Source organism: Lolium perenne, chromosome 4 (assembly GCF_019359855.2).
Source record: "Lolium perenne isolate Kyuss_39 chromosome 4, Kyuss_2.0, whole genome shotgun sequence".
Lineage (NCBI taxonomy): Eukaryota > Viridiplantae > Streptophyta > Magnoliopsida > Poales > Poaceae > Lolium > Lolium perenne.
This window is the reverse complement of record NC_067247.2, coordinates 375,059,152-375,130,894: the sequence shown is the minus strand read 5'-3', so window position 1 is coordinate 375,130,894 and position 71,743 is coordinate 375,059,152. Positions and strand designations below refer to the sequence as shown.

General features: G+C 46.6%; 4 protein-coding genes across 5 annotated transcripts; 3 read left to right on the top strand and 1 right to left on the bottom strand.

The window, feature by feature from the left end:
- Positions 1-36,618: 36,618 nt before the first annotated feature.
- Positions 36,619-39,346, top strand: LOC127325712 (probable protein phosphatase 2C 28). The gene is given in 5 exon segments (XM_051352524.2): positions 36,619-36,636; positions 36,638-36,965; positions 37,225-37,592; positions 38,238-38,474; positions 38,756-39,346. Coding segments are annotated over 5 exon segments (1,209 nt in total). The 5' UTR covers positions 36,619-36,633; the 3' UTR covers positions 39,029-39,346.
- A 639-nt stretch (positions 39,347-39,985) lies between these two features.
- LOC127325713 (protein CHAPERONE-LIKE PROTEIN OF POR1, chloroplastic) lies at positions 39,986-43,738 on the bottom strand. Its single transcript, XM_051352525.2, has 3 exons — positions 43,360-43,738; positions 42,043-42,397; positions 39,986-40,353 (listed from the first exon to the last, which is right to left on the bottom strand). Exons 1-3 carry the CDS (start codon positions 43,660-43,662, stop codon positions 40,178-40,180), a joined length of 834 nt encoding a protein of 277 aa, XP_051208485.1. The 5' UTR covers positions 43,663-43,738; the 3' UTR covers positions 39,986-40,177.
- Positions 43,739-45,854: 2,116 nt separating this feature from the next.
- LOC127325702 (CSC1-like protein At4g35870) lies at positions 45,855-48,441 on the top strand. Its single transcript, XM_051352514.2, has one exon. It carries the CDS (start codon positions 46,019-46,021, stop codon positions 48,398-48,400), a length of 2,382 nt encoding a protein of 793 aa, XP_051208474.1. The 5' UTR covers positions 45,855-46,018; the 3' UTR covers positions 48,401-48,441.
- Positions 48,442-51,574: 3,133 nt separating this feature from the next.
- LOC127325661 (flavin-containing monooxygenase FMO GS-OX-like 5) lies at positions 51,575-54,193 on the top strand. 2 transcript variants are annotated; one of them, XR_007867329.2, is made up of 7 exons: positions 51,575-52,264; positions 52,721-52,791; positions 52,893-53,036; positions 53,131-53,213; positions 53,322-53,460; positions 53,594-53,772; positions 53,857-53,986. XR_007867329.2 is itself a non-coding variant. In XM_051352478.2 (7 exons), exons 1-7 carry the CDS (start codon positions 51,730-51,732, stop codon positions 54,034-54,036), a joined length of 1,326 nt encoding a protein of 441 aa, XP_051208438.1. In that variant the 5' UTR covers positions 51,585-51,729; the 3' UTR covers positions 54,037-54,193. The 2 variants fall into 2 exon arrangements, 1 of the variants encoding a protein (XP_051208438.1); XM_051352478.2 differs by having other exon boundaries at positions 51,585-52,264; positions 53,599-53,772; positions 53,857-54,193.
- The last annotated feature ends 17,550 nt before the right edge of the window (positions 54,194-71,743 follow it).

The window sequence follows — 71,743 nt, the reverse complement described above, 5'->3', positions numbered from 1 at the left end:
TGGGGATGGGTATCCGACCGGAAAGTGTTGCCATGAGTATAATTTGATCTAAAATTAAGTGTAGTTATAGTTAAAATGATCCATGTGATAGATTAGAAAATAATTGTAAAAAAATTGAGAATATTTTGGAAAAATTGTAGCCAGAATTGCTAAACGGCCGTTAGTTGTAAAGCCATCGGCACAGGCTGATGTGCTGATGACCAGCCTATTGCCGACAACAAATGGGTCTATGCCGAGAAGGGATTAGCCCGACGACGAGGCGCCGACGGCCTTCCTGCATGTGCCGATGGCCACCTCAACTTGTTCCCTTAGTCACAGGTCACGAGACACTAGTGGGTTATACACCACTCTATATACCACCACACACCTAAGCCTCGCTAGGTGCGACACTATGAGCTGTTGCTTCCTTCGTTGGTGGGTCGGGCCATAAGTAGTATCATGCATGCTATGTTGGTAAAAATTTGATGTGATATAATAATTTAAGAGGAGAGAGCGTGGATGAGAGATGAGAGTGATATTATAGATATGTGACTTATCATATTACGTAAGCTAGGAGATTTAACGGCAAATACATCATATTATACGGATAATATTATAAACTAGTATCATATACATGATATTAGTGTATGATATTAATGTATGATATTTTCCACTATGCTAGTCTTATGAGTGGGAACTGGACACCTCTAGCAATGTAGAGAGTTGGGTAACCCGGACAGACAACTGTACAATCCCTACAATCTGACATGCCTCTACTCATCCTAGTGCACGTGCTCTCTCTCCCCTCACGCAGGCTTGGAAGCTGACGAATTCCATTATAGTTACCAACAACCATATAAATGATTTCGTCTCAGGAATGAACAACTATACAAAGCGCATGGCCAACTATTTTCTGCTTGAATATTAAGTTAGAAGCCATTGCGTCCATGTTGGCTGGTGCTAAGCATTTGGTTTTCTTTGATATTAGGAGAATGGATCTTTTTGCGTTTCTTGTAACCCCAAACTTTAAATTCCTTATTCAACGAATTAAGGCAAATCTTTTGCCATGCCTTCACATTTTTTTTCTTTCACCAGCTGTTTCACTGTATTGGCTGGTCGCGCGATCGTCTGGCAACGGCCCCATTGACAAGCTATCTTAGCAACGGCCAAAGAGGTGAAAACACACGTAGGGCACCTGCACGCAGGCCCCGAGAATATGGGTCAGATCGATGTTGCACGATAGGTACGAAGGAATCATTCCACACCAGCATGGAAAACATGTCCAAACAGACCGCCCATACAAAATTTAGATCCAGGCATGCAACTTGTCCATGGCGCTAATAGCCATTATTAGATCAGTGTTTTAGGCATGTGCATTTTTAATTTGCCAGTATCATGCATATCCATCCACACATATCATTCATGCATGCGCTTCGGAGTTCGGACTATTGGAAAATATAGAACCCTAATATTTCGTTGTTGTATTGCAATGACTCTCATGGGGTATATATAGAGGTACATGACTTGGAGGGTAAGATATCTAACGACTTGGGGTACAAGAAGATCCTAGTCTATCTCTAATTATACACGTACTCTAACACGGACTCGCCCGTACGTAGCGCAGAAATTGAAATTGACCATCGGGATTGAATCGTAGATCGACGACCCGACGGTCGACATCGATGTGTAACTTACTCGCTGGCTAGTACCAGCACTAGTTACTATAGTTAACAGCTTTCTATTGCCAGACGACCAATGGATCACCGGACCAGATTGAGATCACGAGAAGCTAGCGGATAGAGCATGTACAATACGTAGCTACGTGGGTGGTTTTTGCACCTAGCATCCGGATTGAATCGTAGCTCGACCTATGTATCGCCACTCTCTGCTTTTTGTGCAAAAAAACCACGTCAAAATTACGGGTTCTTACTGCTTTAGCCCTCCCTATCAGTTTTGGTGCCTCGGTTTCTTTCACTGCCCCCTTGTATAATTTTTCTGCCTCCGCCGTAGCACAATGGCAACACTCTAAACACATTGAGCACGCCGGCTGAGCCAGTTATCTAGCAAGCGCTTCTGCCATACCTAAAATCATACACCAAATAACACTGTTTTGAATATTGTATCGTGCATAGATTAATTTATCTTAGGTAGTACCCGTTCATTCCGCCACCAGCAGAAGAGAAACTTCCCCGCTATTGGAGAACGCTGCCGAAACTAGCAATTCTGGCTGCCGCCAAGAACCAACCATCCAACTAGCCCTTGTCTCCGCCACCAGCAGAAGAGAAAACGTCTGATATACGTGCTAGGGAAAATGCGGAATTAGGAAGCTCGTATACTAGGGGGGGGGGGGGGGGGGGGGTTGTGGCCCCCCTATGGTAGAATTTTTTCTACATGGCAACTGGTGTGCCTCGTCTCGTATAAGTCACAAGGCGGGGAAGAAGGTACAACAATGCGCATAGAGAGGGGACTAATCAAGTAAACAAACTAGCACAACTACTTAACACGTGCTCTTCCTCCTCCCGGCGCATGCTTTAGCCGGAAGCAGCATCCGCAGGCTTTGTCATATACATGCTTCAGCGGGTAGCATCGTCCGCTAGTGAAATGACATGAATGCTTCGGTGGGTACCATCATTCGTCGTGAAGTGACATGTGCATGCATCCACAGGATGGTTGAAATAAAACCATTTTTAGCCGTTTAAACCAGATATTAGTCAAGGATTTGATGAGATAACTCTCTAGACTCCACTATTTACTAATTATTGCATAGATGTGAAAATCCTATCTTTGAATTTCATCCTTGCAAAAATGGAAGCTTCTATGATGAAATCAAGGCTAATTAATGAAGATATGTGAGTTCCAAATATTCCCAAGTCAAAGAGGCCACGAATACAATGTGTGGACGCTTTAACGAGCGTCAGTATCATGTGGCACTGCCTTCACCTTGTCAAACCCCGCAACTTTCATGAAGAGGCCTATATCAATTTCACAATAGAGAGATCGACCGCAGAGCCACCACCATCTCCATCACCATAGCCACACCTCCATCTCCATCTCCATCTCTTCCCCATCATAGCCGTAGTCCAATACTCGTAATCTTGATCTCATCGTGATGGTGGACATTGTAAGACTATTTGGTATTTCTCTCAAAAATTTATATATAGTACAAGGAACCATGCATGTAGACCGACTTCTAGGCCATGGCTTGTCGATCTGTTGTCACGTACATACCCACCCGCCAATTAAAGGACGATTCGTCGTATCTTCCTGCACACGTACATGGCTTCGCCAAATTTTCCTGTAGTTGTAACTGGGAGGAGTGGGAGGGAGTCGGCGCCGACCTTCTCTCCCCACGGACTCGCTCAAGATAGCAAACGGTTTTGTAGAGGAGAACCGTGCGCGTTGTTTTGGACTCGGCGAGAGGGTAGAGAACAACAGACGTTTTTTCTATTTGGTCCGTCATGACTTGTCCAAATCATACACTGAAAAGGCTTTTGGTGTGCCATGGGGACTTAAAAGGCCGGATATGTAGTTGTGGCACCAAGTAACCAACATATTTTTTAGGTCGATCGGATATCCTTGCTAACCTCATTTTTTGGAGGGTACGCCTAGAGGCACCAAATTTTTATAGAAGGTAGAAAGTAGTTTACAAGATTATCATCAAGCTTTGCGAACCAAGTGACGGCAAGTTTTGAATTCATCAATAATTGGTTGCACTAGATCATACACCGAGAATTGTTGGCTAACACTGTTGAATACTCGCACATTGCGCTATTCCCAGAGCGACCAGCAGATCAATGTGACAGACGCATCAGAGTGCTTCCGGTCTTTTCCTTAATTATTTCACTAGCCTTGATACATCACGTCTCCGCCAACTTGATCAGCACAGATCGAGTGAGAGATAGAGAGAGAATATATAGCCAATGCATTTTACATTTGAATTAGCCGCATGCACATTCATTCGTTCATGCAACCAAGAAGATCGATAAGTTGACGTAGGAAGCTGGAGAAACCAGCACGCAATGCCTGCAGCTGGTCGTAAACTAGTACCGCTTGCTTGTCAACTTGGTGGCGGATGATCATATCGATGTCCAGGGCATGATCATATATATACGCAACACTTGTTATCTAATCCATGTAAATTAAGCATTGTCTCCGGTTGATTTGCGATGCATGTGTGAACCGATAAGCACACATGACCGTGCATCGCTTGTCTCTTGTCACGTACCCCGGCCGCCAACTCAAGACCGATTCGTCGTATCTTGCTGGGGCACCCGCCGAATTTTCGAGTAGCTGGAGCCTGCGTACGCGCGCATGCGGACGACGTCCCCCGGCCCTCCCTCTCTGGATCCATCAGCATTTTGGTGGTGGAGTGCGAGAACGTACAGTACCAGGGGGTGCATCCCTGCCTTATCGTCACTGTCCTGATTTGCAAGCAAGCTGGCATGGTCGGATCAAGGAGGAGCCAGTCAACAATCACACGTACGTATCACGCACGCGCCAGTGTTGCCTGCCTCCCTTGATCTCAGCGAGCCGGCAGCACGCGGATGTAGTACAGCCGGAGAGAAGATAGCTCTACATCTCTCAGGCGTCATGCATGTACAGCCAGCTGGAAGGCTGTATATCCCAGTCATCTAATAGCTGTTTAGAGAGTTCACGCTAAATTTCAGTAATTTGGTCACATTTTTTTTCGAAATGGGGAGTGAAACCCCGGCTTCTGCATCATGATGATGCACACGGCCTTTTATTAAACATTTGATCACATTTTGATAAAGCATTCTATATCGCTCTAAAATAAAATAGCGTTAGCAGCCTATAGGTCCTAATAAGGCCTGAGTTTTTTTTTCCTTAGGAAGAAGTAAAAGTTGCTTCATATTTGACGTGGTGACGAGCCGCAATTTGTTGGTTCATCTTCTGAATCGAAAGATGACATCGCTAATGTTAATGGTTCCGTATAAACAATTTATCCTATGTTGTGGCCCGTGGGATGTTGATGTTAGGCTTCTAGAAAATTAGGGAACTGTTTTACGTATAAGGTTATGTATATATTGTTCTTACATTTTTGGACTATATTCTTTTTTTTTGCTGAAATCGTTTCTTTTTAGGCTATATATATGGTATATTTTATTAAAATGTCATTTGAATTATAACACACTATTAGCACGATATATCGTGTATAACATTTAAAGGAGGGCTACCGCTATTTATTTAGCACACTAGCTATTTTGAGCATGTTCCAGTAGAGTATATCAATCGATGGGGACGGTGCCTCTACCCTCTACCATCATGAGAACCAGGCGAATCAATACTCGTGTTCCAAGTTTACTTAATGTCCGGCTTTGTAAAGTTTGGTAGAATAATTAGCATTGTATCAAAACTACAATATAAAATATATTGTATTAGAATAGTTATAAAATATATTTTAAATTATATGCTTTTCGTATTATGGACGTTGATATGTTTATATCTATTTCTTAGTTAGAGCTTACGAATATTGAATTTGACTAAACCTAGCTAGAACCCGAGATAATTGAGAATGGAGGGAGTATACGACACATTTCTATTCCGCGGCACTAGGCTTAAAACGGCCGGCTGAGGGTTCCCGTGCCGTCATGTGTATGCAATGTAACGTTTGAGCATCGGCTTTGTCAACCACGTAGTTTTACATGTGTGCGTGATATTCGTATCACGGTTGCCTTCGGCAATCGGGACGGTGGATTATTCTTCCTCTATTTCTATTTACCCGGCATTCTCGGTTTAATCAAAGTTAAACTTTGTAAAGTTTGATTAAGTAAGTAATAAAAAGTAGCAACACTATAATATGATGCTATGTTTTATGGTGGTTATAGTAATAGTGATTGTTTTATTTTTGATGTTGATACATTTTTCTGCATTTTTAGTTAAACTTGATAAGGTATAACTTTTACTTACTGAACACAGGGTTGTTAAGCAGATAGAGTTGTTAGTATCCTAACTACTTGTGTATACGGATAGGCAGCTAGCTGTAGTTGTTATCATACGCAGCTTATTTGTAACAACCTTTTGTATCTATCATGTACATGCTTGTACCCTACGGCAAGCTAGGCCTTGAGCCTATATAAAGAGATGATCGGTGAACCATTTGGTCACCGCAGCCTAAACCTCTTCTCTCTAAACCTAGATTAGTTTACATGGTATCAGAGCAAATCTGACTCATGTCGCTCATCCCTGTTGGTTCCTCTTCCTCCACTCCTTCCGCTCCCATGGCCGTCACCTCCTCCGTCACCGTCCGTCTTGGCCACAACAACTACATGCTTTGGAGGGCGCAGATGCTCACCCATCTTCGCAGCCACTCCCTGCTCGGCCACATCGACGGATCGCTGATCGTCCCCGCCGAAACCATCTCCACCACCGTCGGCGAGGGGCAGGACAGCCATACGGTTGAGACCGTCAACCCTGACTTCGCCACCTGGTACATCCGGGATCAGACTGTCCTCGGCGGCATCCTAGCCACCGTCACGGAGGACATCCTGGCGCATGTCATGTCTGCGCCCACTACGCGTGAGGCTTGGACGATCCTGGAGAGAATGTTTGCCTCCAGGACGCGCGCGCGTGCGATCCAGACTCGCGCGCAGCTGGCTGTCGCCAAGAAGAAAGGGACGCCGGCGGCGGACTACTTCCGCCACATGAAGACGCTGGCGGACTCGCTGGCTGCCATCGGCCAGCCACTCCGCGAGGACGAGGTCATCGCCTACATCCTCGCCGGCCTCGGCCCCGACTACGACAGCCTCGTCACCACGCTCACCGTCAAGAGCGACGACCTCACGCTGGACGAGGTCTACGCCCACCTTCTGGCCTACGAGCACCGTCATGATCTGCACGACTCGGACTATGGTCTGGGTGGTGGTGCCTCTGCCAACTTCTCTCGCCGCGGTGGTGGCCAAGGCAACTCCGCCGACGGCGGCCAGGGTGGTGGCAACCCATCTGGAGGGCGTGGCAATGGCAACTTCAACAACAATGGTGGCAATCGCGGCCGTGGCCGCCATGGAGGCGATGGTCGCGGCCAAGGACGTGGCCACGGAGGTGGCGCTGGAGGTCACAACTCCGGCAACCATGATGATCGCCCGGTCTGCCAGATATGTGGCAAGGCTGGGCATGCTGCTCTTCGCTGCCGTCGCCGCTTCGATCACGCCTTCACTGGTGAGGAGCACTCGGTGAACACGGCGACCACGTCCTACAACGTTGAACCTGCTTGGTACATGGATACCGGAGCAACTGACCACATCACCAACGACCTCGACCGTCTGCACATCCGCGAGCGCTACAACGGCAATGAACAAGTTCACGTCGGCAATGGCGCAGGTTTGCACATCTCCCATATTGGTCATGGTACAATTAATGCAAATGCCAAATCCCTTCATCTACGTAATGTTCTGCATGTACCCCAAATCACCAAAAACCTCCTTTCAGCTTCCAAACTCACACAAGATAATGATGTCTTTCTTGAAATTCATCCATCTCATTTTTTTGTCAAGGATCAGGTGTCGAGGGCAAAGCTCCTGCAAGGGAGATGTGAAGATGGTCTCTATCCCGTTGAGTCGTCGTCGTCGTCAATAAGGGTCCACAAGTGTGCCATGCTCTCCGCTAAGCCAAGCAAGGAGCAATGGCATCGACGCCTAGGTCATCCATCACCTCAAGTAGTCAATTCAATCTTGAGTTTAAATAAACTCCCCTTTTGTAATTCTGAGCATGCACATATGTGCAATGCATGTCGTCAAGCAAAGAGCCATCAGCTCCCGTTTCCTTTGTCTACTCATGTCTCCACTTCGCCTCTTGAACTTATTCATACAGATGTGTGGGGACCCGCCACTGTTTCCGTTGGTGGTTTTAAATATTATGTGAGTTTTATCGATGATTTTAGCAAATTTACCTGGATCTATCTTCTTCATGCTAAATCCGATGTTGAATCCATTTTCTACAAATTCCAAAAACGTGTTGAGTTGCTTCTTGATAGAAAAATTAAATGTGTTCAATTGGATTGGGGAGGCGAATATCGTCGCCTTCACAAGTTCTTTGAAAATAATAGCATTGCCCACCATATCTCCTGCCCTCACACTCACCAACAAAACGGTTCAGTTGAACAGAAACATCGACATATTGTGGAAACGGGCTTATCCCTTCTTGCTCAAGCTTGTATGCCTGTAACCTTTTGGGACGAAGCCTTTACTACTGCCACCTACTTAATAAATCGTCTACCCACACGAGTCATTGACAATGCCACTCCTTTGGGACGTCTTCTTGGTGCTAAAGCTAAACCAAATTATGACATGCTCAAAGCCTTTGGCTGTGCTTGCTTCCCACATCTTCGTCCTTATAATTCAAAAAAATTGACCCTTCGGTCTAAGGAGTGTGTTTTTATCGGATATAGTGGGGATCACAAAGGCTATAAGTGCCTAGATGTGAACACGGGGCGTGTTTACATCTCTCGAGACGTCATTTTTGATGAATCATCTTTTCCGTTTTCGCGCAAATTTGCTTCCTCACTTCAACCACCTGAATACACTGAACACCTCCTCCAAATTCCTACTGCTGGCATTGGCACTAATGGTACTAATGACCCTAAGGGTCCTGTGCAAACTCGGTCTGCTCGTGTTTCTGCAGGTTCTCAGCCGATCTCGTCAGGCGCTATGTCCTCTGGTGCACACGGAGATTACGTCGATCATGCCATGAGCCATGCAGGTGATGCCACGGGCCATGCAGGCGAGACTTCTGGGCCGCACGGCAGCTCTGCTGGGCAGGACGGTGGTTCTGCAACTGATCCTGAGCCCACGTCGCCCATGACGAGCGCCACCACTGCATCGTCGCCAGGGTCTGCGTCGCCAGAATCTGCGTCGTCGCCCGACTCCTCTCCAGCAGCGTCGTCGGCTGCACCAGCCGGCCAACCTTCCTCCACGAACGGGCACCCCATGGTCACTCGTCTTCGTGATCAGACCTGGAAGGCGCGCAAACGCACTGATGGTACAGTCAATTATCTGGCTGCTCGTGCTGATCCTACTGAACCTGTATCTGTAGCTGCTGCTCTTCAACAGCCCAGGTGGAAGGAGGCCATGGACGCGGAATTCTCCGCACTTCAGCAGAATCGGACGTGGCGCCTCGTTCCGTTTCAACGTGGCCTCAACATCATCGACAGTCGTTGGGTTTTTAAGATCAAACATCGTCCTGATGGCTCTATCGATCGCTACAAGGCTCGCCTCGTCGCCAAGGGCTTCAAACAGCGTCACGGCATCGACTATGCTGACACATACAGTCCGGTTGTGAAGCCCACAACTATCCGTGTCATTCTATCTCTTGCCGTCACGCAGGGGTGGCATATGAGGCAACTTGACGTCGATAATGCTTTCTGATACGTCTCCGACGTATCGATAATTTCTTATGATCCATGCCACATTATTGATGATATCTACATGTTTTATGCACACTTTATGTCATATTCGTGCATTTTCTGGAACTAACCTATTAACAAGATCTTTGAAGTGCCGATTCTTTGTTTTCATTGTTTTGGTTTCGTAAATCCTAGTAACGAAATATTCTCGGAATTGGACGAAATCAACGCCCAGGTTCCTATTTTGCCCGGAAGCATCCAGAACACACGAGAAGGACCAGAGGGGGGGCACTGGGCCCCCAGACCATAGGCCGGCGCGGCCCAGGCCCTGGCCGCGCTGCCCTATAGTGTGGCCACCCCTTCGACCTTCTGACGCCGCATCTTCGCCTATTTAAGGGCCCTCGACCTAAAACCTCGACACGGAAAAGCCACGGTACGAGAAACCTTCCAGAGCCGCCGCCATCGCGAAGCCAAGATCTGGGGGACAGAGTCTGTTCGACGCACGGCTGCCGAACGGGGAAGTGCCCCCGGAAGGCTTCTCCATCGACACCGCTGCCATCTCCACCGCCATCTTCATCACCGCTGCTGCTCCCATGAGGAGGGAGTAGTTCTCCATCGAGGCTCGGGGCTGTACCGGTAGCTATGTGGTTCATCTCTCTCCTATGTACTTCAATACAATAATCTCATGAGCTGCCTTACATGATTGAGATTCATATGATGATGCTTGTAATCTAGATGTCGTTATGCTAGTCAAGTGAATTTTACTTATGTGATCTCCGGAGACTCCTTGTCCCACGTGTGTAAAGGTGATAGTGTGTGCACCGTGTGGGTCTCTTAGGCTATATTTCACAGAATACTTATTCACTGTTATGAATGGCATAGTGAAGTGCTTATTTATATCTCTTTATGATTGCAATGTATTTTGTATCACAATTTATCTATGTGCTACTCTAGTGATGTTATTAAAGTAGTTTTATTCCTCCTGCACGGCGTAATGGTGACAGTGTGTGCATCCGTGTTAGTACTTGGTTTATGCTATGATCATGATCTCTTGTAGATTATGAAGTTAACTATTGCTATGATAGTATTGATGTGATCTATTCCTCCTACATAGTGTGAAGGTGACAGTGTGCATACTATGTTAGTACTTGGTTTAGTCGAATTGATCTTTCATGCACTCTAAGGTTATTTAAATATGAACATTGAATTGTGGAGCTTGTTAACTCCGGCATTGAGGATTCGTGTAATCCTACGCAATGTGTTCATCATCCAACAAGAGAGTGTAGAGTATGCATTTATCTATTCTGTTATGTGATCAATGTTGAGAGTGTCCACTAGTGAAAGTGTAATCCCTAGGCCTTGTTCCTAAATACTGCTATCGCTGCTTGTTTACTGTTTTACTGTGTTACTACTGCTTGTTTACTGTCCTGGGCAAATCACTTTTCTGGTGCCGTTGCCACTGCTCATATATATTCATACCACCTGTATTTTACTATCTCTTCGCCGAACTAGTGCACCTATTAGGTGTGTTGGGGACACAAGAGACTTCTTGCTTTGTGGTTGCAGGGTTGCATGAGAGGGATATCTTTGACCTCTTCCTCCCTAAGTTCGATAAACCTTGGGTGATCCACTTAAGGGAAAACTTGCTGCTGTTCTACAAACCTCTGCTCTTGGAGGCCCAACACTGTCTACAGGAAAAGGAGGGGGCGTAGACATCAAGCTATTTTCTGGCGCCGTTGCCGGGGAGGAAAGGTAAAAGGTACTCACACTCCGGATCTCGGCTACTAAGCTATTTTCGTCGTTGTAAGTACTCGAAGCTATTTCCTTTAGATCCTGCAATTGCAACTTTTTGTTTCTTGTTTACACTAGTTTGGCATAATGGACAAGAATGAGCTTCTTATGCTATTTCCTGATTTAAAATATGGATTGTTTGATGCGAAAATTAAAAAACCTATGGAATCTTATTTGCATGTTGGTAGTAATATTAGTATGAACGCTTTGAACACCATTGTTGATAATGATATAGAAAGTTCTAAGCTTGGGGAAGCTGGTTTTCATGATCTTTTTAGTCCCCCAAGAATTGAGGAGAAAATTTACTTTGATGATACTTTGCCTCCTATTTATGATGATTATAATGATAGTAGTCTTTTGTTGCCACCTGTTATGGAGGATAAATTTGATTATGATTACAATATGCCTCCTATATTTGATGATAGCTACTTTGTTGAATTTGCTCCCACTATTACTAATAAAATTGATTATGCTTATGTGGAGAGTAATTATTTTATGCATGAGACTCATGATAAGAATGCTTTATGTGATAGTTATATTGTTGAGTTCGCTCATGATGCTACTGGATATTATTATGAGAGAGGAAAATATGGTTGTAGAAATTTTCATGTAACTAAAACACCTCTCTATGTGCTGAAATTTTTGAAGCTACACTTGTTTTATCTTCCTATGCTTGTTACTTTGCTCTTCATGAACTTGTTTATTTACAAGATTCCTATGCATAGGAAGCATGTTAGACTTAAATGTGTTTTGAATTTGCCTCTTGATGCTCTCTTTTGCTTCAACTACTATTTCTTGCGAGTGCATCATTAAAACTGCTGAGCCCATCTTAATGGCTATAAAGAAAGAACTTCTTGGGAGATAACCCATGTGTTTATTTTGCTACAGTACTTTGTTTTATATTTGTGTCTTGGAAGTTGTTTACTACTGTAGCAACCTCTCCTTATCTTAGTTTTGTGTTTTGTTGTGCCAAGTGAAGCCTCTAATCGAAGGTTGATACTAGATTTGGATTTCTGCGCAGAAACAGATTTCTATCTGTCACGAATCTGGGCTCTTTTCTCTGTAGGTAACTCAGAAAAATATGCCAATTTACGTGCGTGTTCCTCAGATATGTACGCAACTTTCATTAGTTTTGAGTTTTCTGATCTGAGCAACGGAAGTATTTATTAGAAATTCGTCTTTACGGACTGTTCTGTTTTGACAGATTCTGCCTTTTATTTCGCATTGCTTCTTTCGCTGTGTTGGGTGGATTTCTTTGTTCCATTACCTTCCAGTAGCTTTGAGCAATGTCCAGAAGTGTTAAGAATGATTGTGTCACCTCTGAACATGTGAGTTTTTGATTATGTACTAACCCCTCTAATGAAGTTTATGAGAAGTTTGGTGTGAAGGAAGTTTTCAAGGGTCAAGAGAGGAGGATGATATACTATGATCAAAAAGAGTGAAAGCTCTAAGCTTGGGGATGCCCCGGTGGTTCACCCCTGCATATATCAAGAAGACTCAAGCGTCTAAGCTTGGGGATGCCCAAGGCATCCCCTTCTTCATCGATAAATTATCAGGTTCCTTCTCTTGAAACTATATTTTTATTCGGTCACATCTTATGTGCTTTGCTTGGAGCGTCTGTATGTTTCTTATTTTTGTTTGTGTTTGAATAAATTGGATTACATCATGCTTGTGTGGGAGAGAGACACGCTCCGTTGTTGCATATGAACACATGTGTTCTTAGCTTTTAATATTCATGGCGAAGTTTCTTCTTCGTTAAATTGTTATATGTTTGGAATTGGAAAATGATACATGTAGTAATTGCTATAAATGTCTTGGATAATGTGATACTTGGCAATTGTTGTGCTCATATTTAAGCTCTTGCATCATATGCTTTGCACCCATTAATGAAGAAATACATAGAGCATGCTAAAATTTGGTTTGCATATTTGGTCTCTCTAAGGTCTAGATAATTTCTAGTATTGAGTTTGAACAACAAGGAAGACGGTGTAGAGTCTTATAATGTTTACAATATGTCTTTTATGTGAGTTTTGCTGCACCGGTTCATCCTTGTGTTTGTTTCAAATAACCTTGCTAGCCTAAACCTTGTATCAAGAGGGATTACTTCTCATGCATCCAAAATCCTTGAGCCAACCACTATGCCATTTGTGTCCACCATACCTACCTACTACATGGTATTTCTCCGCCATTCCAAAGTAAATTGCTTGAGTGCTACCTTTAAAATTCCATCATTCACCTTTGCAATATATAGCTCATGGGACAAATAGCTTAAAAACTATTGTGGTATTGAATATGTACTTATGCACTTTATCTCTTATTAAGTTGCTTGTTGCGCGATAACCATGTTCACTGGGGACGCCATCAACTACTCTTTGTTGAATTTCATGTGAGTTGATATGCATGTTCGTCTTGTCTGAAGTAAGAGAGATCTACCACCTTATGGTTAAGCATGCATATTGTTAGAGAAGAACATTGGGCCGCTAACTAAAGCCATGACCCATGGTGGAAGTTTCAGTTTTGGACATATATCCTCAATCTCATATTAGAAAATTAATAATTGTTGCCACATGCTTATGCATTAAAGAGGAGTCCATTATCTGTTGTCTATGTTGTCCCGGTATGGATGTCTAAGTTGAGAATAATCAATAGCGAGAAATCCAATGCGAGCTTTCTCCTTAGACCTTTGTACAGGCGGCATAGAGGTACCCCTTTGTGACACTTGGTTAAAACATGTGCATTGTGATGATCCGGTAGTCCAAGCTAATTAGGACAAGGTGCGGGCACTATTAGTATACTATGCATGAGGCTTGCAACTTATAAGATATAATTTACATAACTCATCTGCTTTATTACTACCGTTGACAAAATTGTTTCATGTTTTCAAAATAAAAGCTCTAGCACAAATATAGCAATCGATGCTTTTCCTCTATGGAGGACAATTCTTTTACTTTCAATGTTGAGTCAGTTCACTTATTTCTCTCCACCTCAAGAAGCAAACACTTGTGTGAACTGTGCATTGATTCCTACATACTTGCTTATTGCACTTATTATATTACTCTATGTTGACAATATCCATGAGATATACATGTTACAAGTTGAAAGCAACCGCTGAAACTTAATCTTCCTTTGTGTTGCTTCAATGCCTTTACTTTGAATTATTGCTTTATGAGTTAACTCTTATGCAAGACTTATTGATGCTTGTCTTGAAGTGCTATTCATGAAAAGTATTTGCTTTATGATTCACTTGTTTACTCATGTCATATACATTGTTTTGATCGCTGCATTCACTACATATGCTTTACAAATAGTATGATCAAGGTTATGATGGCATGTCACTCCAGAAATTATCTGTGTTATCGTTTTACCTGCTCGAGACGAGCAGAACTAAGCTTGGGGATGCTGATACGTCTCCGACGTATCGATAATTTCTTATGATCCATGCCACATTATTGATGATATCTACATGTTTTATGCACACTTTATGTCATATTCGTGCATTTTCTGGAACTAACCTATTAACAAGATGCCGAAGTGCCAGTTGTTGTTTTCTGCTGTTTTTGGTTTCAGAAATCCTAGTAACGAAATATTCTCGGAATTGGACGAAATCAACGCCCAGGTTCCTATTTTGCCCGGAAGCATCCAGAACACACGATAAGTCCCAGAGGGGGGCACTGGGCCCCCAGACCATAGGCCGGCGCGGCCCAGGCCCTGGCCGCGCCGCCCTATAGTGTGGCCACCCCTTCGACCTTCTGACGCCGCCTCTTCGCCTATTTAAGGGCCCTCGACCTAAAACCTCGACACGGAAAAGCCACGGTACGAGAAACCTTCCAGAGCCGCCGCCATCGCGAAGCCAAGATCTGGGGGACAGGAGTCTCTGTTCCGGCACGCCGCCGGAACGGGGAAGTGCCCCCGGAAGGCTTCTCCATCGACACCGCTGCCATCTCCACCGCCATCTTCATCACCGCTGCTGCTCCCATGAGGAGGAGTAGTTCTCCATCGAGGCTCGGGGCTGTACCGGTAGCTATGTGGTTCATCTCTCTCCTATGTACTTCAATACAATAATCTCATGAGCTGCCTTACATGATTGAGATTCATATGATGATGCTTGTAATCTAGATGTCGTTATGCTAGTCAAGTGAATTTTACTTATGTGATCTCCGGAGACTCATTGTCCCACGTGTGTAAAGGTGACAGTGTGTGCACCGTGTGGGTCTCTTAGGCTATATTTCACAGAATACTTATTCACTGTTATGAATGGCATAGTGAAGTGCTTATTTATATCTCTTTATGATTGCAATGTATTTTGTATCACAATTTATCTATGTGCTACTCTAGTGATGTTATTAAAGTAGTTTTATTCCTCCTGCACGGTGTAATGGTGACAGTGTGTGCATCCGTGTTAGTACTTGGTTTATGCTATGATCATGATCTCTTGTAGATTATGAAGTTAACTATTGCTATGATAGTATTGATGTGATCTATTCCTCCTACATAGTGTGAAGGTGACAGTGTGCATACTATGTTAGTACTTGGTTTAGTCGAATTGATCTTTCATGCACTCTAAGGTTATTTAAATATGAACATTGAATTGTGGAGCTTGTTAACTCCGGCATTGAGGGTTCGTGTAATCCTACGCAATGTGTTCATCATCCAACAAGAGAGTGTAGAGTATGCATTTATCTATTCTGTTATGTGATCAATGTTGAGAGTGTCCACTAGTGAAAGTGTAATCCCTAGGCCTTGTTCCTAAATATCGCTATCGCTGCTTGTTTCTTTGTTTCTTGTGTTACTACCGCTTGTTTACTGTCCTGGGCAAAGCACTTTTCTGGTGCCGTTGCCACTGCTCATATATATTCATACCACCTGTATTTCACTATCTCTTCGCCGAACTAGTGCACCTATTAGGTGTGTTGGGGACACAAGAGACTTCTTGCTTTGTGGTTGCAGGGTTGCATGAGAGGGATATCTTTGACCTCTTCCTCCCTGAGTTCGATAAACCTTGGGTGATCCACTTAAGGGAAAACTTGCTGCTGTTCTACAAACCTCTGCTCTTGGAGGCCCAACACTGTCTACAGGAAAAGGAGGGGGCGTAGACATCACTTTCCTCCATGGATTCCTAGATGAGGATGTCTACATGTTGCAGCCACCGGGTTATGTCGACTCCCGCTATCCGCATCATGTCTGCAAGTTGGAGAAGTCCGTGTATGGCTTAAAACAAGCACCCAGAGCCTGGTTCGCTCGACTCAGTAGCAAGCTTCAGTCTCTTGGCTTCGTTGCATCTAAAGCTGACGTCTCTCTGTTCATCCTCAAGGACAAGGCTGTCACAATTTATATGCTAGTCTACGTTGACGACATAATTATTGTCAGTTCAACCATTCAGGCTGCTGATCGGCTGCTACAGCAATTGAGGTGTGATTTTCCAGTAAAAGATCTTGGTCAGCTAGGCTATTTTCTTGGTATAGAAGTCAAGCAGATGAAAGATGGAATTCTCCTCTGTCAGCAGAAGTATGTTCAAGACTTACTGAAGCGAATAAATATGCATCAAGCGAAGGCTGTCTGTACTCCTATGGCAACCACTGAAAAACTGTCTCGGCATGATGGAGATCCTTTGAATGCTGCGGAAATTACTCAGTACCGTAGTGTAGTTGGAGCACTACAGTACCTCACCCTAACAAGGCCGGACATTGCTTATAGTGTCAATAAAGTTTGCCAATTTCTTCAGGCACCAACAGAGACACATTGGACAGCGGTAAAACGAGTTTTGAGATATCTGAAACACACTTCTTCGCTTGGGCTGGTTATTCAGAAGTCTCCCTCTCTTCTTCTCAGTGGCTTTGCTGATGCAGATTGGGCCGGGTGCCCTGACGATCGGCGCTCAACTGGTGGACATGCAGTCTTTCTGGGTGGCAATCTTGTTGCGTGGAACTCCAGGAAGCAACCCACCGTCTCATGATCGAGTACCGAAGCGGAGTACAAGTCGGTAGCCAATGCCACTGCTGAGATCATGTGGATACAAGGGCTGCTGCAAGAATTAGGCATATTCCTCAGTCGAGCGCCATGTCTTTGGTGTGACAACCTGGGTGCGACATACCTCTCGGTAAATCCAGTGTTTCATGCTCGAACAAAGCACATAGAGATTGATTACCACTTTGTTCGTGAGCGCGTCGCACAGAAGGCTCTTGATATACGATTCATCTCTACAAATGATCAGCTTGCCGATATACTTACCAAACCTCTCTCAACACAGTTGTTCGTCAGATTCAGACACAACTTGAACATGGCACTACCACGTCCAGGTTGAGGGGGGCTGTTAAGCAGATAGAGTTGTTAGTATCCTAACTACTTGTGTATACGGATAGGCAGCTAGCTGTAGTTGTTATCATACGCAGCTTATTTGTAACAACCTTTTGTATCTATCATGTACATGCTTGTACCCTACGGCAAGCTAGGCCTTGAGCCTATATAAAGAGATGATCGGTGAACCATTTGGTCACCGCAGCCTAAACCTCTTCTCTCTAAACCTAGATTAGTTTACAAGGGTAAACAAAAAATAAACGAAGGGAGTATATATAGCAGTAAATTGTTCCATAAAACTTCCGTGCCATGCCCGGTCTGCTCGTTGTCGCCGAACGCCGCAGATGGACGTGCGCGCGCGCGTGCATGATGGTGGATAGTGGGACATAGGCGGCGTGGGATATCACCACAACAGTTACGCATCGCTAGCTGCGAAAATATGAGCTGATGCTGCTGTCTCCGGCGGGTCGGGAGGAGTGCTCGCAGGCCGGCCACCGCTGGCAATGGCGAGTGTAGGGTAACCTAGGTTTGTTTTGCTGGACGACACATGAATAATTCGTACCAACTGACCCGGCTCTACTCAGTCTGATGCTCTCTCTCTCCTCTCAGTTGCATGCGTGATTGCGTGGAAGCCGACAAATTCCATTATAATCACCGGAGACTATACATGTTTTCGTCTCACAAATGAACAACGTTTCCACTTTCACCGGTTCCGTTTCACTGTGTTGGCGTGTTGCGATCATCTGACGATGAGCTGTCTTAGCAACGGCCAAGAGGTGAAAACACATGACAGGATACGGGCCAGATATTGCCCGGTAGCTAGGGACAATGCAATGACTCCACAGCAGGCTAAGCTGGCGCCACATGGAAAACATGCTCAAAACCACAGCGGGCTGCCCTAGTATAGCTTGCACTAGAGAATCTCCACTGGCGGTATCTAAATAGATATGCCAGTAGATGCGTCCGCGCGAGTGTACAAGTGATGTCGGCACGTTCTACCGAACTGTAGGGATGGATGTTCCACACCGACGTCCTTCAATTTTTTTCTTTTACACCATCTATACAATATTTTCGAACAACAGTTCAAACAGTTTTTAAACACATAGAATTATTAATATAATAATTTAACATAGTTTAACGCAAATACAAATAGAATTATTCATACAGTAATTTAAATTTTAAATCATGTGTTAGCGGCTCCTCTCCTCGCCCACAAATTCGCAGCCAGATTCCCCTAAAGTTGAGCATGAACACGTACATCTCGGATTTCTTGATGCATGTGAAGGAAAGCTGTGAACTTTTGGGATAAAGGCTCAACTTCAGCAAGATGCTCTTGATAATCAAATGGTTGATCATCATTCAAAGTGTGTCATGCTCGCTCTTAATGATCATGTTGTGCATGATCACACAAGCGTTCATCACCTCCCACAAGGTGGAACAAATGCTTGTGGATCAGAATGATTTACAATGCTTGTGGATCAGGATGATTTACATCACCGTCCCTTGGTATTTATTGGGCTTGTGTGATAATGCAGTAACTTTGGCAAAATAAATACCAAGTTGCAAATTTCTAACACCGTCATAGTGCCAAAAGATAACTATTTTATCTTTTTTTTACAATTCATAACTTGCCATTTTCATTCTAGAAAAGAAGATGGCCAATTAATTAGTGGGTAACCGGCAAAAGGCCAATACGAGTGCATCAATATCTAGATAGGAACGTGACCATATCGGGCAAAATCACCAACCAACCTAGCCAAATACCAATAGTCGATCACACACGCCAACGGGCAACGGGACACTACTCAGATTTGGGTGACGAGCTTCGCAGGAAAACTGTGTTAAGCTAACGTCAACCGAATCCTCTACCAAAGATCACCGATTGCTGGTCACCGCTGCCGGACACACTCCACCGCAGCTCCAATCATAAAGCTAATGTCAACTACTGTACAGTATGTCCTAGCAAACAAAATATAGAAAAAACAAAGTAAAAGAAAGTCAACCAAGCCGCCTGACACTGTTCACGTACGTAAAGGTGAGCGCTAGCTTTGGTTGCTTGTTCCAAAGGATCAATCCACTAGGGGACTACGACCTCAAGAAAAAAAAAACGGTCGTATGAGAGTGACCAAGACAAAAACACCGTGCAAATGCAAAGCACGCAATAAACAGCCCAAGGAGAAGAAGGATCGACCGGCACAAATCGGCTTGTCACATCGTTGGCATTTCCCGAATCGATCCATCGATCTTCAACACGGCAACGGAGTAGGTACGTAACGATCAACAATTACTTGTTACACTGCACTTTAGGGTTTTAGCACATGGGACTTCCGGTTAGAAACGCTAAAACAAGCTCATGCCGTAAAAATCGTCAAATTTTTTTTGAGCGCAAAAATCATCAATTTAGCAGGCGTGGAACGGTTCACGTGCACCAGCAGACGCGCTAAAATACATCGTGCGGAGAAAATTTTACCGTGCAAATTTACAGTGCCGGCTTTAGTGAGCGTGATAAAAAGCGGCAGCGCAAAACTTAGTGCGTCCGTAAACTTCAACACTGTTGCACACGCTAAAGCTGGAAAACACGTGCTACGAAACGCTTTTACAGCGCCAATTTTTAGCGTCTCTATTGGAGATGCTTTAACTTATTTTCAGTTGACTGGGAACTAAATCAAATGATGAAATGATGTCATCAAGTTTTAGTTGCAGCCTATGTTACAACTAATAAATAGTACGAATCATGAAGCAAATCTAGAAAAAAAAATAAGTGCATCCCCATTTGCAAGGTGAAAAGAAATTTTAGTTGCAACCTCACTTGTGACCGAAAAAACTCAGCTGCAATTCAATTTACAACATATATATGTAAATCACGATGCAGCCAAACGGTGTAGGATTTGATTGAGCACAAACTTAACTACAAACTAAGTAAAATCGATAAAATAACCAAACATGTACGTATGTCTTGGTCCTATCCGAGTCGATCATGTGGATAGTTTGCTCGCTAATGCCCCAGGTGCTTGGTGTTATAGTGTGATCCGAATCAAACAATAGTCTTAAGTTTCATGACTACTTTGTTACTCCTACATGATAACCACACTGTTGATGTATGAATACTGTCGCATGTGTATACTATTGAATCATGCAACTAAGGCCATGTACTACGTCGCGCTGGTTCAAAGAGATATCTATCAGAAGTTGGAACCGCTATATGCATGTTGCTATGTATAGAATCGGCTGTGGGACCCCCTCTGCTCACATATCTGCATGCATGCAGTCTTCTCTCACACAGTTTTGCTACCGGGTTCTACTTTTGCAGGAAAGAAGCGAACCAAATTATTGATCCGCTTTTTTGTGTCAGACTTATGATTTGATTTCCTGCTATGTATTGAATCGGTTCAAATGAAGGAGAGAGATGATTAGGAACCGCTTTTGGCACACGTAGTGCATGGTCTACCACTACTTAAACCTCTAAACCTTTACTGGTCTCGTTAATTTGGGTACCTATACCATTAAGATCGAGATAAAAAAAATTAAGACATGAAATGGATCTCTACTTAGACATTGCACAATATCCCATAAAAGTTAGATGCATATATTGTTACGAGGATTAGGCCTCATCCTATAGCCCAAGTGAACTTATAATTGAATAAATAATATTAAACATTGTATAATAAATGGCAAAGAGATAAATGATGAGGCATACAATGCCGTCAATCAAAAATTGTATATAGATTACAATTAGATGGAGAGGGGATGAAGATGGTGAAGATGTTGATGAGGTGTTGAAGTCGATGGCGGCAGCTTTGAGGCTTCGGTGGAGATGAGATGTGATCTGGTGGTCGGTGGGTTTTTTCTCGGTGTGTTCGTCAAATGCCTCGGGTCCCTTCACGTTTGGGTTTGATGAAGCGGAGCCACCGATAGATGGCATGGTCATCCGGTACGGGCAGGGATGATTGTACCATGGGTCGTTAAGTATTTTTTTATCGTCTCGCGACCCTGGTTGACTTGGCCATGATTCTAGGCCCCGATTCTTCATTGATTTCCCTTGATTTACACTTATTTGTTTCGGTTTTTGCAAAAAAAAAAACAATTAAAGCAGAGGATTTGCACACCTAACTGTGAATTACGCTGCATAATTTTACGAAATATATCGGTTTGGATGGAGATAACGTGGTCATTTTCACGAACCATCAATAACTAAGCAAAGATCATAACCAATAGCACCGGTGAACCACAAAATGTACTACACAATATGAAGAACCACAATTGTAGTGCACAAAATGTGAATCTACCTAATATCAAATAAGACATGGCAAATGGCAAGTCAAGAAATCATGATGATTCGCTACATTTGGGGGACAGTACAAACCCTAGAGCACCGATGAACAAGCACAGATCATGTCAAACCCTACACTGATCAATAGGCAGATCTGCCAAACCCTATCAAGATCTAACCCTAACCGACCAAGGTGGAGATGTGGTTGCTTACAGTCATCATCGGAGGTGAAGGAGATCTCGGCGAAGAAGAAGATGCCGCCGATTTGCAGTCGATCGGAGATATGTGCGCCGGCTTAACTACTCGGGGACCGGAGGTGGGGCTCGAAGTGGGAGGGGAAGTGGGGAGGATTCGAATCGAGCAGTGAGAGCGGTGGGTTGAAATAGAGGAGGGTGCTCGGGCGGAGTTGAAGGAATCCTTCCCACTCCATTTTCGGTTTTCGTCATTGCGCGTTCGAGTTCGTGTCATCTCCCTCTTTATCCTCGCTCATGAAGAAGAATATTTCTTTTCTGCATTAACAGTGCGTGAGATAAGGATGGCTCGCTAAAAATGACCAAATCAGTTATCTCTGTTTCTATTCGAGTACAATACGGGAACTTTTCGAGCAACCAAATGGATACGTCCTACCATGCAAACCGTTAATAAATCAATGGACCGGCTGGTTTAGACCGGGCAACGAGGTGGCAGGTGTACAAGCCCGGAGGCGAGAATATTTGCGTAGCTCGGTGGAGCTGGCAGCTGTACCATCCATGCGTGTCCATCGTGTGTCGGGACGATTGGTACGTCCCCTGTTCTGCGAGAGTTGAGTTGAGGGTTTTCATTGACCGCGGGTCGGGTTACAGTGCATGCATGCATGCATCAGCCCAGTCGATTTCTGAGAATGTACGTACGAGCTGCGATACAGAACCTGCATTAATTAACTTGTCGTCGATGCATTGTAGTAGGAGAGAAACTTAAGCAAGGCCACATACATGATACATGAACCACACTCGAGGCCGATTCTTCGTAGCTGGCGACTGCGTAAGTACATACGTACGTGGCACCGCCGATTTTTGGCGTAGACGACGTACGTCCACGTCCCTCTCTCTGTGGCTCTGTGGATCCATCAGCAGCAGCCTGCCGTATCGTCACTGTCCTGATTTGCGAGCAAGCTGGCATGGTCGGAGGAGGAGCAAAGCCACACCACCACAAGTCCACAAGTACCGACGTACGTATCAATATCATGCACGCGAGAGTGTTGCATGCCTCGGTACTAGCGAGCCGGCAACCACGCGGACAGCCGGGGAGAAGATGCCCTCTCCATCTCGATTTCTCGGCGTCATCGATCTCCAGCCTGGAAGTCTGTATGTGCTATGTACATCGATGGCGACGGTGCGTGTACATGCACTGGCCGTCAGGAGATGACCTGCAGAACCAGGCCAAGGGAGAGGAAAAGATTCTTCCTTGCTTGCCGGCTTTGTCAAGCACGCAGACACATGTGGGACTGCGTACGTGTATGATGGATAGAGTTGCTGGACCAAAAACCAGTGTCAGATATTGATGTGGGTAGAGTTTATTTTCATACCTATAGGTACTGTATGGGTATAATTTTTTACTTATTGGCTACGCGAATATGGGTATTTTTGAAAGAAAAAAATGGAGGAAGGACTCCTGGCATTTGCATCGAAAAATGTGTATACTGCCTCCTTTATTGATTTACTGAACAAAAGTCGGATAAAGATCATGCAACAAAAGACCCGAAAGCACCACACAGTACATACACACCCGTTAACAAGTGAAGATCGTATCAACATGGACTTATTTCCTGGAAAACAATGAAAAACTCCCAAAAACAAGGGACTGGGACACATCGCATGTTCCAAGACACCCACAAAGCGAATGGGAGAGCTCATCCGGTCTAGTAGACTATTTGCGAGCTCCTCATCCACATGCTACAGAAGCCGTCACCACCATCAACCCCCGGTTCATCTTCATGGAAGAGATCCGCATGGTCCTTGCCAGACCTGCCACCATGACGACAAACAACGCCACCACCATGCGCACGTCCATCATCACTCGTCAACTGCCGAGGCCCCGCTGCACCTCAGGTCCCTTTTAGCTAGCACCTACTCCAAAAACGATGCACCTAGGAGGTTGAACGGCCCACACGTTGCCAGCGTCCAATTCAAGAGACCTAGATCTGGGGTTTCCCCTAGAGCAGCTCGGGACAAAAGACGGGAGCTGCAACAACAATGCCTTCGAAAAGGTAACGACGAAAATACGCCGCTATCGGCCGCCATGACCAAAGTCGGCACGACTTTCACAGGTAGTTGTGCGTCCCAGAACCCGCTGCCGGCTAGATCGCCATCAACCGCAAGGTCTGTGCCGCCACCATCTCTGACTCGCAACCAGGGAGGGCTACGATTCTCCTGCATCTAGGCCGTCGACACCGGAGAAATCTCTGGTAGAGTCACTGTTGACTGCCAAAACCCACCGGCGGGCAGCGGCTTGTCAACACTGTAGAGCCGGGAAGAGCCTAGAGCTGCGGCTGGCTGAGACCCCTCCGAGCGACGGCCCGCAATGCTCTTCTGGTCACACGCGGCGATGCGAAGTGCAAGGGCGTGCCACCTGACCTATACCTGGTCAGGAAGGTGATGGGGATGCCTCGCTTAGTTTCCTGCATGGCATACACGTAAACATTAAATACGAGCCTCGATCGGCTCTCAGGTTATCCTGTGAATCGGCTCAAAGAGCCGATCCACCCATGATTCGTACGGGGTGCACGAATATATGGTGATCCTGCTTGATCAAGATAAAGCTAATGAGATCTACGACGATTTAGGGTTTTCACCGCATAATCGGATCATCCTACTCCAGGTTGGGCCTCGCGGCCACGCACGGTGATCGTAAGCCGATCCTAAACAAGGCCTAAAAACCAACATGAAGTTGATCCTCGGAACATCCTGTTTAGGACTTGCAAACGCCACCCTACGTGCCGCTGGATCCTCCCCCCCTTTGTAAGGCCTAACTATTGCAGATATTAAACTAATCCTTGCAGAACAAGGAGCAATCGTAACGGATCAGATCTACTAAATAATGATCAAGCGGGGTGCCGCCCCCACACCTGAGACAGATGTGAGGGCGGCTAGACATGCAAGGGTTGCACTACGTAAACATGTTATACGAAGAGCTATGCTAACCCTAACACATCTATGATAACTACGTTGCTCGCCATCAAAGACGCTTCGATGCGAGCAACGCATGAACAACGTGGAGCTTGTGCTGCCTAGATCGCAAGATGCGATCTAGGCAGCATGTCGCTTACCTGGTAGAAACCCTCGAGACGAAGGAGTTGGCGATGCGCCGAGATTGGTTTGTTTTGGGTTGAACGTGAGTTGTTGTTTATTCCAGAAACCCTAGATACATATTTATAGTCCAGGGAACTTTCTAACGTGGGAATATCCCCACCGTGTACGAGACAAACTCTAACTTTCAATCTACGATACAATCTACTATAATTAAAGATACACGGGCAAACTAGCCCAAATTCTCCGTGCAAGGCCGCTTCAGAGATCTTCCACGTGTAATCTTCCAAGCCCATCTCTCTAACGGCCCACCTTCGGATTTGACCAAAATCTGGTGATAACACATGCCCCCCTGGTTTTGGAAATATCATTTCCAAAATCATTATGCTTTCCTTTGTCGGGTCATGTCGTGGCGAGCAAAGGCTGTTGCGATATCCGTTATCATTATGCCCTGTCTTCTCGGCTTCTCTGCCAAAATTCGATAGCTCAGCGTCATCTCCTTGGAAAGCGTAATGACATTAAATTTCCACCAGGCTCCTCATTATTTAACTGTGCCGATCGATTAGCTTCCTTCACCCCTTCCTCTGTTCCAGCCATCGGCACCAAAAAACCCTCTTCTCCCTCAGCCATGTCTTCCTCTTCCTCCTCCTTCTCAAACCTCTTCCCCCAATTCTCGCCGAAGAAGAAGAACGAGGATAGCCTTCACTCCAAGGTGAAACCCCTCTCCCCCGACAATGGGAAGAAAGAAGGAGAAGTAGCGAAGGCCAAGGCCTTCCCCTCCGCCAAGCTCCCGCCGAAGAAGCGCTCCCGCATGTGGGCGGATAGCGAGGATGAAGACGACGATGAAGAAGGAGAAGAAGAGGAGGAAGATGAATCTTCCTCTTCCGCCGGGTACCCGCCAACCAAGCGCTTCCGCTCCTGGGCGGACAGCGAGGACGAGGATGATGACGAGGAGGAAGAAGCTCCGGCCACGGGCTGGGGTAGCAGCGACGAGGAGCTCCCCGGGAGCAGCGCCGACGACATCGACGGCGGTGACGACGAGGACAGCGATGACTAGTAGAATAGGACTAGTAGTAGCGATTGCACTAGGCACTAGATCCCTCTTTTGAGAGCCATCGGCTCTTTCTTGTAAAGCCGCTCCTCTGAATTAATGAAAGCTGTTCTTTTGATTCATCCTTCAATTACTCCAATTTCATTCCTCCCGCCTGTCATGCCAAGACCGATAGCAACGTATCGGATTTCTTTTCTTTTGGACGCCTATGAAGCCGGATTCTCATGTCGACTAGCTCGTAGGCCAAGAACTTCTCCATTTCAGGCTGCGATTTGGTATCTGACCACAATTTTTCGCAATCCCTTAGCCGATAACTACTCATCGGCTATTTTGAGAATCTAGTCCCTTTCCTCCTCTCGCAGCGACAGGACGGTCCAAACTTGTAACAAACAAAAACTGACGGCCTCCTATCCCGATTCAGAGGAGATCACAATGCGAGGCCGCCGATGCGACTCCGATCGGCTTTCCAAAACAAAGCGACCACCAGCCAGCTGCCCCCGAGTCTCGATCGAGGCGAGAACGGTAATGGATCAGCCGAATGTGCCGCCTATGCGAGTTAGCCGATTTCACCAAATCGGCTCCCCAAAGCAGAGAACCTTCAGTGGTGAGCTGCCCCCGAGCTTCTCCGGTCTACTTCGCGCCTTGGTCGATCGGCTCCTCCCCCCGCACCGACCGTCGATGTCGATGTGAACTTTGAGCATATAACCACCGGTCCGGCTTCGCTTCTTAGTTACGAAGTCGATGCCCTTGCATCGGCTGAAATTTTTTTATTTGGCCGATTTTTCTTAATCGGCCCCCAATGTTTCACCGCAACGCATGTTTGCACATGTTTATCTCGCACATGTTCATCCGACTACATGCCCCCGAGCCGAATACTGCCAAATGACTGCAGATATCGGCTTTTATGGTTAGTCGGGCACCGCACTTGCACGTCGGCTTCGCAAAGATTCATGCTGACTCTCATCTACCGTCGTGGCCGCTGCCCAGTGGATCATTGCTGAATACAAGCAGAATATGTGCAGAGGATAATTTTGGCCGATTGCTGGAATCGGCCTCCGCATTGCTCGTTCGATGAAGGTTTTGTAATGCCCCTCAATAAGATTTTGGGGCCGATCACAAGGATCATCCTCGCCCGGTTGCTCATTGGGTTAATCTTGCTACTCGGTCGGGCTGGATAAAACCAACCCAACCTCGACTTGATGCGCTCGCTGTCGTCCACCTTGAGTGCATCGTATAATCGTGGAGCACTAAGCTCCGTCGGCAAGACGAGCACCATGTTTGTGCCAGCCGATGTTTCATCATCGGCTTTCTTTTGTTTGGGACGCCACTCCATTCTCCGTGGACGACCCTCTTCATCCAGGGCTCGCTGAACCTTTGCGGCGGATCAGGCCGTGCCTTCCTTAGCGTATGCGGTATAACCTTTCAGCTTCCTGCAGGCCGCGCAACCGCTGAACCCTGCGTTTTTGTGAACGGCTGAGTCCGTCAGGGCACCACCTTGGACGGTGGTACCTGTTTTCTTCTTCTGGTCCCTCGTCTTCGGAATCCTCAAGATATGCCCACCGAGGGGACTCAGCACGTTTGCTTTGTGGCGGGAGAGGCCCTAAGCGCTCGAACACAGACACATTGGCTGCCTCCTTCTTCTTCTTGTTGCATTCTGGGCAATTGCCGATTGTGGGCAATCGGCTCATTCCTGAATCCCAGCGATGTACGAAGAAAGGGCGGTCCCGAGTGTCAGCGTTGTCATCTTGCTCCCTTGACGTGTCCGTGGCACGGCGCTCGTGCTCCTCCTCATCGCGATCCTGCCGACGATGTCTTCGGCTTCTCTAGCCGCACGATCTCCTTCATCATCATAGTTGGACCGTCGGCGTTGGTCGTCGACTCACATATTTGTTGAGGAGGTGATCGGGAGAGAGGTCGTTGATATCTTATATTCTTCACCTCTCCCTCTGTGACGTAGCGCTTGCCATCATGATGGAGCCGATCGCGTGGAGCGGCTTCCTCTGTGTCCTTGCTATGAGAGCAGCTGCCCTCATCTCCATCTTTGCCAGAGTGGTTCCCAGGTCCTACCATGTTGATGCTGAACGAGGGACCTGGGCGGCAACCCTCGAGTAGGTGACTTCCACCATGTTAACGGCGGGGAAGGGTTGGGTGTCGACCTTCATGGCGTCTTGGTTGAAAATTAGGCGCCCCTTCTCTATCGCCGCTTGGATGTGCCGACGCCACACCTGCGGTCGTTGGTGGCATGGGAGAGCGAGTTGTGGAATTTGCAGTATGGCTTTCCGTTCAGATCTTGCGCCGTGGGGAACTTGAGACCTTCAGGAATCGTCAACTGTTTCTCCTTGAGCAGGAGGTCGAAGATTTGTTCAGTCTTGGTCACGTCAAAATCAAATCCCCTCGGCGGCCCGGTGGCTTTACCCATTTGCGGGATACGGGGTTCCTCCCGAGTCCACTCAGCCATCGCTACTTCTTGGTCTCCCACAGAACTTCGTCTTCCTCTCGCATCGACCAGACTACTGCACGCTTGAACTTGTCTTGGTACAGGTCCGGGTGGCGCTGTTCATATGCTGATATTTTACGAACCATGTGCGCCCGACGAGGATAATCTGCTTGGGAGGCCATGTCCTTGAGCTGTGTTGCAAGGCCAGCTACGCCAACTCGGCGCTTCCTTTTCGGTTATACGAACCGAATAACATCGGTTCCTAAGATTCTGAAGCGCTGGATGTACTCTATCACCGTTTCTCCGCGCTTCGACGTAGTTGTGCTAGATCGGCAATGCTAGACTCGGAAGCTTCGAATGGTATTGCATATGGAACTGTTCTTCCAATTGCTTCCAAGACCGGATGGAGTTTGTCGGCAAAGAGGTGTACCATCCAAAAGCCGATCCCGTGAGGGACTGTGAAAAGAACCTCACGCATAGCTGATCCGACATCAAGCCGGTCCTAGTTGCGCCAAATATCGGCCGACGTGCTCGATGGAGCTGGAGCCATCGATCCACCGAATTTGGAGAAGTCGGGGAGCCGATATTTAGGTGGCAGCGGGATCATCTCGTACTCGTCGGGGTACGGCCTGGAATAGCCGATTGCCCTTCTCTTCGGCACCATGCCGAATCGGTCTCTCGATGGTATCGATCTGATCCATTGTCTTTGTTGCGGGAGTTGCACTCGAAGATTCGCCGGGGTGGCGTACTTAGCCAGCCATGTTTGCTTTTCCAGCTCTGAGCCAACCGCAGGAGCTGGGCTCGGGAGTTTCGTCGGGGTGGCGTATTTAGTTAGCCACGTCGCTTCTCAAGCTCGTTGCCGACGTTCCTCCCGTTTGCGCCGGAGTCCCCGACGTTGTGGCCTGGTTTGAGAGTGGCCGATTGCCACAATCGGCACATACGTACACGCGTATCCTTGAGGGATCTCCTTAGGCGCATCGGCCAAGAACTGGTAGTCACTAGGGTCACCACCGATCTTGTAGACGACGAATGCCGGTGTAGCCGGCACTTCACCGGTGCTGCCAACGCATATGGCAGCGGTGGACGGGCTGAGTGGCAACTCTCCCCGATGCGTCCCGAGAGCTGGTCCCGACGGCGAGTACCGGTGGCTCATGATCTCCTGGATCACGCGCAGAGTGAGACGCTCCAACACGTTGACCAAGTTTTCGTAGTGGCGGTGTAGCGAGTGAGCCACCAAGTAGTTGATCTCCCGCCGCAGGGGCCACAGTGCGTTCCTCCGATGGGGCAGAGATCTATCCCATCGAGTGCACCTTGCGGTGAGAATCCCTTCCATCCGATGCCATGGGAACGGGTTCTACGAAAGAGCCGATGAGGTCGGCTTCGAGGGTGACCTTGATCTCGTCATATCTCTTCTTGAGCTCGTCGAGCAGCTCCTCGTAGGTGATCGGCGTGCCGTCCGCCATCTCGGATGTAGATGGCGATGTGGTTGATGTAGATGATGGTCCCACCGGGCGTGCGAGAATGTGTTGACGCCAAAACCCACCGGCGGGCAGCGGCTTGTCAACACCGTAGAGCCGGAAGAGCCTAGAGCTGCGGCTGGCCGAGACCCCTCCGAGCGACGGCCCGCAATGCTCTTACGGTCACATGCGGCGATGCGAAGTGCAAGGGCGTGCCACCTGACCTATACCTGGTCGGGAAGGTGATGGGGATGCCTCGCTTAGTTTCTGCATGGCATACACGTAAACATTAAATACGAGCCTCGATCGGCTCTCGGGTTATCCTGTGAATCGGCTCAAAGAGCCGATCCACCCATGATTAAATGCAGGGTGCACGAATATATGGTGATCCTGCTTGATCAAGATAAAGCTAATGAGATCTCTGACGATTTAGGGTTTTCACCGCATAATCGGATCATCCTACTCCAGGTTGGGCCTCGCGGCCACGCACGGTGATCGTAAGCCGATCCTAAACAAGGCCTAAAAACCAACATGAAGTTGATCCTCGGAACATCCTGTTTAGGACTTGCAAACGCCACCCTACGTGCCGCTGGATCCTCCCCCCCTTTGTAAGGCCTAACTATTGCAGATATTAAACTAATCCTTGCAGAACAAGGAGCAATCGTAACGGATCAGATCTACTAAATAATGATCAAGCGGGGTGCCGCCCCCACACCTGAGACAGATGTGAGGGCGGCTAGATATGCAAGGGTTGCACTACGTAAACATGTTATACGAAGAGCTATGCTAACCCTAACACATCTATGATAACTACGTTGCTCGCCATCAAAGACGCTTCAGTACGAGCAACGTATGAACAACGTGGAGCTTGTGCTGCCTAGATCGCAAGATGCGATCTAGGCAGCATGTCGCTTACCTGGTAGAAACCCTCGAGACGAAGGAGTTGGCGATGCGCCGAGATTGGTTTGTTTTGGGTTGAACGTGAGTTGTTGTTTATTCCAGAAACCCTAGATACATATTTATAGTCCAGGGGACTTTCTAACGTGGGAATATCCCCACCGTGTACGAGACAAACTCTAACTTTCAATCTACGATACAATCTACTATAATTAAAGATACACGGGCAAACTAGCCCAAATTCTCCGTGCAAGGCCGCTTCAGAGATCTTCCACGTGTAATCTTCCAAGCCCATCTCTCTAACGGCCCACCTTCGGATTTGACCAAAATCTGGTGATAACAGTCACGCCTCCTACGTTGAACCTAGGCTTCAAATCTAGTGATCAAATGGACCTAGCGCCACCACATGGAGCCGCCTCCTACGTTGAACCTAGGCTTCAAATCTAGTGATCGAATGGCCCTAGCGCCACCACATGGAGCCGCCTCCTACGTTGAACCCGAGCTTGGAATCTTGTGATCCACCGCCCCTAGTGCCACCACATGGAGCCACCTCCTGGCCAAACATCCCCGGTTGACGAGATGTTGCCACTGCTGAGACCGGAGTCACTGCTCTGAGGTCCATGTGACGCAAATCAGTCTGCGCCCATTGACCATTATTGAGACAACTGTCCCCTACAAAGCCACCGTAGCGACGGCATGCCGCCGAGACAAGCATCGACATGAGACATGATGAGGTCGTGCCACCAATCCAATCCACTGCCAAGCGCAGCCCCTCCGAGCCGCGCCCCTTGACTGGCGATGCATGCGGTGTACCCCTGTGGCCGTCTCTCAGTGAGGGGAGAGGGGAGAGAGGAGCGGGTGATGGCTGTCAGGGCTAGGGTTTCTCCCCGAGTTGCCCTAGGAGAAGACAACACGAGGTGTGGATATGGTATTGCTCTAATTTGCCCATATCCTACCCATTATCATCCCTTGTTGGCGTATTGTATCATAGTAGACAAAGCATAGAAAAAAAAAACAAAGTGAAAGAAAGTCAACTGAGCCGCATGACACTGTTCGCGTACGCAAAAGTGAACTCTAGCTTTGGTTGATTCTTCCACATAATCAACCCAATAGGGTGACTATGACCTCAAGAGGAAAAAAAAAAAACTGTACAGTGACTAGGGAAGACCAACTGCTGAGAGTGACCAAGAGACAAAAACCCCTCGCGATACAGGCACCATGCAAATTGCAAAGCACTCAATAAACAGGTCAAGGAAAAGAAGGGTCGATCGAGCGGCACAAATCGGCTTGTCACATCAAGCCCATATCCGCTCGAATCTATCGATCTTGAACACGGCAACGGAGTAGCTAGTTACGTTACGATCGACTTAACTACTGTACTTGTTACCATGCACTTTACTTACGGCGATTAACTTACTTGATGCCTACGTGCGCGCAGAGCGTACGACGGCAACCGCACGCAGCATGCGCGGCGCTTTTTCAAGGGCACACGAGGGAAATTGAAATCACCAATATCGATCCGGATTGAATCGGAGATCGACGACGACGGTTGACAGACGACAGGGATGTGTCGCTCACTCGCTAGGTACTAGTAGTACAGTAGTTGCTATAGTTAACTAAACCTGTCCAACATGGCTAGTTTATAACTCGGTCTAGTGGCAACTTGAAGGTGAATAATTATCGTCACATCATGCTTACATGGGACCAAATTTTGAAGGTCTTCTCAAGAAAAATTCGAAGGCGAAAACACATCATAAGTTGAATTCATTTTTTTATGAGTTAAGATATTTGGATTTTGAATTTGCGAAGAACCTCGATGATGTTTGTTGGGGGGGGGGGGGGGGGGTATGGGAAATAGGTATACCCGCAATGGTCTTTAATACCTGCAAGTTCGGGTGGCCCATAATTGGTGGTGAGGCATATGGCCAAACCAGGCTGTCTAGTTGATAATAGACTTGAATAGAGGTCCGGCCCAAACGAAGCAAGGCATGACTCTCTTGTAACGCTAGGTCTCTGTCTCCCGTTCGTCTTGGACTCTCTTGTAATGCTAGGCCTGAGGGCCTTTATAATCCGGCCTAGGGAATCCCTGAGGAGACAACACGATATCATTGTAACCGCACACTTGTTGCCCATATAGTGATTTATAGCAGGAGCGGGATCTCGCCGCCTTTGTGAGATCTGAACCTCGGTAACTTGCATTACCCTATCATGGAAGCTCCACACCTTACGCCTCTCTCTCTCCCTGTCCTAAGGTACTTCTCATGGCGTACTCGTCGACAATACCCAACGAAAATCTCATTGTTTTTGTTTTTGTTGTCTTTGTGCATGCATGCACCTAAATCATCAATCCCTAGCTAGCAATAAATCCCGTCCTTCAGCCATTATGGTTGTCCCAAATTTATACTACTCTAACACCCCTAAAAATGATAAAGAGGACTTCTATTCCACAAAGTTTCTCGATAGGTTACGGGAAATCTAGCACTTATGCTATGGAAGCATTTAATGTCGTACAACTTTCCATGAAAACCGCATTTCTTTTTGTCCCACTAGATTGATTCATGATCATGAGAGTTTTTGCCGGTTTTCATTGGTCCATTTATACATTTTTTGAATACCCTTTAGTCTATTTAACATGTAGCAACAATTTTTATAATGATATTTTTTTCATCTCAACTATGGCATGATGGGGATACAAGGAAAATAATTTATATCCGGCATCTGTATTATAAATTTGAGGTCCTAACGAATACTGCTAAGCTTAAAGGAGAAAATGCCTAAGGTCCATGAGGGCTAATCAACAAACTACACCACCTTTTGTGTTGATTAAAAAACTACATGTCGTCATGTGATGAACATAGTACTCGTACAGTACTCTCTCCTTGCCACTATATAGTGCACATTGGTTTAAAGTTAAATTGCACTAACTCTGACCTAATTTATTGAGAAAATTATGTATATCTACAATACATAATCTATACCATACTAAAATATAATTCATGATAAAGCCAGTGGTATTGACTTGATGTTCTCGATGTTGATAATTTTTTGTATAAATTTGGTCAAAATTTACTTTGTTTGACTTTGAAAAAACTTAATACCCACTATATTTCGGTATAGAGAGAGTATTTAGTTTGCTCCCTTGTTAGTAACACTAAACAAATCCACACGTGGCTTCTGATTTGATGTAAAAACTAGCTCGATCTGGATGAAACACACGAGTGCAACAGCACTACTAGCACTCACACAGTCACACTACACAAAATTGGTAAAACTGCCAAGATGGCCAGTGAATCGCTAGCTGCTGCTACCATATCAGTCTGCACTTTTGAGTAAGCCACAGCTTTCAGGGCCTAAAACGTCATGACGCGGCCTGGCGGGCACGTTGATTGCTGCCCGGCCCATGCGATGAGCTTGTTGTTTTCGGAGATGACAACTCCCTCGCCCGACTTCTAGAATCCTCCGATGGAACACCATCATTTCCCATCTTAAAAACGACATGTAGGCGCCAGTTGGAAACAGATTAACGGGAACCAGGTCGCACATCACATTTCAGATCTCACCGGCCCGTCGGCAGGAATGCCACTCATCGGTGCTGCTACAATTTTGATGCTCCTTGTCACACATTTCTGATCAAGCCATAAACCAATCGTACATACTACATCAGTCACTTTCTTTGAGGGTCCTGAATTGCTCCTCTATTTAAGGGTTAAATTCATAATATATGTCCAATGACATTATTCCTGATTTGCTGCTCAAGATGTTTCTCCCCTACGGCACCCAAAGTCCCAAACGCACTCTTCATTTATGAGTGAAACTATTCTGATTCCAAATTGCAGAGAATTACAACCTCGCCTCGTAAAATTCTTTAAATTTGCCACCGATTCACCGTCTGGACTACCACGGTGAGCACAAACCAGAGTTTAAGAAACCAAATACCTGTTTTCCAAAGTTCGATAGTACTAAAGTGAGAGCATGGATCGGTCAAGTTTCAAGACTATGGGTGTACTATTTCACCCAAAAATCGCATCATGCTACAATATTATCTACTTCCTAAAGAACATAGTGTGCCACAAGACAAGATGTCCAATTATCTTGATGGCGGTGGTAACCGGCCGTTTTTCGGTGGTCGAATGAAAACTGGTCAAGAAGTCCGTGACGGTATCTCGAATTTCAATGAATCGAGGTTGACGTGACCCTATAGTGCTGCGGAAATTTTGGGCTGCTTATACATAATAATAAATCTGCAAATGGATTTGTACTTGTTTCATGTAATCTTTTTCTATATATAACCAGAATACCTATGGCCCCCCAAAAAAAAGTGCAAGATGAGGCAGGGACCGCACAACCTGGTGCGGGGCGAGCCATCCCCAGCACATTCTGGCTCAGACCCCATGGCCAATGATGAATGCCCTCCGTAAATTTCAACTCTGATAAAATTCTGGGGTGTCACTGTTAACCATGACTCGGCCTTAATCTTAATTCTCCATCAGTTGGTTCATTCAACCGTGACAATAGTTTCAGACTAGACCAAAACTTGTATGAATGAATAAAATAATAATAAGAAGGAAAAAAAAAAAGCTCCTTTGACCTTTTTAGTGGAAGCATGTGAGGGGGGCTTTTTCCAGGCTAGATTTGATGAGTTAGCACATTTGCACTGCTTTGACCTTCTCACCATGGAAACATGCTTCACCTTTTAAAACCAATTTGAAAGATTCTCTCTCGTATCAGGAAAAATGGGCCTGAAAAATGTGACGATTGGGGTAACCTCAGGCTGATCAATTCAACAAAGACTAACTACTTACTAACAAACATCAATAAAAATTGGCACTTCTAAACAGTGTTGCTATTTCAGTGCAAACCGATAAACGTATAAAGATTATCATCCTATTCTGCCGACTAATTATTATAAAAATTGTTTGGCTTTTTTTTAATGTTTCTTGCAAGGTGAGTGAAGAAGGGAAGCTGACTCCAAGGGAACATACATATGGCCCTGCAGTCTACGCCACAGATACTGTACACACACAACAATCAGGATTGGTAGAGCCCATCTCTGACCCCTGCCTTGCTGGCCCTGGCCTCTCTTGTTGCTTCTTTTAATGGGTTTTTTGTCTCCTTGGTTTTGTGCTTGTGCTACTCACCTGGAGTTCTCTGCGTGAGAGAGAGAGAGAGCCAGAGAGGAGAGAGGCCTCTGAGTCTGAGCTGTTCCTTCAAGTAGCCGTTCCAAGATTGGGCACGGCGAAGAGCCACTGACCACCGAGAGAGAGAGAGAGAGTAGAGGAGACCTACCTACAGTGAGAGGAGGAGGATTTTTCTTTCTGTCAAGCTGCTCGCTTGCTTGATTCTCTTTTGATTCCGGAGAGCAGCCACCAGTCCAACTAATCCGTGCTGTTCGTGCGCGTGGGAGTTCGTAGATAGCTATCTGTCCAGATCTGACTCACTTGCCCGGTAGATTCCAAGAATCCGAGCACGAACTCGGCGGGGAGTTCTTGGAGACACAGAAAAAGGTGAGAGCTTTCTTCTCTCGTCTCCTTCCTCAGTCCCCATTTCAGTAAACGCGAGTGCTTCTTCTTGGCCTTGGTCCGATCAATCGGTAGCTTCGGTTGTTCTTGATCTGATTCCGTACTCTGCGCCGGCTGGATGGTTCCTGATGCGTATGAGATAATGGCCCTGATCCTTACCTGCGATCCAGGAAGAAAATCGATTTAAACTCGTATTGATTCTGTTTTGTTTCAATCGCAGGCAGGACGAATAGGACGGTGGGGATACAGAGACCCCGGGTGATGCCGCCGAGGAGCTGCGCGGAGGTGATGGTGAGATGAGGGAGGATGGCGGCGGCGATGGACTACTTCAGGTCTTGCTGGGGCGCGCGGTCTCGGGCCGGACGGCGGGGCAAGAAGGGATCGGATTCCGCCGGCCGGCAGGACGGGCTGCTGTGGTACAAGGACGCCGGCCAGGTGGCCACCGGGGAGTTCTCCATGGCGGTGGTGCAGGCCAATAACCTGCTGGAGGACCAGAGCCAGGTGGAGTCCGGCTCGCTCTCCATGGCCGACCCCGGACCGCAGGGCACCTTCGTCGGCGTCTATGATGGCCATGGCGGCCCGGAGACGTCCCGGTTCATCAACGACAACATGTTCCATCATCTCAAGAGTAAGGCCTATGTGAAAGCTATTGCTGATTATTTCCTTTTTTTAAGTCTATAGGAGGCGCTGATGATGATGCAATTATCAAGTGTCAACTTTGGGTATTGTGCTCACTTCTGCAAATAATAAAAGAAGAAATTGTTAGTTCAGTACAGATATCATGAGTTCTAAACTTCTATCAGAAAAAAAAGTTTTTTTCTTTGTTCTGACATTGTTGTGTTTCTTACTTATCTGTCTCAGTGTCTGATAAGCTATCTTCTTTCCAGGATTTGCAACTGAACACAAGTGCATGTCAGCAGACGTGATCCGGAAAGCTTTCCAAGCAACTGAGGATGGCTTCCTTTCTGTAGTCACCAAGGAATGGGCTAGGAAGCCTCAGATTGCAGCAGTAGGCTCCTGCTGCCTAGTCGGCGTAATTTGCTCCGGGAATCTCTACATCGCGAATGCCGGCGACTCGCGCGCGGTCCTCGGAAGGATCGTCAAGACAACTGGTGAGGTCGTGGCCATGCAATTGTCGGCTGAGCATAATGCGTGCTACGAGGAAGTTAGGCGGGAGCTGCAGTCATCACATCCTGATGATCCACAAATCGTGGTTCTCAAACACAACGTTTGGCGTGTGAAGGGTCTCATCCAGGTACCCAAACTTCTCTACTGTTAGAAGCACAAGATTAAGTAACTAGCCTGTCACTGGAGATTTAGACTTGTCATAACTAATTTGTTATTAGAAGTCATCACGCATGTGACATCATTTGTCGATCTCATTACAGCTCCACTTTTCCCATTGTGGAGCGTGGATAACTGCTATTGCATCTGTGTTACTTTTTAAAGTTAGGTATTGGGTAAGTCCTTGTTTTCAGAGCTAAAGTTACCTGCACTTATTATAGTTGCATCACCATGATGTAACTTTACCTATATTTAAGAAGTAAATGTGTGGTAAGATTTGGTCATATATCTTGTCCTCCAATATGACTGGGTTAGCTTAGAGTTGATGCTTTCTGTGAAAAGCAACCATACCAACAATTTACATGAGAAATTTATGAATTCTACAGCCACACGTTACTTCATTGACTTCTGTTTTTATGCCTAACTGATAAACACCATCATTTAGTGCAAAGTTTTTTTCATGCCATATTACTTCGCATGCATAATATGGTTTATGATGTTCTTGTAAATATTATCCTCTTTTGGAGTATTATATTGGTATAAATATGCAGTAGGTTACTCCTTTGCTTTTTCTTTAGAAAAATTGTACCTTATGAGTTAAGCTCTTATTCTGCAGATCTCGAGATCTATAGGAGATGTATATCTGAAAAAACCAGAGTTTAACAGAACACCTCTTCATAGCAAGTTTCGGCTCCGGGAAACATTCAAGAAGCCAATTCTTAGTTCTGAACCTGCAATTACTGTACACCAAATACAACCGAATGATCAGTTTGTTATATTTGCTTCTGACGGGCTATGGGAGCACCTCAGTAATCAGGAAGCAGTTGAGCTTGTCCAAAGTAATCCTCGTAATGTATGTTTTCTTCTCCTACACTCCAGTTCGCATCTATTGAAATTTCTTTCAAGGCTGAGTACCCTTTCATTTCGTTAGATTTATGGTCGACGTGTAGGAAATACGGAGTATATGCATATCGTTTCACGTAAGAGCATGCATGGAATATTAACTTTCATCGCATTTGAAACTATCATTACTAAGGAAAAAAACTTAAGCTGTATATATCATCCCTAGGGCTTCTGGTATGAGATGATTTACATCCATTCTTGAAAATAAAACTGCAATTCTTTTTTCTCCAGGGGATCGCTCGGAAACTGGTTAAAGCCGCGATGCAAGAAGCAGCCAAGAAGAGGGAGATGAGATACTCGGACCTCAAGAAAATCGAGCGTGGGGTGCGGCGCCATTTCCACGACGACATAACCGTTGTCGTAGTTTTCCTCGACGCGAACGCCATCAGCAGACCAGGGTGGAGCAAGAGCCCGTCGGTCTCAGTCCGTGGTGGCGGTGTGAGCGTCCCCTCGAACTCCCTCGCGCCGTTCTCGGCACCCACCATGCTAAGCAGCACCTACTGAAGAAGCAGAAGCCGTTCCGAAAAGAAAAGAAAAATGGGCATCTCCAGAGTGTGCAATGCAGATGTGGAGATGAGAACAGTTGCTAGGAGGATCTAGCCTGTTGCTCCTGTAAGACTGCTTATTAGGCTGCTCCACCCGGTAATTAGTGTACTGATAGGCAAGGTATAAGATTAGATTATTCCTTAGCAATGCAATCCTCTCTTTTTTATTCTTAACCCTTTTTCTCTTCCACCCATAAGAGAACAGGTGGCTGTAAATTTGTCCAGAACATCTTTTCGCAATAGTCCATCACATCTCTTTTCCTTTTCTTATCTGAAATGGAAGCATCATAATAACTTGCAGACCAAAACGTTGGGTGCATGAATTGACCTTGTTAGGTTGAGAACTGCTCCCAATAATTCGCAGGCATAAAGACCTGGGGGCCATGAAACAAACTCGGCCTCTCGATGATGCTGATGAGGTTCATGGTGTTTATGATAGAGATACAGTGACCAAGGTCATGGAACCGACACGATCACATGACCCGGACATCACGCGGATTCTGACCCTGGAGCTGGAGGGGAGGTTGGCACAGCGGGGCAGCACGTCTGCACGTGCAGAGCTGTGAACTTGACCTGGAATTTGCCCAGCTGGGACAGTGATCCAACAGGATTAGCTTAGCTCAGACCACACACAGGTCCCAGCACAAGGACACGGCATTCAGCTTATCACTATCATACAGATAATCATCCTACCCGCAAAAAAATACAGATAATCATGCACCTTCAGACGAATTATGAACATTTCTACGACATTTTATATCCTCATTAAGTAAATTTTACTGATTCGAAGAACTTCGGCTGCATACGAGGTTCAGTGTAGGGTATCGGTAGGAAGACATATTTTTCACCCAGGAATAATGATATGTACTTTGTCAGCGAGTGCACCTCGCTATCCTCACTCCCAGATCGAAACAAGTGCAACAGAAACCGAAAAATGAAATTAAGATGGGACTAGATACAGGTGATCATTGCAGTATGAGGGACAGGGATGTCGCTGTACCGTTCGCTATACACAGCTGCTTCGCATCTTCCGTGCAAAAGATGCCCATTCCATCCGTTTCAGTTAATTACAGGGCCAACTGACAGCTTGTTTTCTTCAAGAATTTTCCTATCTAACGAACAGCGATACAAGCAACTGCGAGAAGAGGATGAACTCAGTGACGACGACGGAGGGGGAGTGGATGCCTAGGAAGGGCACGATGTCGACCTGCAGCCAGTTCTCCACGCCCGATCCCACCGTCGCGCCCACCGCGAGACCCCCGGCGGTGATCAATGCGGCCTTGCCTGCATCAAGGAGGACCACAGAGGCATTCATGTCATTCTAAATCGAAGCAGGAAGGTTGGCACAACACAAGAGCTGCAGTAATCGAGGTGCTGGACAAGGTTTCGTCCCGCACGTAGGCAGTGTTATGACAAGCACAAAAGCAGGTTGGAGGTTTGTGGAGTTATGTCAGTCAGATCCATAGATGTTTACTCGCTAGCAACTTTTCGACAGGATATCCGGCACCGAAAGTAGTAAAGAGATGCAAGTCAACTATATACACAACTTAAGGATGGTGGATATCTAAGCAGGCTCATCTAGTGATCACATGAAAGATCTTAACCCTAAAATCGTTTTCTGATCTTCAGATCTACTCTGAAGAAACAAATCACTATCTTGTCATGTTATGTCTTCACTCGATAAGTGTTTACAGAACACAGTTCGTTTGTTGCTACAATATCTGTCAAACTAAATTTGCTTGACAGGGCATCTCTGAAGTTCACAAAAACTTTCAGCATGGTATTTATCTTTCTCGAATAACACTTATTTTCACCTTAAATACTGTAAAATAGTTCATATGCAATACAATCCAAAAGCACGCACACTACAGGACAACAATGCAATCTTGGGAAACTGCTGACCTAACCTAAAAAGTTGATGTTGCATGAGAGCACAGGTGTCTAACTATGATAACAATACCAACCACCTTTCTAGCCAGCATGACCTAGTGATATTAATTTCTCAATCATCATTACAGCCAAAATGGATTATAAGTGGCACTGGTTCAAGGGCCTTTCTTAGCATATACTCCGTAAGTAACTATTATTTGCATTACCCTATTCTTAAAAAAGAACCTTTTAATTAAATGTTTCATCCCATGCTTCTTATGTTGTTTTTACTGAAAGCAATTAAGCAAATATATAAGACAGGAACTTAGTTATTCAGAAATCTACCATGACAATACTGCTTCTACCCCCGCAAAAAAAAAGACAATACTGCTTCTAAAAGCCAGAACAAAGGCTGCAGATATAACAACACTAGAAAGACCGGAACTTTATGCACCCAGGTGAGCAGAGCTAGCTTTACTAATAAGATTAATAATGTAACTGGTAAATACTACTGGTGATATATGAATGTCCAAAACTAGCAGGAGTATGTACAGTGTTTCTATGTTTACCATGACAATACTACTCCTATAAGCCAGAGAACAACAAATGCTACAGATATAACAACACTAAAAACTTTATGCTGAATAACCTACGCACCCAGGTGAGCAGAGCTAGCTTTACTAATAAGATAAATAATGTAACTGGAAAATACTACCGGTGATATATGAATGTCCAAAACTAGCAGGAGTTTGTACAGTGTTTCTATGTTTACCATGACAACACTACTTCTATAAGCCAGAGAACAGAAAATGGTACAGATGTGACAACTCTAGATGATTTATGCTGATGTGAATAACTAATGCACCCAGGTTATCGGAACTAGATTTTCTAATAATATTAATATAACTGATAATACAACTGATGATATAGGAAGTAGTAATACTGCAAGTCCAAAACTAGTAGGAATATCTACAGTATTTCTTTGTTTTTATTCAGAAGATTTAAGTCAGTACTCTACAGAAACTAAGAGCATTTCGAACTGCGTGAAACGTAAAGCATCTGACATTATAGAACTGGCGAATATCAAAGTAGTTGACACTTTACCTAAGTTCATATTTTTCTTCGTCAGAAAGTACAATGAAGCGCCGAATCCTGTTGCTAGGATAAATCCAGGCACATCAGGGCCAGTGTACGCTGACGGTAAAGATGTAGAGGTTCCACTAGCATATGTTAAAACCGCCAATGCACCGTAAATGGACGATTGGATGCCCAGGTTGCTCGAAGATGGAGGCTCAATTGTCACAGGCACATTCTTCAACGTTGACTGCATCCATTGCGGGGCTGATCCTGCAGTTTTGATAGGTTTCACATCAGCGTAACGGATGCTGTTATCAACAACCTTGCCAGCCCTCCTCCGTGATAAGCTCTGCATTAGCAGCATGTCATAGGCAGCCTCAACCTGAAACGAAACAGGAAACAGAGTCAAACATGGCAGAAAATGTGTTAGAAGATGTAAAGACAGATGCTGCCAACAAATTAGTGTCCTCTGTTTCTCTTAGGAGTCCCACTTCTGTCTATGAAACCGTCTTGAAATGGACAGTTGAAAAGTTGGGCATGGACATGAGTAAGAGCCGCAAGCAAGAGCACTTATCAAGAGGACAACTTGCACAAGCAGACAAGAAGGATCAGAACTAGTTTACTGGGACAAGAAAGGTTACAAAGGTCCAAAATTCAGAACGAGGTTGCGTACAAAATTTGAGCAGGGGGTAGCTTGTAGAAATGAAGATGCAGAAATTTAAACTTCTTCCTTCCGTATGAACCAAGTCAGTAGTCCACAAGTTGACAGTACAAGCTATGCTATGATCGCCTCCCCCCATGGTCCATGGATATACAAAATAGTGTTACCTCTATAAGCTAACGCACTGCGCACCAAAACTAGATTGTCTTAACAGCCTTTATTCATCAAATCATCGCAGGGGAGCAATGATCCAGTATACATCCCAAATTTCCTAAATTAATGATATAACTAAGATCTTCTCTATTAAGGGAAGTACTACCTCTGTCCGGATTTAATTGACTTCTATCAATACGTTATTTGTTCATTAACCTTCTCTCCCCCGTGTCAATTAAATAGGAACGGAGGGAGTAGATTTTAACCAGATTTTGCTTCTGGGCATGAAAAGTAGTAAGATGCATCACCATTCTTGCATTACCAAATGATGATCAAGGCGGCTACCCGTCCTAAATTAGCTACCCGCCGGAACAATCAAAGCGTCCTTTAAGGATCGTCCAGAATTAGCAGTTCATTGCAATTATCAAACCACCCTTTATACTATATAAATCGCCCTCACTTGAAGAAGAAGAAAGAGCAAACGCGAAAAGGGAACAAAATGGAGTGGACGAGAAGTTTCGGGAAGGGACCTGGGCGACGGCGTCCTGGTCGCCCTTGCAGGAGGCGGCGACGGCGTTCTTGGCGCGCAGGATTTCGTCGAAGGACGCGCCCTCCGCGACCCCGAGCAGCTTCAGCGCGCCCTCCAGCGTCATCTCGAACGGCGCCGGCTGCGAGTCGTCCGCGCGCGACGCCGCCAGGCGCCGCGTCGGGGCCCTGCGGCGCGAGGAGCGGGGCACGACGCGGCAGCGCGCCAAGGAGGCGGCGGAGGCGGGGGAGCGGCGGAGGAGGGACCCGCCGCCGCTGCCGCCGCTCAGGGAGAGGGCCGTGGCCATTTTTCTTTGGCTGCCGCTGGCTTGGAGCCTGTGTGTTGCTCTGCGCGTCGGCTTCTGGTGTTTGCGGATGCCAGCGTTAAGATTTTTTTTATCTCTCGGACACGAATTTGGGCTTCATTTTATAGGATGGCGCCATTTGCTACTGGATAAGATTCTATAAACAGTTTTATTTTGATTAGAACAAATATCCGTGTGTTGCAGCGGGATAAAATCAACACCGCAAAGGTGCGCTTGGCGTCTTTAAGGTGTTTTTCTCTTGCGGCAGCCGCCGCCGATCCATCTCGACCATCTCGAACGGTGCCAAGCAGCGACACCACCGGGACGGACCATGAGGGAAAATTATTCCATTGATGAACATGTGGAGAATTTCTTAAAATCACCATGCTGCCCCTTTCTCTCAATAACCAAAGATTAACCTGTTCATAATATGGATTTATTTTTCAGGTCAAGTTCCCCACTATTTCAGCTTAGAACATGTGCTAATGCAACATCAAAAGAGAGAGCCTGAAACTGCTCAATTATTGTATGCAATTTGAGAAAACTCTCACATCCTACAGTAAATGGGAGCACAATCATTCATATGGATGTGATGCTGCTTATGTTCCAAATCATAAATATAAATGTGCTGAAAGTACTCCCTCTGATCGATATTAGTTATCACTAATATAAATGTATGAAAATTAATTAAAATAATATAGATGTATCTAGATATATTTTAGTTCTAAATACATCTATACTAGTGTAAGTAATATGAACCGGAGCAGGAAGTATTATGAACTGGAGAGAGTAGTATTTTCTTGATAAAGGGGTACCCTAGTATTTATTGTCGGTGCCTCAATGCTCAGCATGCTTGCATAGGTACAAGTGCCAGCAGGAGAGCTATGTGTTGCACTGATCTCCCATTTTCATGCCACCTTTCTAAACAAGGCAAAATAAAATGGAAACCAAATAACGATGTTGTCTCTTTCTAAAATGTAATGTACTACCCTTTTGAGCAACTTGCTCCTGTACCTCCCCAAGGCAGAATCCACATGGCTATCTTTTTTTGGTGAAGGTGCATCATAACTTTTTTTCTAAAGGATTGGATGTTTTAAATGGGATATAGGTTTGTTGATGAATTACTCAACCAAGTAGGGCGACTACCTGTAGTCACAAACTAATAACGACAAAAGGTTGTATTCATTTCTCAAGTTGTTCACACTATTCGCTTGGAAAGTGAGCTAGGGTATATACCTTAAGTGCACAACACTTGGATAGATGCAGGAATAGCATTCCTTATACACTGGATCCCTTGACATCGTTGTCAATGACATGCATTATACTTTTCAAACCTTGTAGACAACTTTTTATTAAGAGAAAGGTTGTATATATATTTATAATAAATGGTGTAATTCCACTCTTGTGGATATAATATTGGAAAAAAAGAACAACAACATTCCACGTCTTACGGTGAAATTGATTGTGTGCCATTTGATCCAACCATAAGAGTAAAATACATCAAAAGTAGTAGGATGAGGGGGTGTAGAGGAAAATGATGGAGTTGACCGGTTCCGTTCGTTGCTTACATGCAATAGAACCGATGTGTGATGGTTGCCCTATTGGCTTTAGAGGATAATGGTATTCATGAGTGGCAATATAGAGGCTGGAGCAATGGACTAAGAAGGCGAAATACACAAGCAAAGATTACGAGTTGTAGGGTAGGATATGGCGAGGTGGTCGATGAGATGAGTCCGACCGGCAGACCAGTGACATCCTCATCGATGGAGAGAGGAGCGAAAAAAAACTGACCAAATGGAAAACAATTCAGAAGCTGAATGAAGAGGGGCCTGCATTGTAAATTACTTATCACATAATTTTCTTAAACTAGGTAAATTCCAGCAGACCTTAATAATACTCTTTCGTTCCTTTTCGGTGAGACATTTTGGAAATAAATGTAGTACTTCTCCCTATTCATGTTAATATATGTAGTTGATAAATGCGTCTGCATTTGCATCTAGCCAAAGCTAAAGTAATTAATTTGGATTGAAGGAAGTATAGGGTAGTAATCAGGGTCATGATGAAACAAAGCTAAACTGAGTTGACAAGAAACGAATACGAGTCCTAGTCATGTTGCATGATGGTCTGCAAGTCCTTCGCCTCCAAGGATTACAAAACTTCACTTTTCTTCTTCTTCCCGGAAAAACAAAACAAAAAGCGAAAAAAACATTGCCCCTCGCCTCTCGGCCGTCCCCACCTTGCAGCGAGCCACCCCGACACGGCTCGCCCACCTCCCGTTGCCCGCCCGTCGGGATCTCGCGGCCTCGCCGGCGTACTCCCCGGCCAAACAAATCTAGGGTTTCGCCCCCCTCGCCGCGCGATGGGCCCGGCCGCGCCGGCGCCGGAGGCCTTGGAGCCGGAGGCGTGGTACGGCAACATCCAGTACCTCATCAACATCTCCGCCGTGGGCGCCTCCTCCTGCGTGCTCCTCTTCCTGCTCGTCAAGCTCCGCTTCGACCACCGCCGCGCCATCCCGGGCCCCTCCGCGCTCGCCGCCAAGCTGCTCGCCGTCTACCACGCCACGGCGCCGCAGATCGCGCTGCACTGCGGCGCGGACGCGGCGCAGTTCCTGCTCTTCGAGCGCGCCGCCTTCCTCGTCCTCGCCGCCGTCTCGCTCGCGGCCCTCGCCGCCGCGCTCCCGCTCAACCTCCTCGCCGGGGACGCCGCCATCGCCGACCAGTTCGCCGCCACCACCATCGCCCACATCCCCAGGGCCTCCCCGCTGCTCTGGCTCCACCTCCTCCTCGTCGCCGCCGTCGTCGCCATCGCGCACCTCGGGATCTCGCGCATGGAGGACGCCCTCCGCATCACCCGCTTCCGCGACGGCAACGGCAACCCCAGCGACCCCAACTCCAGCTCCGTCGCCGTCTTCACCGTCATGATCCAGGGCATCCCTAGGTCGCTCGCCGCCGACAGGTCCCCCCTCAAGGATTACTTCGACCACAAGTACCCTGGCAAGGTGTACCGCGTCATCGTGCCCTTCGACCTCTGCACCCTAGAGTACCTCGCCGAAGAGTGGGGGAACGTCCGTAACAAAATCTCCTGGCTCGAGGCAAGGATGGACGCCCGCAGCCTCTTCCACGAATTCGTGCACGACCAAACAACAGGGCAGCTGGAAGCGCATTGGTTCGTCAGGAGATGCAAAGAGCTGTGGGCGATGGCCGCGCAGAGGTTTGGATTTACCGACGATGAACGTCTAAGGAAGCTGCAGACCAGTAAGCTCGTGATCGGGAGCAAGCTGTCGGATTACAAGGAAGGGCGCGCCCCCGGTGCTGGCATAGCGTTCGTCGTGTTCAAGGACGTGTACACGGCGAACAAGGCCGTGAGGGATTTCCGGATGGAGAGGAAGAAGACGCCCATCGGCCGGTTCTTCCCGGTGATGGAGCTCCAGCTCGAGAGGAGCCGGTGGAGGGTGGAGAGGGCGCCTCCCGCGTCAGACATCTACTGGAATCACCTCGGGATGAGCAAGACCTCGCTAGCTCTGCGGCGGATCGCGGTCAACACCTGCCTCATTCTGATGCTCCTCTTCTTCAGCTCACCCTTGTCGATACTCAGCGGGATGCAGAACGCGGCGCGGATCATCAACGTGGAGGCTATGGATCAAGCCAAGTCGTGGATCGTTTGGCTTCAAGGCTCAAGCTGGTTCTGGACAATAATATTTCAGTTCCTGCCCAATGTCCTTATCTTCGTCAGCATGTATATTATCATCCCATCAGTACTGTCCTACTTCTCCAAGTTTGAGTTCCATCTCACAGTGTCGGGGGAACAGAGGGCTGCGTTGCTCAAGATGGTTTGCTTCTTCCTTGTCAATCTCATCTTGCTGCGTGCGCTGGTGGAATCGTCGCTTGAAAGTTGGATACTTAGCATGGGACGGTGCTATTTAGATGGTGCTGACTGCAAGCAGATTGAACATTACTTGAGCCCAACTTTTCTGTCAAGGTCTTCGCTTTCGTCCCTGGCGTTCTTGATCACGAGCGCCTTTCTGGGAATATCTTTTGATCTGCTGGCTCCGATCCCTTGGATAAAGCATATTATGAGGAAATTTAGAAAGAATGACATGATCCAGTTGGTGCCTGAAGAAAACGAGGAGAGCCAGTATATGCAGAACGGTGAAGAAACAAATGGTTTGATATCGCCTCTAATGTCTGAGAGAAGCGACAGCGACTTTCTGAATGGTATTGCAGGGCATGATCTTTCCATGTACCCAATAAACCGGAGCTTCCACATGCCAAAGCAGAAATTTGACTTTGCGCAGTACTACGCGTTCGACATCACAATATTTGCACTCACAATGATCTACTCGCTGTTCGCTCCGCTTGTGGTTCCAGTCGGTGCAGTATACTTTGGCTACCGGTACCTTGTGGACAAGTACAATTTCCTGTTCGTGTACAGAGTGAGAGGATTCCCTGCAGGCAATGATGGGAAGCTGATGGATAGGGTGCTGTGCATCATGCAGTTCTGCGTTATCTTCTTCCTTGCTGCAATGTTGCTCTTCTTCGCGGTCCAGGGTGATTCCATGAAGTTGCAGGCTATATGTACTCTTGGGTTGTTAGTGTTCTATAAGTTGCTTCCATCTGGAAGTGATCGATTCCAGCCATCCTTGCTAGAAGGAATGCAGACAGTTAACAGCTTTGTAGATGGTCCGACGGACTATGAAGTTTTTTCACAACCTGAACTGGATTGGAATCTGTATCAATCCTGAAGAGAAAACTCAAGGTCAATACACACTTGTTTCATTACAAAGTCTTCTAGTATCAGCGGAGCTTCTCATTGTACAGCTCTCATTTCTTTTGTACAGTTATGTAGATTAACTCCTTTATTTTCTAGCTACAACTGATTGTTTTGGAAATGACCAACACTTCAATTCAGATAATGAAGGCATTAAAATATCTGGAATTATTCTACATGATGATTTCATCATCTCTACATTATTTTTTCAATTGCCTACATCTAACACAAAAGCTCCAACCACAGCAGATATATATATGCTATATATCAATAGATTTGCTATGTCTCAGTCGATTCAGAATTTGTCTCAGTCACCCACAAAAAAGTGCTTCGGTTGCAGAGATTTCTCTGTGTTAGAAATATTCAATTTTATTTGATGACCAAAATTTCCCATTGTAAGCGAAATATGATTATGTTTGGAAGATTTACAACTTTTCTGATTTCTATGTTTGAGTTTGACCATGTGGTAATTTGCTGTGTATGTACCTTTATTTACCAGTTCTCTTGTATTGAGCTTTTGCGGCCATGGACACAGGAGTCCTGATAATTCTTTTCTTATTTGACATTTGTGATTAGGAGAGGGATGATATATGATACCGATACAATGTTTTGAGTCTTGATGATATGATTCAGTTTGACCAATCCTGGGGCATTCTGCACCTATTTTCTCCTTTTCTTCTCTTGCTTCAGTTTTTAGCTATAACAGTATTTTGATCATTGTACAGCTTCTGTACAGCCAGTCATGTAGCTTAACTCTCTTTTTTTTCTTGCTGGGGACTGTTTTTTTAATGATAAACACTTCAATCTAGACTCTAGAGCATGAAGGTTATAAGTTGTCAATCTAAAATTTTATTAGAAAATATGTTGCATTAATCTACTTGATAGTCATCATCTCTTTTGCAACTGCTTGTCTGCCTCCTGCTAACACAAAAGCCCCAACCGCAGCAGATATATCAATGCATGCCTTACTGTTGCCCTCATCTTTTCCTTGTTAGAATTTTTCGATTGTAAGACAAATTACTGTTACGTTTGTGAGTTAGAGAACTACTGTTAACACAGCTACTGTATGCACTGTGAGTTGTGCCAGTAAAAGTATGCAGTAACTCCTGAAGTTTTATTTTAGCTTCACAAACATTAGTACAATGTGCAACAAATAAAGGTTACTTATATATCAGATTCATTTTTGATATCCCAGTTCCAGGTTTCTAATTTCTTCCCCTTCCTAGCCATTTGGTAATTTGTGGTGCATGTATATTTACCGGTGTTCTTTTATCGATGCTTTTGCGGCCAAGAGTGATGATAATCTTATCTTATGACCTTTCTTTTTGTTAGTAGAAGCAGGAAAGATGTTATCAATTATATGATGTTTGGGTCTGATATTTTACACTGTTTGACCAATCTTGGCATTCTGCGTCAGTTTTTTTTCCTGTTTTTTTGTTTTGTTTTTCGCCTCGGTTTTGTTCTTGGTGGGTAAAAACAGCTGTTATGTTGGTCATGTTTCTTTCACCAAATGTGAATCCATCCAGAATGTCTTTGTTCCAGTTTGTCCATTATACTATGCTGATTGCAGTTCATTTCCAGATCTTCATGACCTATAGGATTCTGGCCAAACCGACCAGAACTTGAGATATCATTTGACATTTTTCTGGGTTTTTTTTTGGGTTCTGGTTGAAAAACATACTCTGCGTAAAACCCAATCTGTCCTCTAATCTGCTGCTCTCCAGAGTTTGGACCAAAACTCTGATTGGCGTTATGGAAATTAACTTGTTGCTGAGGGAATTGGCCCCATCCTCCATGTCATGTTGCCAGACACCTGTTTGATCACCGGCACCATTTCCATGACTTCCATAGCTGAAATCCCCTCCTGTCTGCAGGAGAGCAGGCCTAGGAGGACCGCGACATCTGCCATTCCATTCCGACTCGGTAGTTGTGCCCAGGTTTAGCATTTCGTTTCCGTGTTATTTTTCACACTTGATAGAGATTTCACAAATTTCGGCCAGACTTGAAGCCCAGTTTTTCAGAAAATAAAACACAGCCCACAACAATCGGATCGAGCACCTACCTGTCTTGGGCCTAGGACATCAACCACCTCTCTACAACCAAGTTTATGACTGAAACATGACTTTTACTTTTTGAAGTGGTAAGGTTGGATAAATTCAGATTTGAATGAAATTTTCGTCAGAAATTATAGATCAACAGGGAGAACCTCCCTGGTTCCATTGATTAAATCAACGAAACCAACAATAGGTTCAGAGTTTATTACCGTCAGAAATTATACATTCTCGCTTGTTACCGAAAACAGTTTATTTCGCGAAATTCAACCGGAATTTAAAGGATTTTTCCCTGGTTAATCCCACTGTTATTGGCACAACCTCCTCAAACAATCTCCCTTGTGTCGTCATGACCGCCTGACCGTAGGCCTGGTGTCTAACCACCGCCAATATATTAGCTTCATGACCCAACTCCTCTTCATTGGCCACTCTGTTTTAGCTGCTGTGAGCAGTCCAGGGTCAGTGAATCGATGCGGTACTTCCACCCACCCGCCGCGATACTGAACCCTATAAGGTGTGACATTTTTCCACTTCGGCTTGAGCAAATCCGATAAGAAGGAAGGCGTCTTCTGGAACATGTTGCCAACTTCTTCTCCTCCATTGGCGCCATGCCAACTAGGATCACCCATCCGCAATTGAAGGCCCCACTTTATATTAAATAAACAAGATCACGTCTCGCCACCTGCCTCAAGATTACTCAAAACCCGATCCTCACTATCGGTCGTATGGCGAAATGGATGGATCGAAACTCAAACTATACCCATCTTGCCGAATTTTGGACAAGAGAAACCCTAGGATCGTGGCCCGCCTTGCACCATCCCGATCCTCCCCTTGCGCAGGCAATGTCACCGTGAGAATCCATCCGAATCACGATAACGCTCGCCGGCGCGGATCAGGGTTCGCTGTCAAGTGACTTAACACAATGCAAACATGAGAAGGGTACGTGATTCCGGTTTAACAACCATCACTAGTCGTTGATGTGACATTTTAGTGTAATAGTAACATGTGACTATGTGAGGGGAGTTCGGTAGCCACTTTGCTTTTGTCCCATTGATCAACATTTGAGTCTGCTACCCCCACTACACATCCCAATTCCCAAATGCAACATAAAAAATGACGTACTAGCACAAGACTGAACTGAAAAATGTTACTATGGCCAACAACTCCACCTGAAGAAGACGCATACATACAGTACTCGACGACTAGAGCAGGAGACTTGGAAACTTTGTCTCCCGCCGCCTGAGCTCCTCCGATGCCACCACGATCGCTCCACGTCGCCGTGATCGGCGCGGGAGCCGCCGGCCTGGTGGCGGCACGTGAGCTGCGGCGCGAGGGCCACTGGCCCGTCGTCTTCGAGCGCGCCGCCGGCGTGGGCGGCACGTGGCTCTACGACCCGGCCGCCTCGGCCGACCTGCTCGGCGCCGGCGCCGTCCACTCGAGCGTCTACGCGTCCCTCCGCACCAACCTCTCCCGCGAGTGCTTTGGCTTCTCCGACTTCCCATTCATCGCCGATGAAGGCGTCGGCGACGGCGACCGGCGCAGGTTCCCCGGCCACCAGGAGGTGCTCCGCTACCTCCAGGAGTTCGCACGGCGGTTCGACCTTTACGGAATGGTCCGGCTCCGCACGGAGGTGGCCAGCGTCCGCAGGGAAGCTAGCGCAAGCTGGAGGGTGACGTCGCACTCGACCTCGGAGCTCGCAGGGGGCGGCGGACCAGTGGAGGAGGTGTTCGACGCCGTCGTCGTCTGCAACGGCCACTTCGTCACGCCTCGCGTCGCCAACATCGCGGGTAATCAAGAAACCCATAGACCCAAAATCGTTATTTGTCGTGTTTTACACCTAAGAACTAATACCAGTAAAATAAAGATACTCTCTTCGTTTATTAGTTGTTCATCGACTACTTTTGTCAATCAGGTTTATCATCTGAAGTTGAGAAAGTAATTCAGAATTGACGGCAAATTCTATTTAATAAAATAATCTTACAGGAGCTAAGGAAACTGGCAAATGATGCATTTTTGGACCAAATTCACACTAGCACAAAGGCATGTTTTCAAGTTTCAATTACGTGGACAATATCTGAAGTTCTAAACACGTATGAATAACTTGTTGAGAATCACAATTTTACCCAAATTGTTAGTTGTTGGTGGACTCGAAAATTCAATTTAGCCTCCGGGGGCATATGCTCCCTCTAGGCCTCTACCCTTCTTTCATGCTAGTGAGCTTAATTTAGCTATTTTGTGTGCAGGCATCGGTGGTTGGCCTGGGAAGCAGATGCATAGCCATAGCTACCGCGTGCCCGAAGCATTTCACGGCCAAGTGCGTAACTAATCAGTCAGCTTGAGCATAAATACTTATTAAGTAGGCAGATAATTTGACTTACAATATTAATTTTGCAACGTACTTGATATGGCGTCAAGGTTGTGGTGGTTGTAGGATATGCGACCAGTGGATTTGACATTTCGAGGGACGTCGCCGGTGTCGCCAGAGAGGTCCATGTTGCGGCTGCCACCTGCGTAGAAATGCAACGTACGGCACGTCCCAACCTATGGCTGCATCCCATGGTAGGAGCAGCAAGATCGATTGGTGTATATATATTTTTTCCGGAGATTTATAAATCATTGCAATTGGTGTTTGGAATGCATGGAACGTTTGCAGATCGAGCGTGCGGAGGCAGATGGTAGCGTCGTGTTCCAAGATGGCAATCGCGTCAAAGCTGATGCCATCATCCATTGTACAGGGTAAGTATGTACTAGAGTATTATATCTTTCTAATTCTGCCAACATACAGGCTCTGCTCGCTAATCTTCTTTATTTTGTGTGTCTTTGTTTGTCTTAATTACGTTTTAGATATAAATATAGCTACCCGTTCCTTGATGAGGAGGTTGTTGGTATCAGTGTGGACGACAACCGTGTGGGCCCGTTGTACAAGCATGTGTTCCCGCCACACTTGGCTCCCCACATCTCATTTATCGGACTGCCCTTCAGGGTAAGCTTAGTTTGATGCTTAATTATGCTCTTGGATAACTGAGACTCGAGCGTGTATGACTTCTATATACATGGATTAGCTTTGTGCTTAGATCCGACTAATACATTTATGCATATGAATTAACCTCCTTCAGTGCAGACTATCCTTTTTCCATTGTTCGAACTCCAAAGCAATTGGGTTGCTGGAATTTTGTCGGGAAGGATCGAGCTCCCGTCGCAAGAGAAGATGATGGAGGATGTGGCCGAATTTTACTCCAAGATGGAAGCTCGCGGTTGTCCGAAAAGACTCACTCATGACTTCGGAGCGTGCACGGTATGTCGCATAGATTCGTTATCATGTAACTAGATCGCTGATCCCCAATACATAATTTCTTTTTGATATTTGCTTTGAGTGCAGTTTGAGTATGAGGACTGGGTGGCGGAACAATGCGGGAAGGAGATGATGGAGGGGTGGAGGAAAGCAATGTACCTAGCGGCGAGGAAGAACATGGTAGATCGCCCGGAAAACTGGCGAGATGAATGGGAAGATGCCCACTTGTTGTCGGAGGCATACCAAGATTTAACCAAGTATTTCTAATTGGTCGATTTTGGGCAACGGAGTATTTACCTGGACTCCTTATAGACCTACTCAATATCTTGTCCATTATATTGGCCAACAAATTGTTCAAGAGGTCCTTTAATTTGCATACAAAATCAGAATGCGGAAAGTAATTAAAACACATATGGTAATATTCTATTGTTTCTCTCTCCCGCTTGTCATTGTTCCTATTGTTACTTATGTTACAAGTATGCATTATCAGTGACCAGATCCAAGTAAGTGCAAATGCTTCTGCATGTGTATGCATGTATGGCTGCATGCTTTCTCGATGGCATTGTCCTTCATTGTCATGCCATTATCGTAATACTTGTTAGTATGATCTAAGTAACTTAATTTTGGATATGACCTTATATGTTTTGCGATGTGTATGTTTAGATCGTACATGCTTGTTGTATCACATGTCTTATTAGTCCCAAATGGCAACCCTCATGTTGACAAACCAATATAAATCATTAGAAAGAGAGTGCCAAAAATGCTCGAATGAACAGACTGGCATATGCTCCTAGCACAATTCGGTTATCCCATTGTCTAAGAAAGAGGTGGGCCTTGCAACAATGGTGCCAAGTTTCTTAATTGAGGGGAAGAATACACATGACAATACATAACGCTTGGACCAATAATTGAATTATATATTCACACACCAGACCACAATCACATGGGAAGACAATTTCCCCTCGCCCAAACCGTCTCTCTCCAAGCTTTGTCTCACTTCGGTGACTTGATGGCCTCGATTAGTAGGGCGGGGAAGCGAGCAGCATCAACATTCTGGAGTGGTCAATGACGGTGGCTGGTGGTCCGTTTCTTTCGTGTGGCGATGGTGGAAGATGGTGCAAATGTCGGAGAAGTTTGCAAGACAATGATATGCACTACTTGTTGAAACATAATACATCATTATGTATAATAATCAATAATTTTAATACAAATTTTATTTTACCATAACACGAAGTTTTATTCATAAGGCATAACTTACATGTGCCAAAAGATCAAATATCTAAACACCTTGTGGTTCATCGGAATGAAGCACATAACACCTAACATAAATTAAACGATAGTGTCATTTGAAAATAATGTCATTATCAAGTTTGGATATTTTCCGATTTTTTAGTGTTTTATAAATATTCAATCTATTATCATCGCGATTACAATAACAATAGCTCATTCATATCCAATATGTGAACATAAAATACTTTATTCACAAGATTGACAACTTACTTGTCTCTCACTCATATAAATAATTGTCTTGTGAGATGCAAGGCATGCTATTAAGGTTCACACTCATGACGACTACAAATATTTATTCAAATCCAAATGATATATGTGGATGGAGGGTGGCGTGGGCCATCAACCATCTTGATTGCCATCAACACACATTGTCACCTCATCTCCTCCAAACAACTCTCAAACAGTAGTATGTTTCCCATTACGCATATTTGAGCCATAATCCATATAAACATTGGGGTATATATGTCATGATCTACAAAGATATTTGCCAAGACATTTAAGACTAAGTTCATAATTATTATGAGTTCAAGTTTTAATCAAATTATGAATGAGCTCCCACTTAAATCATCATCCCTAAGAAATTAAGCGATGACATGACCCCCATTCACTATACCTCCCCAGATCATCATGACAATTGGCATAGTTGCAAAGATGGACATCGAAATAGTGATCACATCATCCATTTGGCTCATGCTCGATCTTTCAATCTCTCATGCTCCGAGGCCATGTTTGCACATGCTAGGGTCGCTCAATTAATCTTAGTGTATTCGTTTTGCAACGAGTCCATATCTAGCACCCGATCGTCACGGCCTGCTTCATAACGGAGAACCTTCTTGGTGGTGTAAAGGGAGAACACTTTTATTGGTATTAAGTTTAGGGATCATCTTATTTAAAGCTACCATTGTGAAAACTTAACACTAGCAACTAAACAAAAATATGCCAAAGGTATGTACATGAAATGTATTAGGTGGCATCTTATGTGTGATTCATTTACGCGACTATATCTCCATCATGCCCTCTACCATGGCGCCCACTTCATACGATCGACCATCATGGTGATGGGCTATCACTACAACTTAGCAACAACAAGCACGAAACTACTTTACACCACGACCATATCATAGTACAAACCCCTTGCAACATAAATCTTGACGTCTCTACTTTTATCTCTTGCAAATTTTACGTGGGTGCTAGGGCTTTCATGAAAGAACCGTTCTTACCTACGAACATACAAACACAATACCGATTAAACAATTGTCTCTGTTACACCTTCTTTGGGGCCCTCCGAAGCAAATGACATTCCAACTAATGTAAGAGAGACATACACCGTACCCCATGCCGCATATGTGGTACAAGCCATATGTCAAGTACGAAACCAGTCTCACGTAAGTGTACGCATAAGGTCGGTTGAGGCCGCTTCATCGAACCATTCCGCGATATGAAAAAATGCACATGAGAGAGTAAGAATTATAGAATCGACGCCCACATTTTCCATGTATTCTATCCTTACAAGGATAGCTACGCATAGATCATCTCTGATACCACTGTTGGGAATCGTAGCATAAAACAAAACAATTCTAACTAGCGCATCCCATTTGCCCATATCTATCTAGGAGTAATGTTGTAACGATGAAGGTTTTCGTGATGTGCCCTCGTAAACCAAAAGCAAATAACGTTCCGCTAGAACGTGGATGATGTAGTCATACTCGTTGCCAACCTGAGGGTCGAGTGCAGTCCTCTTCGTATGACGTCAAGTGGTGCAAGTGAAACACCTCGTAGTTTCACACACGTACAGTGCTCAACGACACTACCGCATGCGATCCAGCAGAGTTGCAGAAGTAGATCTTTTAGATTCAGATCCCAACAACGCCCCTGCTTATTGGGTGGAGTGGACTCCCTCCGTGCGCAGCTCTTCGAGGAACTGCATGCGAGACAGAGAACTAGAGAGAGAGAGGAGGCACCCATAGGGGCTCTCCTTTTCCTCAAGGGGGATTGTGTACTTCCTCATCCCTTAAGCCTCCACCTTATATAGGGGGAGGGGGTGGCCGGCCAATCCTAGGGAAGGGGGCGGCTAGGCCAAGATGGACCTCATGCCTCCAAACCCTAATCCTAGCCGCCCACCAAATGGCCCATGTGGGGGGTCGGTCGACCCCTTAATGGGCTCCCCTCCTGGAGGAGCCCATTAAGGGTGGGCTTCCTTTTACTATTAAATAAATCAATACATTTAACATTAAACAATTAATTAATATATAATACATATTATTTAATCCCTGTTGATCCGAGACACCTCTCTATCTACTCCGAACATCCTTCGGATTCTCGCGGAACCCTTTCCAGTTCTCTTTCTTCATTCTCTGATGTTTCCAATGAATACAAAAGCATCTCAAGTTTCGTTGAACGCTTAAGCATGTTTCCTACGGTTTGAGAACTGCTCAGACATGACCGAGACGCTCTCCGATCAATGATCACCATGGGGTTCTGGAGAACCATAATGATCCATGTGTATTCTACGAATATAGAAAGTCGTTGAACCGCAAACGTCGAGTCCTATTCCCTTTGTTACTAGACTTGTCCGAGATGTGATCATCGGTATCATCCTACCTAGTTCGATCTCGTTACCGACAATACTATTCAACTCGTTCATATGTGATTCCATCCTCATGACCTAGTCATGTGTTGCAACTTGGTTACCGAGTGCTCCTAGAGTATCTTTCGTCACGCGTATGAACAAATCCAGCTCTTGACATATACGCCCAGTCTACCCCTTCGGAATACGTGAGATACACTTTTATGATCACCATGTTACAGTGTGATGGTTGGTGTAGTCATGGCAGCCGCTGGTGATAGCGATTAAATATGAACTCACGATCTAAGGATTAGGTTACTACACTTTCATGACTATCACAACAATGAACTTTGTGACTTCATCGTGTTGCAATACTTATATTGGGAATATTCATCATATCATTCACCCGGTGATATGAACCCATTGCCAATTGACGTACATGTACATGATTGGGAAACCTGAATCATTGGCTGATCAATAAGCTAGCATAAAGCTTGCTAGGAACCCTCGTTTGTTTACATACCACACATGTATCAATGTTTCTGATTGACATAGTTATAGCATGGCATGAAACTTACTATGAACTATTTAGATATTATAATAACACTCTTTACTATTTGCCTCTAGAGACTATCTCCAATAGGGATTTTAGTGTGAAGGATTTGTACAACTTTAGTGTTATTTTTTTGCTCCTTTCAACTCTCCATTACGAGTAGTTCGATTGAGAGATCATGAGCTTGTTACTCTTGGAGGGGTGACCTCCTAGTTGGCTTGCTGGTTGGTGCTCTAGTGATCTTCACGTGGAAGATTGTGAAGAGGCTTGAGCTTCTCCTTCGTGGAGGTTGTGAAGTGGTTGTGCATCCTGCCATCACCGGAGTGGAGGAAAAGCTAGCCATAAGGGAAATGTCTTTATCGTTCGTGGCATTGACTTGGAGAAGAAGGCGAGCATTTATGGCGTTCGGGAGACCTTTGTGATATCCCACATCTCTCCAACGTACCTCACTTCGTGTCAGGAAACACGGGAATACATCTTCTTCTCGGCGTACCTCAATTATCTCTATACCGAGTTTACATTCCTTGCGATAGTCATCAAGCTTGAAGTAATTATATCTTGCTATCATTTGTGTTACTTATATATTGTGACTTTTTAGCACTAGTTGTTGTTGGTGCACTTAGTTGATCCTAGCTTAGTTAAGTTTTGTGGCTGTAAAATAAATGTTAGTTTTATTCCACATTCTTACAAGACAAATTTATAATATTTTATAAAACACATATTCACCCCCCTCTAGGCGGCATCTCGTTCTTTCAGCGGGGCCAACCTAAAATGAGCTGGTTGCATTACCCGATGTGATGCAGCCACACTGGACGAGCTAATGCTGCACAAGCAGGTGAGGCAGCAACGATGGTACCTAGTGTTGCGAAGGGACGCAATCAGACATCTTTGTGGGGCCAACACAATGTCGGTGGAAATGCTCGGGAACTAGGAGCAGAGCATGGCTACGGACGACCATGGTGACGGTGCAGAATGAGACGCTCACAACACAGAATAGGGATGTCACATGCAAGGAAGCTGGGCTGGGCGCAAATGGTGGCAGGACCCAAGTAGGTGGGTGTTAGGACATGTACAATGGTAGAGAAGATATGCCTTCTCTTATCCAGCCACATCAGCTAGAGAAGGCATTAGATATACAACATACAATGCATCATCTCTTACAACCATCTCTAGCAATTAATATGAATAATTAAATTTTGGTAGGAAATTTGTTGCTAAGGGAAGCCATATGTGATTGAGAGTGGCTAATAAAATCTTAGCAGTATGATCCACTATTCTCGTCGAATACAAAATTAGTGTAAAATATTTCAGAGTGAAGACAATTTTGATCCACTATACTTGTGGGTTTCAACCTTTGCCTTCGAGGAGCGTAGGCCTCCTTCTCTAGGAGAATCAGATGAGGCAAGAGAAGGTGGTCGAGGAGAAGATGCTCATGAGATGATGGATCAAAATGGAGAATATTGAGAGATCACGAGGTGGAGATCTTGCGCTCAAGGTTGCTTTGGGGCAGCCCAAACATGGAAGGAGGTGGGCGAACCATCGAGGACGAGACATGATGACATCGCAACGTGGATTATGCTGCTTTTGTTTGTCCTATATATGTTAGTTTATATGTTAGTTCGTACTCTCGTGCCATGATTGGTCATGCATTTATGCCTCAAACGATGTTTGAAATTTTAATACCAATGTTTGAAATGATGCATTTTCAAATGCCATTATATTATTATGTGGTGTTGACTAGTAAAATGCTTGACTAATGATTTCACATTGGAGCTGGTATAGTTAATATGTGAGTAAAATACATGGGAGGTCACTGATACATGGTGTGTGGAGGCCTCGTCGCTGAAAGATCATATCTCATTTTATATGTAGTTTTGGTGTTGATGACAATGATAATACATGAACATTTCGGTTTATAAGATTTGTAGGTTATTACATTCTCTAGATGCTTAAAGAGTGAAGAGTATGCAAGATATCGGAAGAGAAAAGAAAGAAAAGAAGAAAGAAAGAAATGAGAAGGAGAAGAGAAAGAAGAAAGAAAGAAATAAGAAGAAGAAGAGAAAAGCAAAGCAAAGAGAAGAAGGAGCGGGGGCCTGGGCGGTACCGCCGGCCTGGCCACGGCCGGAGGCTCCGGCCATGGTACCGCCCATGGTACCGGTGGCGCGGGGGGCGTCTCAGTATTCTTCCAGGGGGGTTGGAGCCTCGGCGGTACCTCGGCCGGTACCCCGGCCGGAGGCTCCGCCCCCCCCCCCCCACCCCTCCCGGACCGAGCCCCTCTGCCACGTGGCCTCCTCCTGATGGGCGGGCGCGCGTCGCCTAGGGCGGTAGTACCGGCCCAAACTGGCCGGTACTACCGGCCACCCCTCTCCAACGGCTGCAACGGCTGTTTCAGCAGCCACTATTTAAAGCCTTCTTCTCCAATGTGCTAGGGTTGCTCATTCCCCCTCCAAAAAGGACATACACCATTGTTGAGCCACCAAGAACATCAAATCCATCGGATCTCCTCCCTCAACCACCCAAATCCCTTGTGCTTTGGAGAATCGAAGGAGAAGACCCCGATCTACATCCTCACCGAAGCGTTTTTCATTTCCCCCTCTTATGCTTGAGGGCCCCCTTGCTAGTGTTCCTCTTTGGATCCCTAGTGGTTGTTGTTGATGTATGCTTGTTGATTTGTTGTGTTGTTACAGATTTGGGAGCCTCCAATTTGGTTGTGGATGTGTGCCCCAAGAACCTTGTAAAGGCCCGGTTTCCGCCTCGAGGAAATCCCTTAGTGGAAGTGGGCTAGGCCTTCGTGGCGTTGCTCACAGGAGATCTGAGTGAAGCCTTCGTGGCTGTTGGTTTGGCTTGCGTAGCAACCACACTCCTCCAAACGTAGACGTACCTTCTTGCAAAGGAAGGGAACTACGGGAATCATCTCCGTGTCATCGCATGCTCCACTCTCGGTTACCTCTATCCCACTCTATCTCTTATATATTGCGTAGCTATATCTTGCCTAGTTAATAACCTTGTCATATAGGTAAATTCAATTAGTTGCATATCTAGAGAATTTACCTTTGTGTCAAGCCTAAATTGAAAAAGAACTAAAAATTGGTTAGCACCTATTCACCCCCCCCCTCTAGGTGCGGCATACGATCCTTTCAATTGGTATCAGAGCTTCGGCTCTTATTTCGGGCTTAACCGCCTAAGAGTATGCCGGACGAGGAGTCCTCGGAAGGGGCCGCCAAGATGGTCTCCGTGGAAGACTTCAATTCGTTGAAGTCCTCCGTGGAAGCCCAAATGGAAAGCATAAAAAAGATGATTGCCGAGCTTTTGGCTCCGGCCCTTCCCAAGGCTCCTAGTGTAGAGGTAAAAGACACGGGTGCGTTAGATGAGGGAGAGGCTTCGGACTTACCCTCATCTACCAAACCCGTGGAAGGTGATAACTTAAACACTATCAAATCCCCCATTGCATCTCCCAAGGGAACTAGTGAAAGTGAGAGCTACAATCGAGTACCTCCACCTTTCCAATCACCCGATATACCGGTTCCCCATCCTCATTTGAACATTCGGGGCGACCCACCTAAGTTTTCTATTGATAATTTCGATACTTGGCGATTTGAGTTCCGCTCTCATGTTTGTAGTGCCTCCAATGAATTATGGAGAATCATCTTGGAGGGCTTCAAGCCATACAACCCCGACAAGTTGACTAGAAGAGAAGCGGTTGATAGTCAACTCAACAACACCGCCTTGCACATGATTCAAACTAGTGTGGGGACAAAGGAATTGCATCGTGTCCGGAACTACACCACCGCCAAGGAAGCTTGGGATGGTTTGACCGCTAGTTGCATTGGAAGTGAGAGCACAAGGAGGAACAAGTATAATGCTCTCAAGAATAAAGCCGAAGGGTTCATGAGGCTACCGGATGAAGATCATGAAGACATGTATGGAAGACTTCTCACCGTTGCCGATGCCTTCCGGCTTATTGGTGCCACCCACATCAATGATTCTTGGATCAAGGAGAAGTACATTGAATGCATGATGCCATTTGTACCCATTGATGTCAAGACTCTTGTGGGAAGGGAATGCTATTCCTCTCTCACCTCTCAACAAGTCGTGCACGAGATGCAAGCTCTCAAGGTGCTTGAGGAAACCTCTCATGATTCTCGCAATCGTGCTCTTGGGATGGCAAAAGGTTCCAACCTTGCCTTGGTGGTCAACTCCGTTGAAGAAGTGGTTCCTCAAGAATCTTATAGGGCATCTTAGAGCATGACCTATCCGGAAGATTTGCAATGCCACTACCATGACCACATGGCCTTCCATGCAAAGTCATTTTGGATTGATCCGTCCAAGGCCAAGAAAGACAACATCAAGAGGAACAACAAAAGTGGGTTCACTAGCTTTGGTCCAAAGACAAGATCATGCTACAATTGTGATGACAAGCGCCACTTCATTGCCGAATGCCCCTATGAGAATAGAGAGCTTCATAATGGGAGGCTCATTCCCAAGGACAAGAGCAAAGACTCAAAGGGCAAATATTCAAAGCCCCTCAACAAGAAGTTCTACAACAACAAGACCAAGAAGGGCAAGAGGCCCTCAAGAGTTGTGCTAGTAACAAGGGAAGAATATTCTTCCGATGAAGTTGAAAGTTCTAGTGGTGATGAAGATGAAGAAAGCTCAAAGGAATTGGCCGCCATCGTCACCACCAACACACCCTCTTCATCTCTCTTTGAATCTCCCAATGAGAACCCTCATATCAAGAATGCACATTGCTTCATGGCAAGGTCCTCCTTGGACACACCTATTGTGCTATCAACTCAAGAAGAGTATACCTCCGGAGATGATGATGTTGATGATGAAGAAGATGCAACCTCTAATGGATTGGTCGCTCTTGCCTCCCTCTCCACTAACTCTTCATCACCAAGTGAATCCCCCAATGAGGTCATTCATGTGGAGGAAGAAAGTTGCCTTATGGCTAAATCCTCCGAGGTATCATCCCCTAACCCCTCTATGCCTAACTTATCTAGTGATCTAGGGGTTGATGATGCTAGTCTAAAAGTAAAACAAGAAATGCTAGAGTTTGATGATTTCATTCTTAACCTACAAGGTAACACTAAGAAGCATGTTTCAAGCCTCATGGTTCGTATAGCTCAACAAAGTGATATGCTTGAGAAAAAGGGTCAAATAGAGAGAGAAGACTCTCTTGAAATTCATGCTCTTAAAAATGCTCTTGAGGAAAGTCAAGAAACTATAGCTTCTCTTGAGGAGAGGCTAGAAACTCTTGAAGAGCCTCAAGATAAAATTAACAAGCTCACAAAAGCTAGAGATCTTGCTAGGGCTAAGTTTAAAGTGCTTAAAAAGGAAAAGGCCCAATTTGAGGTTGATCATGAGAAACTTGTGAAAGATCTAGATGAACTAGACAAAGCTCATAAAGCTTTGAAGAGTGAATACACTCTCTTATCCAAGTCTTATGAGCAACTTCAAATTAGGCTTGCCTCATATGATGTGCCTAGCTCCTCTACTTCTTCATGTGATCATGCAAATGTTATTGAGGAAAATGCTAGGTTGAAAGATGAACTTGCTAGGACCTCCTCTCCCCAAAGTAAACTTTCCTTGGATGATCTTTTGAGTAAGTGATACGTCTCCGACGTATCGATAATTTCCAATGTTCCATGCCACATTATTGATGTTATCTACATGTTTTATGCACACTTTATGTCATATTCGTGCATTTTCTGGAACTAACCTATTAACAAGATGCCGAAGTGCCAGTGTCGTCGTGGTGAACGAGCAGATGCCATAGGATGGCTTAGATTGGGGCCGAATGGACGCAAGAGGATTCGGGGGAGGGTTTGCGATCAGGTGGGAAGAGATTCCGGATGGTTTCCTCAAGAACTTGGCCAAGGCCAGAAGTTGAAGAAGAAAGACACAAGGAAGAACTCCCTCTAGATCACCATGTTCATAGATTCACACAAGTTACAGGCTCTGCCTTCCTACATACACGCGTACATACTTGCCCGTGAAGATGGGCTGCCCCCTCTCCTTATATAGGGGAGAGGGTGGCTTACACTGCAAGAAACCCTAATGGCATCTTTGACTGGACAAACTACTTTACAGAGTTACTGTACAAAGCTACTTTAACTGGCTACTGTACAAAGCTACTTTAATCATAGATGACACCGGGGCCTTCTTTTATCATAGAAGCTGACGTCCCCCGGCTTCTTTCTCCGTCACCTCTCTCTTTGGCGCCAGGGCTCTGAATAAAGTTACTTGGCGTAGCTCATCCTTGTCTTCTTGCTCTGAAGAGAATCTTTGACCAGTCCTGCCGACAGGCTCTCCTTTCCGGTATCTTTTATACCGGGTCCCGGCATACCCCTTTGGGGATACCGGCTTAGCCTTGCTCTCCCGGATTCCTTCTAGGCTTCCGGCAAGAACATTAAACCGGTATCTCGATGGCTCAAACCATCCGGTTTGGCATGCCTTTGGCATACCGGGGTTATCCCAACATTAGTCCCCGAAGGCTGGTATAGCACGGAGGATTTTATCCTCTGAGACCATGCCAGGTTTTCATCTTTCAAAGATACCGGTTTAGTCACGCCTCGCTTGAGCTTAGTTCCGGCACCTATACCCTTGTTCCTTTTCTTCTCTTTGCAAGGCTCGTTCCGGCATCTCTTTTTTCCGGCACCACGTGTCTCTGCTCCTTCCTCGGCGAAGTCGAGAATATATCGGGCCCCGCGCCTGTCAGTGACATGCGCACTGTAACTGACGCGCCAGTGCCCGCTGTCACATCGTTTCGACTCCCGCGCACGCATTTAATGCACCGCAGCGGATCCCACTACCTCTTCGGGATCCCGCGTGCGCCTCCGTGTGGCCTCCGTTTTCGCGCGTGTATCCGTTTCGCCACGTGGCGGCCTAAGGTGCGAATCGTCGCGGGCCGCGAGGCGAACCGCCGCCGCGGCCCAGCGGTTCGCTGCCCACTTTCTCTCTCTTATATAAGCACAACTCCCCATACCACTTCATCTTCTACGCAATCTCCTCCAACGAGCACAGAGAACCACGCCTCTGCGCCTCCGCCGCTCTCCCTCCGCCGTCGCCCGTTCAAGCTCCGGCGCCGGCGAACTTACGCCGCCCCTCCGCCGAACTTCGCCGTGCGGAGTTCTTTGGCAGCACCTTCCTCGCGTCCGCCGCATTTGTGCTTCTTCGCGAGCTTTTCCGCTTCGCCATCGACGGAGCTCGCCGGCGACCGCAGAGCCGCTCCACCGCCAGCAAACACTCCCCTCAGCGTCCGCGCCGCTCAAGGTTGGTATCAATTTTGCTTTACTCGCCGTTCGCTTGCTTTCCAGATCTTGAGCCTTTGGTGTTCTTATTTGCTCCTTTTCTTTGGTTTTCTTCTTACTCGTAGATCTTCACACGGGGTTGAAGTTTGGGATTCCTGTTTCTCCGCCCATCCTTGCGATGTCTGACGAGGATCTTCCTCTCGCATCCTCTTCTTCTCTTTCTCTCAAGCGCCGTAGACCTTCTCCCGGTGAATCTACGGCCTCGGATCCAATGGAAACCGATTCCGGCAACCAGCGGGAATCCGGTGACCCCAAGAGTCCGGCGGCCACCTAGAATCCGGTAGCTTTAGCCAAGCTTCCGGTAGCCAAGAGGCCGATGGCTCTGGTCAAGCCTCTAGCAGCTCCAGCCAATCTTCCGGCGAGGAGCCTTCCCCAACCACCCGCGGAGCCTGGATGGGCTCCTACGTTGCGAGTTTGAGATCGATTGGCTGTACCGGTCTCGGAGGATTCCGGAAGGAGTTGCCTGCCGGATTCGGATAACGAGATCGAACCGGATCCGGAAGACGACGAGCATGTTGTTTTTCTCGCTCACTTTGAGCGCGGCTTCGGCCTTCCCGCCTCTACTTTTTCCGGGATTTTCCGGATTTCTACGATCTCCAACCTCACCACCTTCCTGGCAACGCCCTTTTCTATCTTTCTTGTTATGCCACCTTCATGGAGGCTTACATCGGCATTCGTCCCACTCGTGAGACGTTTGCCCGTTTCTTCAATCTGCGGATCAACTCCGTCCAGGGCAAGGAGATCCCCAAGCCGAAGCCGCCCGTGCAGTGCGGCTCCTGCATCGTCGGCTCCCGCCAAGGGAGCACTTTTCTTAAGCTTTCCGGCCTCGAGTCTTGCCGCACCTGGCAAGGAACTTTCTTTTATGTGAAGAACACCGGCCGCGCTGATCGCATCAATCTTCCTCCATATCAAGCGGGGCCCCCCAGTAGAACCAACTGGAGCTACAACCCAAGGACGGAACACGCCGAAACCAACCGGGTAGTGCGTTTCTTGGCCTCTCTGAAGAAGGAGACCAACATCTGTTCTGACGATATCATCCGGACTTTCATATCGCGCCGGTGCTTCCTCAAGCGCGCCGCGCACATAGGATGAGCGAGATGTATGGCCCAGCGATCCTACCAAGATCACAGCCGCGCTCTCGGCAAGAAAGACGTTGTTCTCAAGGCCAAGCAGATTTGTCAAACTGCTATGCCTTTTGCGTGGGAATGGGGCCTCCTTCCCTCGGTTTCTCTAACCGTCCGACCCAAGAAGTAAGAGATTGCGCAATTTGGGGTTGTCTTTGCCGGTAAGTTTCTCGCTTTGCTAACCATCTTTTTACCTTGTTTCGGGCCGGGGACCGTTTCCCCTCTATCCGAGCAGAGCCGCGAGGACCTCTCCTAAGCGTGCCTTTGACTCCTTCGACCCGGATCCCTACATCTTTTGGAAGGATCTGAAGATGGGGAAGACTCCGGCTGCGCGCCTTGGCCGGGACCCGCCGGAGCCCACCGGAAATCCGGAGGAGCTGGTTGTGCTCGAGGTATTTTCTTTTCCGGCTTCTTATACTTTGCCATTATCGCTTTCTTGCGAATTGCTTCTTAGCCATATCCAACTCACTGATCCACGAGCGCGTGCCGCCCCTGCGCGCCGAGGCCGGCACTGAGTTTGTGGACAAACTCATGGCCCAGGGCCGAAGAACAAGCAGCCGGCATCTACCGCCGGCTCCAGCCATGCTCCTCCCTCCAAGCGCTTAGGACGGAGCCCGTGGGGAGAAAGAAGTGGGCGTGCGCCGCTACGGGCGCAAAACGATGCCAACCGCTTCCGGGTAATTTCATTTTCCGGCTTGCCTCCTTTTTGCTAAGTTCTTTTTCCGGTTGCTTCTTCTCAACCACTTGTCTTTTCTTTTTCTCAGCCCCGCTCTCAAGCTTGGCCCAAGGCCATCGGGCTCGAGGGATCCGCAAGGACCTCAACCCCTCCTCCTCGTTCAAGCCGGCACCATCCGGTGCCGGCTCACCTCTGCCTCCCTTTCGGGGGCACAACAAGTCGGGCGTGCGGCCCCTTCACTGTCGATCACCGCACGGAGGAGGATCTTTCCTTCCTCCCGGAACACCAAGACACCGGCGCCAGCAACACCGGCGCCGGAGAAGAAGAAGCTGCCGGGCGGGCGGAGCCTTTGCTCCTCCCGTCCTCGAAAGACAACCTCCGCGCCGGAATCTTCCGCGCCGGAAGGCTCCAAGACGGGTGACGCTCCTAGCGCTCCCCCTTCTCCACGCACCATCCTCATGCCTCCGCCTGAGGCTCCTCGCGCCCAGCCCTCCAAGGCCGCTCCTGGCGCGCCGCCGGCTAAGACTTCCGGGGCCTCTTCTACCGCGCCGCCGCCCAAGCCCTCCAAGCTCATCAAGGGGAAGGCGACGGCCTCCGCCGCCCCTTCGGGCGGCCAGCAGCCCTTGGTGCTGCACGTCTCCAAGGCTGCCAAAAGCGCCGGCATGAAGGCCACCGGCCTCCTCGGCCGCATTACGGAGTTCCGGCGCCAAGGCCGGGACTCGGGGCACCTCCTGCCGTATGCCCAAAAGTGGAACGCCGCGGACATCACTCCGGCGACCCGCGGCATGGGCAAGGATCGGCTGCCGGCACCTGATCCCGTCGGGGATCGGTGTTACGAGGAGCACTTCATGCGGCTCCGGCTGCCGTAAAAGAGCTTGACAGCGCGTGGTACGATTCCACGAACAATCCGACGGTATGTTCTATTAACTTTCAACCTTTGCCGGTTTCTTCGTTTCCGGTTCTGCTTTATCTTTTCCTTAGTTTCATGCCGGTTTCTCTCTTGTCTATCTTCCCTAGTCCCGAGTTTTGTGGTGAGAGCGCAGCTCTTAGCGCAAAACTTAACTTAAGTGTTTATCGCAAATCAGTCACTGCCAGTACACGAGTTTCGGTTTATACATGTGCTTCTTAACACATAATTTACCTTAGAAATGCGCAAAACCGGCACCGCCCGATCCCGAGTTTCGGGTTAAGAACTTGGTTCTTAGCACAAAATTTTACCTTATTTCTTCTTTTTCTTGAACAGGTCACCGCCGACACTCGGAAGGCCCTCTTCGAGGAGCTTTTATGGGAGCACCGGGAGCTCGCCGAGGCACATGACAAGTGCCAAGGTAAGTTTTTCGTTTCACCGGCATCTTTGCTACCGGAAACCTCTTTTCCTTGTGATATATACAATGTCTGTTCAACCGGGAACCCGGAAGCTTCCATCGATGCTCTCAAGGAGCAGCTCGCCACGGCCCAACGTACTATTTTTTCCTTTCTCCTTTGAACTGGGTGTCTTTTCAGGTTTACTAGTGTAGCCTTGCTAACACTCATTTTTCCGGTTACAGGGGAGAAGGATGAGCTCAGCCGGCAGCACCAGGAGGAGCTAAACGCCCTCAAGACCAGCTACCAGGAGCTCAAGTCTCAGTTGATTCAGCTGGGGCTTGACCACGCCAAGGCCCTCAAGGCCGCTGAAGTGACCGGCGGCCAAGTTGGACGAGGCTCTGGAGAATGCCCTGCAATGCCACCGTGGTGTTGCGGGCAGAGCTGGAGGAGATGACCAAGGCCCGGAAGGGTGCCGAGGAGAAGGCCGCGCGGGAGGAGGAGGGGCACAAGGAGTGCGATCAGCTGATCCTGCAGACCGACACACTTGCCCTCCGTAAGTTGTTTTCTTTTACACTTTGATTACTGCATACGAGCCTTTTTTCCTTCGACCCCATTTTTGTTTCCGCTATCTTTCCGTCCGGTCTCTCTTCTTCCGGATTCTTTTCTCTCCGGTCTCTTTTTCTTCCGGTCTCTTTTTCTTCCGGTCTCTTTTTCTTCCGGTCTCTTTTTCTTCCGGTCTCTTTTTCTTCCGGACTCTTTTCCTTAAGCTTTTTCTTTCTTTGCACAGGCCTCTTTCCGGACTCGCAGAGGTATGCCGTCAAGAAGGTCGACGCGCAGCGCAAGGACAAAGGCCAAGCGGATCTTACCGTGCCATGGACGCCCAAGGACCATCCGGTCGCGCTTAACGCGCGGGTGTCCCATATGCGCTGCATAGACCGCAATCTTTCGGACATCCCCGATGTAGCTACCCAGCTATACAGGACTTTATGGCACGGCGAGGAGGTGCCGGACACCTTCTCCCTCATCAACGACCGCCGAAAGGTGCCGGCAGGAGGATCCGCGAGTGGCGGTGCTCGCTGCCCGCGGCTGGAGCGGACTCCGCCCTCCGCGTCGCCTGCTCCTGGTACCCGGAGCTCAATACGGACGCCCTTACCGGCGTGCGCGAAGGCGCAGAAACGGATCTGGACCCGATCCTCTCCGCCAAGCGGCAGGATCGCGCGCACCGCATCGCGGAGTATGCCGACATGCGCACCTTCATCCCTCCCCCTCCGGCGTCACGGATTATCTCGACGAGGAGGAGGGTGAAGCCGAAGAAGAGGTCCTGGCGATGCTGGTGCCGGCGATGCTCCTCCGGAAGCCCTGCCGCATGATGATTTCCTTTGAAGTGTTTGCTCATTATATCTGTTGGTCCTGTTGCTTTAAGACAATATCTCGTTAAATTCTGCACCGGACTGCCGGGGCTTATGATGTAAAACATAAGTTTGCTTGTGGTTGTGCTACAACATTTCCTGCCGGTCAGGTATACCGGTAGCTAAGTACTGTTGAGTTTGGCGTAGCATATTTTGGGTTTGGTTCCGCTTTTATCCCGCACTGCAAAGATTTCTCAATTGCTTCCGCATCCAATTTGATGCATACTTGGTTCTTTTGCCTTGGCTCTGCCTGCCTTCTCTGGGCGTTCTTTGGCATATGAGCACAAGGTTCTTTCACCAAACAAGCATCTTCTTGAACTTAGAAATAACTTTGAAATTTTGCAAAAAACCGGTTTAACCGGGGTTAATTAAATTTTTCAGATTGTTCTTTCCTGCTCTCCCTTTTCGCAGTTCATGTGCTTATCCCCTACCGGTTTATCTTGCTTGCCATGAAGCCGGTTTGCGGACAGCAGAGTCGAAGACTCCGGTAGGATTTAGCACACTACTAAACCGGAAAGAAAAACATTCAATAAGCAACCGGTAAACTGAAAAAATAGACAAGTTACATGCAACTTAAGTTGGGGTAGTCCCGAGATTCACTCAAGGTTCCGGCATCTTTTATTCATAGCATATAAGGTACAAAAAGGAACTTCTTACACCACCACTTCAAGAGTAGAAAGGACGCAACAGAGCTACGTTCCATGGACGCTTGCTCTCCTCGCCGGACCTGTCCGCCTTTCCTTTCTTCCATTCCTGTGCATCTATCAAGTAGTATGCATCATTGTGAAGCACCTTGCTTACAATGAAGGGACCTTCCCATGGTGGCAAAAGCTTATGCCGGCCTTCAAAGGCGCTGCACCTGTGCTACAAGATCTCCTTCCCGGAAAACTCTTGGGTTAACCTTCCGGTTATGATAGCGTCTTAGGTTTTGCTGGTAAATGGCTGTTCTTGCCAAAGCCAGCTCTCTTGCTTCTTCTAGCAAGTCCACATCGTTTTCTCGGCCTCTTTGACCTCTTGCTCAAGATAGAGCTGTACCCTTGGTGAATCATGGATGATATCGGTTGGTATCACCGCTTCTGCTCCATAAACCATGAAGAAGGGAGTGTATCCGGTAGACCGGTTTGGAGTTGTTCTTATACTCCACAGTACTGATGGTAGCTCATCGAGCCAACATCCCTGACTTTTCCACCGCATCAATGAGTCTAGGCTTGATACCGGAAAGCACCAAGGCATTCATTCTTTCTACTTGGCCATTGCCCTGTGGATGTGCCATCGAGCACAAATCCAACCGGATGTTCTTTTCTTCACAGAACCTTTTGAACTCACCTTGAGCAAAGTTGGTTCCGTTATCGTTGATGATCTTTGTGCGGGTATCCATACCGCAAAATGACATCTTTCAAGAATTTCACAGCTGTATGCCCATCACACTTTGCGATAGGTTTTACTTCCAGCCACTTGGTGAACTTATCCACCATGACCAAGATGTGAGTCATGCTGCCTCTTGCAGTTTTGAATGGTCCAACCATGTCAAGGCACCAAACAGCGAATGGCCATGTTAGCGGTATTGTCTTTAAACCGGATGCTGGGGTATGGTTTTGCTTGGCGTACCTGCGGCAGCCGTTGCATTTTCTTACCAAATCCTCAGCGTCCTTCAAAGCAGTGGGCCAATAGAACCCATGCCGGAATACTTTTGCTACCAAAGCCCTTGATGAAGCATGATGCCCACATTCTCCTTGGT

Coding starts and splice junctions, on each gene's coding strand:
- LOC127325713 (XM_051352525.2), bottom strand. CDS start 43,662: ATGGCCACGGCCCTCTCCCTGAGCGGCGGCAGCGGCGGCGGGTCCCTC. Junction 42,398..43,359: donor ACCAGGACGCCGTCGCCCAG/GTCCCTTCCCGA, acceptor GTTTCGTTTCAG/GTTGAGGCTGCCTATGACAT. Junction 40,354..42,042: donor GAAGAAAAATATGAACTTAG/GTAAAGTGTCAA, acceptor TCCTTGATGCAG/GCAAGGCCGCATTGATCACC.
- LOC127325702 (XM_051352514.2), top strand. CDS start 46,019: ATGGGCCCGGCCGCGCCGGCGCCGGAGGCCTTGGAGCCGGAGGCGTGG.
- LOC127325661 (XM_051352478.2), top strand. CDS start 51,730: ATGCCACCACGATCGCTCCACGTCGCCGTGATCGGCGCGGGAGCCGCC. Junction 52,265..52,720: donor TCGCGTCGCCAACATCGCGG/GTAATCAAGAAA, acceptor TTTTGTGTGCAG/GCATCGGTGGTTGGCCTGGG. Junction 53,461..53,598: donor TTATCGGACTGCCCTTCAGG/GTAAGCTTAGTT, acceptor CCTTCAGTGCAG/ACTATCCTTTTTCCATTGTT.